At 42.0% G+C, this 72,089-nt stretch overlaps 1 long non-coding RNA gene across 1 annotated transcript; it reads left to right on the forward strand.

Annotated features, from left to right (window-relative positions):
- The first annotated feature begins 253 nt into the window (after window positions 1–253).
- LOC134355985 (uncharacterized) lies at window positions 254–41,705 on the forward strand. The gene is made up of 6 exons (XR_010020246.1): window positions 254–320; window positions 3,277–3,439; window positions 35,829–35,894; window positions 36,535–36,669; window positions 39,085–39,204; window positions 41,593–41,705. It is a non-coding gene; the product is annotated as an uncharacterized LOC134355985 (long non-coding RNA).
- Window positions 41,706–72,089: the final 30,384 nt, after the last annotated feature.

Consider the following 72,089-nt stretch of genomic DNA (forward strand, 5'->3'; position numbering starts at 1 on the left):
AATACTTGCTCTTGATTGAACAATAATTGTGAATACCCAACCCTGGATCTTTTTCATGTTGAGAGAACCCTGGGTGGTAGGTTAAATGATCACTGTAATCCCCCCTAATGGTGGAATCTGGGGGTGGGGTGTGAATCTAATGAGATCTCCGCCATCATATTTCTGAACAGAAAATGAACCAATCCATGACATTTACCTCACTATATTTAACACAATAATTTCTGCAGACGCTTGGAATCCAAAGCAACACAACAAAACGCTGGAGGAATTCAGTAGGTCAAGCAGCTTCCGTGAAAATGAGAAAACACTCAAACTTCAGGGTGAGATCTTTGCTCTCTTTTTCCACTGTTTATTTAACTCACTTTTTATATATTTCTTATTGCAATTTTTAGCTCTTTAATGTATTGCTCTGTACTGTCAGAACTACTCCTACGACATATGTCAGTGATATTAAACCTGATTCTGATTCTGACTGTGGGGAGAATAAAGTGGACCAGCGTAATAAAGTGGTCAAGCAGACTCAACGGCTGAAGAGCCTCTTCCTGTTCTGTGATGAGAATCTGAGGTGTCTTGATCCAGGCAAGAGAGCATTGGAGAAGCAGGAAGTTTCATGGAGGGAACTACAGAGTATGACGCTCTCTATGGTTTTCCAATACAAGGATGAAATGGAGGTGTGTAAGAAATCAGAATAGATCAATTTCTCAGAAAGTTTGGGTTGGAAGGGGTTGGAAGGGGTTGAGGAATGACAGTGGAGCCACACTACACACTTTAATGCAGTCAATACATACAGAAACTGCATTTCGCAGGAAACATCTGACAAACTATTTACAAACGTTTGTAAATGTAGAAATGCTGTGTACATACATCTGCTGATGCTTCTGGACACATCTTCAGTGATGTTCCTGGAATCATCGGGTGTTTCGGGTCTTTCAATATCGAACGACCTCCTCCAGGTGACCCAGCGGGGCTGATCAGACCCCAGCTTGTGTCCAGATGGCTAGCTACTCATGACTCCATGGCTCCCCTCTTTTGAGCCACAGCCATCTTGAGGTCCTCTCTGCCGCATGGGTGGTACTGCGGATGGCTCTCCTCTTCCCCTCTCCCTCGGTGCCCAAAATGCTGAAGACTCTAACTAAGGAAAGGGCTGCCAACCCCCCACAACCAACCTCCACTGGGAGGCACCTCGCTCTCCATCCAGCCTGCTGACATGACAAAACTCCGCCATGGACTGTCCCAAGCTCAGCTGAGAAAGGAGGAGAGTGACTAGCAACCCCCATCCCATAAAAACCCAGAGCTACAAAAATGCCGGCAGAAGCTCCAAAGATCTCATCCCTGGGAGAGAAAGAACCTTCACCTCAAGAAAATGTGCTGCAAATGGGGACAACTTGAAAGACAGGCCTGGGATAGAGAACTCTGGTGAGCTGCACCCCAGTAGGGGTGATGGGCTGAAGTAAGTAAGTAAAATAAATCTCAAAAGTTAACTGTTTTCATTTTTTAATATATAAGGATATTGAAATGAGCTACTGCCTGACAGCTGCACAATCACTTGCTCAAACTTCTTTCATCTTTTAATTATTCTCTTTTATATTTGGATTGCAAGCCTGAACTGTAAACTCAGTGAATTAAGTTTCAGATTGCTATGTTTCTACAAGATGTAATCCTTTCTTTATACCTTACGACAAGAGTGCCAGCTAATATTATTCCATGAGCTGCCCGAATCCTTCCTAGTCTATGTTAACATGTGTTGAAGGTTTACACTAAAGATTATTTCTGAAACCAAATTCTGGCTGAAGGGAAATTAAATCTGTCACTGGATAAGAATGAGAGCCCTGGATAAAGAAAATGGGTGATTTCTCAGCATTTTGCTTCTGGATGGTGGGTGTAGAGGGCAATGTTGAGTCAGCCTCTTATTACTTTTTTTTAAGAGATACAGCATGTAACAGGCTCTTCTGGCACAATGAGCTGCTCAGCCCTGCAACACCCCTATTTAACCCTCATCTAATCATAGAATAATTTACACTGCCAAGTTAACCAACTAACTAGGACATCTTTCGACCATGGGAGGAAACTGAAACACCCTGAGGAAACCCACGCACTTGTGGAAAGGACATACAAACTCCCTGCAGACAGCGTCAGAATTGAACTCCGAACTCTGATGCCCTGAGCTGCAATAGTGTCACGTTACTGTGGCAACCCAATATACGAGCCACCAGTTTGGTTTCCACTGAATTACAAATCAGAGGAGGTGTACCATGGGTTCAATAATATCACCCAGTTTAAATGACTTTGGGGATTAAAAATTAAATCCAGTGAGTTTGACCTGTAAGCAGCAGAGTGGGAATGTGTTCCATCTGATGCCTGCACTAAGGTAGAAGATCTTGGGAATGGCACGATAGCGCAGCAGTTAGCATAAGGCTTTTAAAGCTTCCACTGCTGTCTGTAAGGATTTGTAACGTTCTCCCAGTGGCCAGGTTTCCTCTGGGTCCTTTGGTTTATTTCCACATTACAAAGACTTATGAGTTAATTGGTCACATGAATGTAATTGGGTGGCGCAGGATCACTGGGCTAGAAGGGCCTATTCCTGTGCTGTATCTGTAAATTAAAACAATAAATCAGACCGGGGGGAATGTTTATATTTGATGCTAATGGCTCGAGGTTTGTGAAATCTGGAAGAGTAGGAGAATCAGAGGAAACAGCCAAGGCAGGTTTTAACGCAAAACATTAACAATTCTTTTCTCCGACATGGATGAGGATCAGCCTGCTGAGCTCCCATCCCCCCAGGTCCCAGAATCTTCAGTCTCGTGTCAGTTAAGTTTCCTGTCGTTCATCACTATCCTATCACTCTTGGCGGAATAGCTGGTAGTCAAAGACAATGTGCCTGAGATCGCCTCTATTAATGATGTCGCAGCAAGGCCAGTGAACATTGGCCACATGGCCGGCCTGCCAGAAAGTGATATACACCTCAAAGTTCAAAGTTCAAAATTCAAAGTGAATTTATTATCAAAGGAGGTATTTGTCACCAAATACTACTGTGAGATTTATTTTCATGCAGGCATTTGCAGTGGAAACAAAGAAATACAACAGAATTGATGAAAAACTACACACAAAGACTGACAATCAATGTGCAAAAGCAAGCAAGCTGTGCAAATATAAAATAATCATAATGCGTAAATAAACACTACAGTGAACAGGAGTTGTTGAGTCCTTAAAAATGAGTCCATGGGTTGTGGAATCAGTTCAGTGTTGATGTGAATGAAGTTATCCATACTGTTTCAGGAGACTGAAGGCTGAAGGGGTACAACTGTTCCTGAGCCTAGTGGTGTGGGACCTAAGGCTCCTGTTCCTCCTTCCCAATGGCAGCAGCAAAAAGGGAGCATGCCCTGGATGGTGGGGGTCCTCGATGATGGACGCTGCTTTCTTGTGGCAGTGCTACTTGCAGGTATAGTCAATGGTGCAGAGGGCTTTTGCTGTGATTGTGATGCAGCGACGAGTCTATGTTTCACTGCTGGAGTAAAACGTGCAAGGTGAAAACTAACCTGCCACAAGGAAATCGGGATAGTTTCTACTCATTGGCACCGAAATAACACCAGAGGAAAGGATGCCAGAAGGCAAGTCAGAAAATGTAATACATCCAGGTGAAACGATGACCAAGTTAAGGAGGTACAAAGATGGTAGTTACAGTAGTGGAACTCCTCTAACCAAAGTTCAAAGTTCATATATTATAAAAGTATGTATATATATTGGCACGTGGCCAAGTGGTTAAGGCACTTGTCTAGTGATCTGAAGGTCGCTAGTTCGAGCCTTGGCTGAGGCAGCGTGTTTGTGTCATTGAGCAAGGCACTTAACCACACATTGCTCTGTGACGACACCGGTGCCAAGCTGTATGGGTCCTAATGCCCTTCCCTTGGACAACATCGGTGGCATGGAGAGGGGAGACTTGCAGCATGGGCAACTGCCGGTCTTCCATACAACCTTGCCCAGGCCTGCGCCCTGGAAACTTTCCAAGGCGCAAATCCATGGTCTCTTGAGACTAACGGATCCACAAAGAGAGCCTGAGAGCCAACAGAGTGCTTAGAATGTGGAACTTGCTACCACATGGAGGCTTTAAGGGGAAACTGGGACAGAAAGAAGGGAGTTACTTAAACAGGGTTTAAGCAATACTAACTTAGGCCAGGACAAGGGTGAGATAAAGTAATTTGGGGAAACCTCAAATGGAACATCATATTTGTGAGGACCATTTTAAAATATTTTTATTTGGTTTATTATTGTCACATGAACCAAGACACACTGAAAAATTTTGTTGCATGCCACACAGACAGAACTTTCCAGATGCAAGAACATTGAGGTAGTACAAAAGGAAATTTTTAAAGAACAGAATAGAGACTATAATGTTAGAGTTACAGAAAAATACAATGCAGGTAAACCAACAAAGTGCAAGGGCCACAAGGAGGTAAATTGAGAGTTCAAGACTTCATCTTTATTGCATAAATGGTCCCTTCAAGTCTCATAACAAAGTTCAAAAAATCTGAATTAATTTATTATCAATGTACATATATATGTCACCGTATACAACCCCGAGATTCGTTTTATTGCGGGCATACTCAGTAAATCCAAGAACCATAATAGAATCAATGAAAGACTGCACCCAACAGAGTGGACAATGAATATATATAAAAGCCAAGAAACTTTACAAATACAAAAGTGAAACAAAGTTAAGCAATAAATATCAAGAACGTTAGATTAAGAGCCGTTGAAAGTGTGTCCATAGGTTGTGGGAGCAGTTCAGTGAAGTTGAGTGTAGTTATCCCTTCTGGTTCAGGAGCCTGATGAATGAGAGGTTCCTGATCCTGGTGGTGTTGAGTGGTGAGTCCTGATGGCAGCAATGAGAATGGAGGATGACCTGTGTGGTGGGGTCCCTGATGATGGATGCTACTGTCCCGCGACAGCACTCCGTGCAGATAAAAGCTGTCTTTGAGCTTAGTGGTACATGCTTTCAAACTTTTATATCTTTTGCTCAATAGGAAGGGGGAAAGAAAGAATGGCCGCATTTGGAAGGGTCTTTGTTTATGTTGGCTACTTTCCCAAGGCAGCAGCAAGTACAGACAAGTCAGTGGGAGAGACGATTGCTTTCATGAGAGATTGGGTTTTATATGTTTCTATGTTGCAGCCTCCCTGTGAAGTGGAGTGCCCAGATTATTAGAGTATTTAAACAGGGCAGAGACAGGTATGAATAAAACACAAGACAGCAAAAATCTGGATCATCTCATCTTGGACTTCAGTCATCATAAAGCTCAAGCTGCTCATAAGGAGATTGATTCATTACATTTTATAATATTTTTATGACTACTGCTCTGTAAAATTGATAGTCTGCAATAAAAACAGCACCTCTGGAGGATTCATAGATGGTGTTAATGGGAAGCGATGTAACATAGGGAGAAGGCCAGGTGATTAAAATCTATGTAGATTTTTCTTAGATTGCAGACTTCTGACATTCGTTGAAGATTTTAAAGGAAATGTTCATTTAAGTGAATGTTTGAACATTGCTTTCAAGCTTTGTTTGAAAGAAGCAGACGTGCTCAAACTCTTTACTCATTGATTTGCAAGTGTTAAATCTACTTGAACTGTCTCAGACCAGCTCTCAAGGCTAGTGAGCCTCATAAAAGCAGTTTGTAGCCCAACGCAGAACAACTTGGATTTTTCGCTGAAGTCATAGGGTGGCTAGTTTCTCCAACCTCTGGTAATTTTTTTTCCCTTCTCCGTTCTCCACTTTTCCATTTCTCAATCTTGTTCGCCTTTCACTTCTTCCCTTCCCACTTGTCCATCACCTCTCTCTATTTTGCCTCTGCTTTCCATGATCCTCTCCTATTAGAATAATTTTTCTTCACACCTTTTACCTCTTCCACCTATCCCCTACCAGCTTCTTTCTTCATCCCCCCTCTCCCACTCACCCATCTGTCCCCTCACCTGGTCTAACAATCACCTGCCATCTCGTATTCCTTCCCCTCCCCCAAACATTCTACCTTATTCCTTTCCAGTCCCGATGAAGGGACTCGGCCCAAAACATTGACTGTTTATTCCCCTCCATAGATGCTGCATGACTGGCTGAGTTCCTCCAGCATTTTGTGCGTATTTCCTTTAATGAGCTTGGGGGAAAAGTAGTGCCAGTTTTGCATTGCAACCTGCTCCTGCGATCCCCAACAAGAGACTCCTTAAAGCTCACCCGCTGTCTGAAAGAGGAAAGCTTCTATCTTCTCTTGATAAGCATTAAATTCAGTAAAGCGTTAATAGTCAGCCTGCTCATATTCATAAAATATTTTGAAAACTGATACACTAAAACAGCAGTCATTTCAGACCCTTACACGATCATTATAGATAATGCCCTGAACTTATAGATACCCTAGGGATAGATCAGGCAGTAGAATTCTGCAGGGCTGCCCTTGATCTAGATGTTAAAGATCGCCAAGGCAATTCTTATTCCAATTAGCCAGAGATTTTTTTCTATAACACCAATAGAAGTTTCACACCTTTGAGTTACTCAAGTCCAAATAATAAATCATATATCAGTATTGAAATTAATAAGATACTCTTTATTGAATGATTTTATTTAAAAATGGGTGTATAGATAGGGTGAATACAAGCAGGCTTCTTCCATTGATGTTGGGTGAGAGTACAACCAGAGGTCATGGGTCAAGTTTAAGGGGAACATGAGGGGAAACCTCTTCACTCAGAGGGTTGTGAGAGTGTGGAAGCAGCTGCCAGAGCAAGTGGTGCATGTGAGCTTGATTTCAACATTTAAGAGAAGTTTGGATAGATATATGGAATGTAGGGCCCTGTACGGAGGGCTATGGTCCAGGTGCAGGTTAACGGGAGCAGGCCCAGATTAGATGGGCCAAAGGGCCTGTTTCGGTGCTGTACTTCTTTGTGATTCTATGGCTCTAACTGAAACAACATTATCTTGCTAGATTACTGCATTGCTAGTTACCCTTACTCTGGTAAAACTTAACTGATTTTTTTGTGTTTTCTTTTGTCTGAACGTGACAGTGGATTTTCATGCTTCAAGCTATAATAATAAAACCACAGCACACCAAGGCATTAACATTGACAAAGTACTTTATCAGAGGTTTTACCACATAGCAGCCATTGACCCGGCAACAGTAATATAAACGAAACACAAATTATTTCGCAACTACTATAGTGCATTTGAGTATATGCTTCTTTCACTCCACGGTTACTTCACAATTACTTCAATACCGCAAAGCCTGTATAGCGTGGATGTGGAAACGATGTTTCCATTAGCAGGAGAGTTTAGAATCAGAGGGAACAGCCTCGGCAAAGAGGGAGCATCCCTCTAGAACTGAGATAAGGAGAAATTTCTTCAGCCAGAGGGGTGGAATTTCTTTCCCTGGAAAACTAAGTCATTAAACCAGGGTATGAAATGCTCTGGATTGTTAAAGGGGTTAAGGGTTATAAGAAGACAGGAGAATGGGATTAAGTAAAAAAAAAATCAGCTACAATTAAATGGTAGAACAAAGTCTATAGGCCAAATGGCCTAATTCTGCTTCCTATATCTTACGGTTTTTAGTATTTTCTCACAACTGGAAATATCTGCCTTTAAAACTTCTGAATCAGTTAAAAGTTATTAACTGGTCACTAATAAGTAGTTGAAAAGAAGCCTATTTATTTGAGAGAATGTTGCAATGCAGAATTCCCCATCACTTGGAGTAGCTGTAACAAAAGTATTAAATATACTGTATTGACAGAAATGTGAAGGGTGAGGGAAAGGAGCAACTGATGGAAGGAGTTAGATGATGTTCCATGGGAAGAGGATTGCTGATAATATTAGATTAGATTCAACTTTATTGTCATTGTGCCGAGTACAGATACAAAGCCGATGAAATGCAGTTAGCATCTAACCAGAAATGCAAAGAACAGTGTTATTTACAAAATAACTGTGAATAAAAAGTAAGTGCTACAGCACACAAATATAAAAGTACTGAGACAGTACAATATGGGTGCAATATTGCTTAGCGCTGTGATGTGAGATTCAGCAGGGTCACAGCCTCAGGGAAGAAGCTCTTCCTGTGCTAATTAGAATTATTTAGTGTTCTAATTTAATGCAATTCTACCCTCAGTGGCCACAATAGTTTTGTGTAACTATTCAAGTGGCCACTGCATGCTCGTTCGTAGTTTTCTGCTGTTGACTGTTTGATGCATTGTGCATTCAGAGATGCTCTTCTGCACACTTCTGTTGTAACACGTGGTTACTTGAGTTACTGTTGTCTTCCTGTTAGCTCGAACCAGGCTAGCCATTCTCCATTGTCATCTCTATTTAACAAAGCATTTTCACCCACAGAATTACTGCTCACTGGATTTTGTTTTCTTTTTGTTTTTTCACACCATTCTCTGTAAACTCTAAAGACTGTTGTGTGTGAAAATCCCAGGAGATCAGTAGTTTCTGAGATACTCAAACTACCCCATCTGGTACCAACAATTATTCCACAGTCAAAATCACTTAGATCACATTTCTTCCCCATTCTGATGTTTGGTCTGAACAACAATTGAACCTCTGACCATGTCTACAGCTGGACAGGTGTACCTAATAAAGTGGCCACTGAGTGTACTGTTCTAATTTAATGATATGATTCCAATTAAGACAAATCAAAATGTTTATGCCGCTCAAGAACTTACTTATTCATCAGATGGTTACAATTATTCAGTTATAGTAATCTGTCATTATGAACTTGCCAGCATTCTCCCCACCCAGAAGTGACCACTGAGACGAGATTTACTTTTCTTACTAAGTCACTTTCATGGGCTTTTTTGGAACATTACATTCATAAATCTCATTTCAGGTAATGCCTCGGACCTGACAGCATGCAACATCAGGATATTGCTGTTGGATTAAATGTCAAGTACCCGAACACAAAGCATAAAATATCTGAATAATTCAGACTGAAGCTTGTGTTTGGAGTGACCTCATTAGTAACCCAGGAGTCAGAGAAATGCATTTAAAGAAACCACTGCTTTGTCACCAAGGAATAAAATACAGATTGGCAACATTAGAGAGTATTAAAGTTGCATTAACATAAAGTACAGCCAGCAAACCTCTGACATCTACGCACCCGAAATGTTCCACTACTGATTGAGCTAATTCGACTGGTTGAAAAATGTAGAGCAAACAACGATCGAATGAATGTGCAGTTGACAACCCACCAGCAAAGCAATTGTCAGAAATTGCTACGTTCAGTTGCTTTTGCTTTTTGTGTATTAAAGCGTATTAAAAGGCATACTTTCAGTATTATATATTTGACATTTGTTCAATTATCTTTGTATAATATTTGAATCGAAGACGGGAAATTTTGTCAATGGGTCAAAATCTTTTTCTGAGAGGCGTCTTCAAGGTGTGAAGTTTGCAGATACAGTCTGTGGCCACTTTATTAGACATCTCCTGTGCCTAGTAAAGTGGCCACTGAGTGTATGCTCATGGTCTTTTGCAGCTGTAGCTCACTACAAGGTTCGACATGTTATGTTGTCAAAGATGCTCTTTTGTCACCACTGTTGTAACGCATGGTTATTTGAGTTACTGTCGCCTTCCTGTCAGTTTGAACCAGTCTGGCCATTCTCCTCCAACCCCTCTCATTAACAAGGTATTTTCGCCACAGAACTGCCACTCGTTGCTTTTTTTTGTGTGTTTTTGCACCATTTTCTGTAAACTTTTTGTGTGTAAAAATCCCAGTAGATCAGCAGTTTCTGAGATACTCAATCCACCCCACATGGCACACAATCATTCCTTGTCAAAGTCACATTTCTTCCCCGTTCTGATGTTTGATTTGAACAACAACTGAACTTCTTAACCATGTCTACATGCTTTTATGCATTGAGTTGCTGTCACATTATTGGCTAATTGGATATTTGCATTAGCGAGCAGGAGCACAGATGTACCTAATAATGTGATAACTGAGTAAATGTACAAATCAACAGTCAACTGAACGTGCAGTTGACAGCCCACCAGCAAAGCAACTGTCAGAGATTGCTATGTTCAGTTGCTTTAAAGCATTTTAAAAGGCATACTGTTCTCTAGGTTTTATTCTTTTGGTTTTGTTCAATTAACCTCAGATAATATTTGAGTCAAAGAGTAAATAAATGGGAAATTTTGTTAAAGGTAGAATTTGCGTTGCGAAAGAATTTCTCAAAGAGGGAAGCTTGCAGATAAATTGCAAAAAGAGATTAAGTGCATGTGCAGAGTCATTGCATGTCTTGGAGGAAATGAGAGAGGTCGAACACAGCTGCCTTGATATTGGATCCACTTGCTTCTTTTATTATGTATAAATATCACATTTAAAACACAATTTTGCAAATTATTGGAAGCATTTGCTCGCTCTTATGAATTTCTGGCTACTGTACACTGTCCTATTCACTCACACACAAATGTCTTTTCCTTCGCTTATTTCCTGCACACGATGATGTTATCCATGTAGTTTAGTCAGTGCCCATTATTTACTTACAGACTGAAAATGGTTTAAAAGTTTACAACTTACAAATTTCACTCTCATCTCACACTAAATCAAAACTACACCATGATGAAGCTGAGAGACCTACATGAAAATGGATTAGAATTTTGCAATTTACAGACTTTGCTGTTATTTCATTACCTCCTGGAATACCTCATGACCGTGTTCAGAATATATAGATTTAAAACATTCTCTGAGATAAATGGAGATCAAGGACGCTAGGATGCAGATAGAATAAGTGTGGGGCCATCTTGGCCACGGTGAGTAAACTAGCCCAGTCCATGCTCGGGAGAGGCCTGCTTCAGGCTGTATTCTCCAGTCTACCAGCAAGGGATCACATCAACAACACTGACCAACGTGGGTCCGTAGATACCTCAAATGTTGTCGCACAAGTTGATAGGGCGGTTAAAAAGGCTTATGGTGTCTTAGCCTTCATTCATCAGGGAAATGAGTTCAAGAGCCATGAGGTAATGTTGCAGCTCGATAAGACGATGCCAGGAATATTGCGTTCAGTTCTGGTTGCATCATTATAGGAAGCATGTGGAAACCTTAGAGAGGATGCAGAGGAGATTTGCAAGGGTGCTATCTGAACTAGAGACTATGTCTTATGAGGACTGGATGAGTGAGCTAGAGCTGTTTTCTCTGGTGTGGTGTGAAAGAGGATGAGAGGTGACTTGATAGAAGTACACAAGATGACGAGAGGCATCAATCAGATGTATAATCAGAGACTATTTCCAGGGCAGAAATGGCTAATATAAGGGGTTATTTTTAAGATGACTTTTAAGGTTATTGGAGTAAAGTATTGAGGGGATGTAAGAGATAAGTTTTTTTTTGCACAGAGACTGATGAGTGAATGGAGTACCCTGCAGGGGGGGGGGTGGTAGATGCGATAAGAAGAGGCATTAAAGACATTACGGAGAAATTTTAGATAGCATATGCATGATAGAAAAGAGAAGGGCAACATAGGAGAAAAGAGTTAAGGCTGATTTATACTTGTGCGTCAAATTGACGCCATAGGTACGGCGTAGCTGCGAACCCTATGCAGAGCCTACGTGGATCCCTACACCGTAGTCTGATGCGCACCTCTCCCAAAATGTAACTACGCGTCGCGGCAACGCAGACCGCAACAGCTGTGATTGGTCTGCTTGGTAGCATCGCATTTCCTCCTACGCTGCAATAGCTTCCCATTGGGCGACTGAAGGGCAGGGAAGGAACTCTGGCTGCAATGCTTTCCATAAAGTTTTACAGACCTCCGAAATTATGGAGGACGCATTTCGCTTTTACGAAAAAGGACGCTCACTTTAAACTTGTTTACCCCGAGAAAGACTACCATGTCCACGAAGTCTTGCACGAGCAGGTGTGTGAGCATGTGCGATATGCCCGAATTGCAGTGCGACGCAGACACACCAACGCACAAGTATAAATGCTCGCAACGCACGTAGGCCACTTACACAGGTTACGGCATCCATTTGACGCAAAAGTTCAAATCAGCCTTTAGATTGATCTTACGGTAGGCTAAAAAGTTGGCACAACATTGTGGGCCAAATGGCCTGTACAGTGCTGCAATGGACTATGTTAATTTTCCTATGCAAACCCATTGTTGCTCCCTACCTAATTAGTGGCAATTGCTATGAAATGTGCAGGTCAGATTTTAATGCTTCTAAAAGAGTACATACTGATAATGATTTCTTAAAAATCAGATTAAAGATTAGCTTTATTTGTCACCAGTACATTGAAACATTGAAACATACAGTGAAATGTGTCATTTATGTCAATGACCAACATAGTTCGAGGATGTGCTGGGGGCAGCCCACAAGTGTCACTATGCCTCCAATGCCAGCATAGCATGGCCACAATTTACTAACCCTAGCTCATATGTTTTTGAAATGTGGGAGTAATCCGGAACACCCAGAAGAAGCCCAAACGGTCTAAGGAAGAACACAGAGGCTCCTTACAGACAGCGAAGGGACTTGAACCATGATTGCTGTCTCTGTGAAATGTTACATTTACACCTAATTACTGTGCTCTAAAGCAAGAATAATCCAATTTTGCAAATTTTAATGACATTCTATTTGGCAATAACACTAACTCCAAATGTGGGGGAAATCCAATTTCTAGGCACTGTCTAGGGTAAATACTGCATTACATTTGAAGGGAGTTTCGATAGCTTGATTGGAGATTATGACAGAACTAGTTATAAGGAAAAAGATGGCTAAATGAATGACAAGAACACATTACAGAATAAGAAACCTATTCTTTGAGTAGGTTTGAGTCAAAAGGAAATTGTACATGATGCATATAAAAAGATCAATTTGTGGGAATGATTCTATAATAGTTAGGTTGTACAGGCTCTGTGGAACAAGGAGAGATGAAAGGCTGAATAATTTTCTATTCTTTCTTGAGGTTTGTACTATGAGTTTCAGACCTAGGGACTTGTTTCTGACTACTGGCAATTTGCCTGTATTTGTCATAAGATAAGAAATTTTTATTATAAATGCATTCAGCATGCTTCTTGCCTACTTCTGTTCCAAGAAAACATCAGTAGATTTTGCTCTTAAAATAGTGTGCAGTTCATGTAATGACCCTGCTCCCGCAATGAAGTTAAGGAATTCCAGGATCTGGATCCAAAGGTACAGAAATAATTACAGGACCATAAGATATTGGAGCAGAAGTAGGCCTTTCGGCCCATCGAGTCTGTTCCGCCATTCAAACATGGGCTGATCCAATTCTTCCAGTCATCCCCACTCCCCTGCCTTCACCCCATACCCTTTGATGCCCTGGCTAATCAAGAACCTATCCATCTCTGCCTTAGATACACCCAATGACTTAGCCTCCACAGCCACTCATGGCAACAAATTCCACAGATTTACCACCCTCTGACTAAAGTAAGTTTTCCACATCTCAGTTCTAAAAGGACATCCTTCAATCCTGAAGTCGTGCCCTCTCGTCCCAGAATCCCCTACCATGGGAAATAACTTTGCTATATCTCATCTGGTCAGGCCTTTTAACATTCTGAATGTTTCGATGAGATCCCCCCTTATTCTCCTGAACTCCAGGGAATACAGCCCAAGAGCTGCCAGACGTTCCTCATAGAGTAACCCTTTCATTCCTGGAATCACTCTTGTGAATCTTCTCTGAACCCTCTCCAATGTCAGTATATCCTTACTAAAATAAGGAGCCCAAAACTGCACACAACACTCTAAGTGTGGTCTCATGAGTGCCTGATAGAGCCTCAACATCACATCCCTGTTCTTATATTCTATACCTCTAGAAATAAATGAATGCCAACATTGCATTCACCTTCTTCACAACCGATTCAACCTGGAGGATAACCTTTAGGGTATCTTGCACAAGGACTCCCAAGTCCCTTTGCATCTCTGCATTTTGGATTCTTTCCCCATCTAAATAATAGTCTGCCCATTTATTTCTTCCACCAAAGTGCATGACCATACATTTTCCAACATTGTATTTCATTTGCGACTTCTTTGCCCATTCCCCTAAACTATCTAAGTCTCTCTGCAGGCTCTGTTTCCTCAACACTACCCACTCCTCCACCTATCTTTGTATCATTGGCAAATTTAGCCACAAATCCATTAATCCCGTAGTCCCGATCATTGACATACATCATAAAAAGCAGCGGTCCCAACACCAACCCCTGTGGAACTCCACTGGTAACCGGCAGCCAGCCAGAATAGGATCCTTTTATTCCCGCTCGCTGTTTACTGCCGTCCAGCCAATGCTCCACCCATGCTAGTAACTTCCCTGTAATTGCATGGGCTCTTGTCTTGCTAAGCAGCCTCATGTGCAGCACCTTGTCAAAGGCCTTCTGAAAATTCAGGTACACCATGTCTACTGCATCTCCTTTGTCTACCCTGCTTGCAATTTCTTCAAAGAACTGCAGTAGGTTTGTCAGGCAGGATCTTCCTTTCAGGAAACCATGCTGGCTTTGGGCTATCTTGCCATGTGCCTCCAGATACTCTGTAATCTCATCCCTAACATTCGATTCCAACAACTTCCCAATCACTGATGTCAGGCTAACAGGTCTATAGTTTCCTTTCTGCTACCTCCCACTCTTCTTAAAAAGTGGAGTAACATTTGCAATTTTCCAGTCTTCTGGTACAATGCCAGAATCTATCAATTCTTGAGAGACATTGTTAATGCCTTTGCGGTCTCTCCAGCTACTTCCTTCAGAGCCCAAGAGTGCATTCCATCAGGTCCAGGAGATTTATCCACCCTCAGACCATTAAGCTTCCTGAGCACCTTCTCAGTTGTTATTTTCACTGCATAAACTTCACTTCCCCGACACTCTTGAATGTCTGGTATACTGCAGACGTTTACCATTGTGAAAACTGATGCAAAATGTGCATTCAGTTCCTCTGCCATCTCTTCATCTCTCATTACAATATCTCCAGCATGATTTTGTATTGATCCTATATCTACCCTCGACTCTCTGTTACCCTTTATATACTTAAAAAAGATCTTAGTATCTTCTTTGATATTAGTCACCAGCTTCCTCTCATAATTCATCTTTTCCTTCCTAATGACCTTCTTAGTTTCCTTCTGCAAGTTTTTAAAACTTCCCACCAGCTCTGGCTTCCTTGTATGCCCTCTCTTTTGTTTTTAATTTGGCTCTGACTTCACTTGCCAGCCTCTGTAGTGTCCTTCTTCCCTTTGAAAATTTCTTCTTATTTGGAATATATCTGTCTTGCACTTCCCTCATTTTTCACAGAAACTCCAGCCATTGCTGCTGTGCTGTCCTTCCTACAAATGTCCCTTTCCAGTCAACTTTGGCCTGTTCCCATCTCATGCCATTGTAATTTCCTTTATTCCACTGAAATACAAACACATCGGACTTTATTTTTTCCCTGTCATATTTCAATGTGAATTCGATCATATTGTGATCGCTATTCCCTAAGGGTTCCTTAACCTTAAGCTCTCTCATCACCTCCAGATCATTGCACAACCACCAATCCAGCACAGTCAATCCCCTAGTGGGCTCAACAACAAGCTGTTCTAAAAAGCCATCCTTTAGACATTCTACAAATTCTCTCTCTTGAGGTACAGTGCTGACCTGGTTTTCCCAATCCACTTTCATGTTAAAATCCCCAACAATTATCATGACATTGCCTTTCTGACACGCCATTTATATCTTCTGCTTTAATTTGTAATCCACATCCCAGCTGCTGTTTGGAGGCTTGTATAAAACTGTGATTAGGGTCCTTTTACCCTTGCCATTTCTTAACTCAACCCATAGAGACTCTACACCTTCCAATCCTATGTCATCTCTTTCTAATTATTTAATATTTCTTATACACAGAGCCACACCACCCCCTCAGCCTGCTGACCTACCGTTTTGATACACCGCATATCCTTGGATGTTCAGCTCCCAATGGCAGGCATTCTTTAGCCAAGTTCCAGAGATGGCCACAACGTCATATTTGCCAATCTGTAGCTGAAGTTCAAGATCATCCATTTCATTCCTTATGTTGCGTGCATTCAAATATAACACTTTCAGTCCAGTATTTGTTTCTTTCTGTTTTAACTGTACCATACTTCTATTGCCCTCTAACTCATACCATTGGCTGTGATTAAGCCTCATCTCCTGCCTGTTCTGTTTATAATCTCTGTTGCACACTATCTTTGATTTATTTCTGTTTTCCCCTTCCTCAGCCCTATCACTTCGGTTCCCATCCCCCTGCCAAATTAGTTTAAACCCTCCCTAATAGCTCTATTTAATGTGCCCGCTAGGATATTGGACCCCTTTGGGTTCTGGTGTAACCCGTCCTTTTTGTACAGGTTGTCCCTACCCCAGAAGAGGCACAATGATCTAGAGATCTGAATCCCTGCCCCCGACACCAGTCTCTCAGCCACACATTAATATGCCTGCTCACGCTATTCTTGCACTCGCTAGCACATGGCACAGGCAGCAATCCTGAGATTACTACCCTAGAGGTCCTGCTTTTCAGCTTCCTACCTAGCGCCCTAAATTCTCTCTTCAGGACGTCCTCCCTTTTTCTACCTGTGTCATTGGTACCAACGTGTACCAAGACTCTGGCTCTTCACCCTCTCCTTTCAGAATACTCTGGACCCGATCCGAAACATCCCGTACCCTGGAACCTGGGAGGTAACACATGATGTGGGTATCATTATCAGGGTGACATAACCTCCTGTCTGTTCCCCTCACTATGGAATCCCCTATGAGTACCGCAATCCTCATCTTCTTCTCTCCCTTCTACACCACGGAACCAGGCTCAGTGCCAGAGATCCGATCGCCGTGGTCCTCCTCTGTCAGGTCATTCCCCTCAACCACATCCAAAATGAGATAACGATTACTGAGGGGGATGGCCACAGGGGTGCTCTCTACTATCTGAGCTCTTCCCTAACCGTCACTCACTTATCTAACTCCTGCAGCCTCGGGGTGACTAACACCCTGGAGCTCCTCCCTGTCTCCTGTTCACTCTCCCTAATAAGCTGTAGGTCATCGAGCCGCAGCTCCAGATCCCTAACACGGTCTCTCAGGAGTTGCATTTCGATGCACCTGGCGCAGATGTGGCCATCTGGGAGACTGGAAGATTCTCACATCCGACACCCAGTGCAAAATACTAACCCTACCGACATACTTTCTATTCCTCAACAGAATGCAAAGAGAAACCAGAAACCAAGTCCACCTAGCCACTACGTCACCGAAGCCCGCTTTCGTCGAAGCGTGAATGAGTCAAAGCCTGTCGCTTCTATTCTCGCCACTGGCCTACTCCCGACAATGGCCTCTCTGCTTATCCCTTCTGTGCTTTTATTTAGATCGTCGAACTCAGTTGCCACCGCTGATAGGCTCCAATGATCCAGGAATCTGAAGCCTTGCCCCCTACACCAGCCCCTCAGCCACACATTAACACACCTGATTATGTTATTCTTGCACTCACAAGCACGTGGCATGGGCAACAATTCTGAGATGACTGGATTTTATAAATTATAAGATGTCAGAATAATGTGCAAACCAAAGGGAATCTTAGAGTAGAGGTGTTTCCTCAACATTATTAGTGGAGGCAACAATGTTTCTTCCAGCAGAAGCATAAAATGTGCTGGTGGAACTCAGCATGTCAGGCTGCATCAATGGAGGGAGATAGACAGTTGACATTTTGGGTTGTGATGCTTGACCTGGACTTTCCACCTGACTCCAGATGAAGAGCCTCGATTCAAATCGTCAGCTGTCCATTTTCCTCCGTAGACGCTGCCAGACCTGCTGAGCTTTTCCAGGGTTTTGTGTGCTTCTCCTCATTCCAGCATCTGCAGCTTATTTTGTCTTCCTGCAGCAGATTGGGTTGCATACCCAGTGAGACAGAAGTAGCTGCTCTAATGGAATGGGCTCCATAGTGGGACCAGGGTCCTGGTGAATCACATAGTTAGGGCTGTAGATACAGCTTTAAGCAACACAGGAGGGGAGTGGGTTCCACAACTTGGAAAAGTATGAATAAAGTGAATAGGAAGGAGAGTGCTGGAGAGGTTGCTGAAGTCTCCAGAATAAAAAAGACAATAACTTTATAAAGGAATAAGGCAACAGGGAGATAAAATTGAAAAGAAGGGCGGTGAATATAGGACTGAAGGTGCTATATTTGAATGCAGACAGTATATGAAATATGGTAGATAATCTTGTAGTACAGTTAGAAGTTGGCAGGTATAACATTGTGGGCATCACTGAGTCGCGGCTGAAAGATCACAGTTGGCAGCTTAACCCAGGGTATACGTTGTACTGAAAGGACTGTCAGGTAGGCAGAGGGGGTGGGGTGGCTCTGTTGGCAAAAAATGAAATAAAATCTTGAGAAGGAAGTAACATAGGATCAGAAGACGTTGAATCCTTATGAGTGAAAAACTGCAAGGTTAAAAAGACACTGATGGGAGTTATATACAAACCTGTAAACAACAGCCAGGTACAAATTACAATGGGAGGTAGACAAGGCATGTAAAAAGGCCAATGTTACAATAGTCATGGGGGATTTCAGTATGCAGGTAGATTGGGAAAATTAGGTTGCTGCTGTATCCCACGAGAAGGCATTTGCAGAATGCTTGCAAGATAGCTTTTTAAAGCAGCTTGTGGTAGAGCCCGGATATAGCTGTTATGCACAGAACCAGATTCAATTAGGGACCTTAAGGTAAAAAAACCCTTAGGAGGCAATAATCATAATATGATAGAATTCACTCTGCATTTTGAGAAGGAGAAGTTAAAGTCGGATGTATGAGTATTAGGGTGGAGTAAAGGGAATTACAGAGGCATGAAAAAGGAACTGGTAAAGTTGATTGGAAGGGTAAACTAGCAGGGATGATGGCAGAAATGCAATGGCTGGACTTTTTGAGAATAATTCAGAAGATGTAGGATCATTTCACCCTAAAGAAGAAGAAGCTTTTTAAGGAAGGAGGAAGTAACGGTGGCTGGAAGAGAAGTCAAAGACAAAACAAATGCAAAAGAGAGACCATCCAATTTAACAAAAAATAGCAGGATGCTGAAAAACAAACAGAAGGCAACTAAAAGGCAATGATGAGAGAAACAATGAAATATAAATGTAAGCTAGTTAATATAAAGAAGTATACCATTTTTCAGATATACATAATAAAGACTGGACATCAGACTGCTGGAAAATGATGCTGAAGAGGAGGTAACGGGAAAAGAAATGGCAGCCAAATTCAATATGTATTTTGTGTCATTTTTCACAGTGGAAGACACTAGCTGAATGTTATAAAGCCCCTCACAGTTAATTACATTAGTTTAAAGATATTGTTCCCAGAGTACAGATTCTATGTCATGTTTTTACCCCAACACTGTTCAGCATCTTTTTTACTTTATTTTTTGGTTTTTTCCCCGAGCAAAATCCAATTTTGAAAGGTAAACTGAAAATGATTTGTTTGTTCACTACCTGTGCCTACAATATGAATAATAAACTCAACTTGGAATTTACAGTTGGGTGTGAGTGTAAACATGTACCGTAAAGGAGGCAATGAGACTAAGAAGGTTCTCCCATTCTGGCACAAGAATAGTTTCTAAGATTTCTCCTGGAGATGAAAGTTGAGGATGTATGAGCTACAGCTGCTTTAGGTGACTCCCCATTATCCGTTCACAATCTCTTTGACCCCTTAGCATCAGGCAGGAGGAGGTAATCTAGTGTTAGGACAACTGTTAGGATGGAAAACAGCTTCTTTCCCCAGGCCCTTAAACGACTGAAATCCCTACTAAAAATGTACGGATTAGGATTAGTAAATTCGGGGCATGTTATGGAGGTGCCAGAAGCATGGCATTATTCATGCTCTGCACCCAGCACGTTCTCAGTGTTGGTGGTTGATGCAAGTGACACATTTCGTCATACGATTCGATGTTTTGATATACCTGTGACAAATAAAGCCTATCTTTGAATTAACCCTGATGATACTGAATGACAGGGCAGGCTTCAGGGGCTGGGTGGCCAACTTCTGTACCTATTTTCTTACATTTTTTTTATCAATCATGCTGCTCTACATATGAACCTGTACATCTGTGATGAAAAAAATCCAAAGAGCATATTTTTGACTCTTATTTTTAGTTTAAGGTGGAGAGCCACAAAATGTGCTTTCAAAGTATTTCCAGTTTATCATTTCGAAATTGAAAGATATTCTCCCCTCCGCTCAGCTTCGGCTTCCAGTTTATTGGAGAATTCATTGCCTGCTTCCTTTCACTTTCACACAAAGCACTTCTCCAGTGGCTCAGTCCTTTCTCCCTCTCTCTCTGATCTAAAATGTCTATTGTCTCTCAAGCTTTCTTCCTCTCTCTTCCCTGTATTGAAATACCTTAGTTATAAGCGATCTGATGATCTCAGATATGGAGAGCTAAGAGTTTCCACCTTCGTTTATTTCCTGTGTTTCCAATAAGATTTGCTTTAGGTTGTCCCTTGAATTTCTAGTGTCAATCGTTCCATAATCCCCACACTGAATCACATCTTCAGCATTGCGCTGAAGTCCTTTCGAAATCTAATATCAATATCTTTCTCTCATTGCAGTACTTTTCATAATATCTGTTACTACAGTACATTTCTAAGTATTATATTTTATTCTTTGTGATGTTTAATACAAACGTAGATGGAGGTACCACGCTAATCCTAGTTGTTCAGCCTGACCTACCTGACACTGATTAGTTTCCCCTTCACACGCAGAAGCACGGTAGCAAAGCGGTTAGCGCAACGCTACTGCGGCGCGGGGCATCGGAATTCAGAGTGTAATTCGGGCACCCTCTGTAAGGAGTATCTGTAGATCCTCCCTGTGAAATGTGTGCGTTTCCCCCAGGTGCTCAGGTTCCCCCCCCCCACCCGCCCCACAGTCCAAAGACAGACCAGGTAGGTTATTTGGTCATTGTAAATTTTCCCATGTTTATGTTAGGGTTAAATCAGTGTTGCCATAGGTAACCCTGATATCCTCGTGTTGCCATAGGCTGCTGGGGCAGTGCGGCTCAAAGAACTGAAAGGGCCTACTAATATAATCCCTTTATGTTCAAAATTCACATTTGACTTTTGTTGCCCGATCTGTCCACAGAATTAACTTTCTGCACAAAGTACCATTTTCTGAACACACCCTTCTCATTCCTTTGAAGGAATAATCTTGAGATTGCTCATTCTTAAAGTTGCTTTTGCTTTATTAAATAATATTTCTCTTTAACTACCTTCCTTTCCTATGCAAGTTACTATTAATAATCTTTATGAAAGCAAAATTAATTATTGAGAAAAATCACTGCCCCCTGTGCAGTCTGTTCCCATCAGTAAGTGGCCACTTTGGCCAGTTAATTGTCTCAAACATCTGGAGATGGGGCTCCCAATTTATTCAGCAGTGTTTTATGGCCTATTTTATCATGGAGCTCCATCTGTATAAAGCTGGAGGAGAGAGTCTCAAAGCTCATTCATTAATTGCATTTACACAGAATTTGACATGATCTCGGCTTTCCATAAGCATCGGGCTTATAGCTAAAATGCTTCCTTTAAGTTCTGTCTTTTTTCACAATAGATGTCACACTAATAGGACAATAACTACCAGGGGAATGCTTTGGGCATTTTTAATCCAACTAGAATCTCATCAGTCTTCCAGGAGCTCCAGGCTATTAATGAGCTTCTGAGTTTGTGCTGTGGCCCCTCCTTTTCCTGATCTTACTTGAGCGCTCTCCAGTGATTTCCATTTGAGCCCTGTTTATGAATATTTTACCAGTCTACTTTCATGTCTCTTTAGTCCCTTGGCCACTACTTTTCTTACAAACTTAAACGCCTGCTTCATCATCTCACTTACCAATTTGATTGGCTTCTAATGCATCAGGCACTAATCTACATTCCAACCTCAGTAACAGCATCATCCTTTAATGCTTGACTGATCGCTCGTTATCTGTGGCAATTTCATTCTGCAATTTCCTCTCTTCTGCCTAATTATTTTTACACTACATTTTAGGTTTCTGTAATTAGAGTCTCCCTTTCTCCTGCAACCCTCTCCATACCCATAAAATTTACTAAAATGTTTTCCCTTCCTTATCTTCATTAATGACTTTGCTGTGAATTTTAAAGTTGTCCTCCTATTCCTACAAAGGTCAAATACCCCAAATCCATTATTAAATCCCTGGATACACCTACTGTCCACAACCTTATGGAGACTCCTACCTCATCCAAATAGCAGTGAGGGAGTCATTGACCTGCCCATATGAGAACACATAGTCAATGCCTGGCCCAACAGAAACTATTAATGTCAAATCACCAACATAAAAAGTGTTAATTTTGATTGGAGCCATTCTTAGACAGTTCATCCCAGTTTGGCAAATGAATCAATCAGGGAAGGTAGTGCACCCGTGGCTGACAAGGGAAATTAGGGATAGTATCAATTCCAAAGAAGAAACATACAAATTAGCCAGAAAAAGTGGCTCACCTGAGGACTGGGAGAAATTCAGAGTCCAGCAGAGGAGGACAAAGGGCTTAATTAGGAAAGGGAAAAAAGATTATGAGAGAAAACTGGCAGGGAACATAAAAAATGACTGTAAAAGCTTTTATAGATATGTGAAAAGAAAAAAGATTGGTTAAGACAAATGTAGGTCCCCTACAGACAGAAACAGGTGAATTGATTATGGGGAGCAAGGACATGGCTGACCAATTGAATAACTACTTTGGTTCTATCTTCACTAAGGAGGACATAAATAATCTTCTGGAAATAGTAAGGGACAGAGGGTCCAGTGAGATGGAGGTACTGAGGGAAATACATGTTAGTAGGGAAGTGGTGTTAGGTAAATTGAAGGGATTAAAAGCAGATAAATCCCCAGGTCCAGATGGTCTGCATCCCAGAGTGCTTAAGGAAGTAGCCCAAGAAATAGTGGATGCATTAGTGATAATTTTTCAAAACTCTTTAGATTCTGGACCAGTTCCTGAGGATTGGAGGGTGGCTAATGTAACCGCGCTTTTTGAAAAAAGAGGGAGAGAGAAACCGGGGAATTATAGACCAGTTAGCCTAACATCGGTAGTGGGGAAAATGCTGGAGTCAGTTATCAAAGATGTGATGACAGCACATTTGGAAAGCGGTGAAATCATCGGATAAAGTCAGCATGGATTTGTGAAAGGAAAATCATGTCTGATGAATCTCATAGAATTTTTTGAGGATGTAACTAGTAGAGTGGATAGGGGAGAACCAGTGAATGTGGTATATTTGGATTTTCAAAAGGCTTTTGACAAGGTCCCACACAGGAGATTAGTGTGCAAACTTAAAGCACACGGTATTGGGGGTAAGGTATTGATGTGGATAGAGTATTGGTTGGCAGACAGGAAGCAAAGAGTGGGAATAAACGGGACCTTTTCAGAATGGCAGGCAGTTACTAGTGGGGTACCGCAAAGCTCAGTGCTGGGACCCCAGTTGTTTACAACATATATTAATGACTTAGATGAGGGAATTAAATGCAGCATCTCCAAGTTTGCGGATGACACGAAGCTGGGCGGCAGTGTTAGCTGTGAGGAGGATGCTAAGAGGATACAGGGTGACTTGGATAGGTTAGGTGAGTGGGCAAATTCATGGCAGATGCAATTTTAATGTGGATAAATGTGAGGTTATCCACTTTGGTGGCAAAAACAGGAAAACAGATTATTATTTGAATGGTGGCTGATTAGGAAAAGGGGAGGTGCAACGAGACCTGGGTGTCATTGTATACCAGTCATTGAAAGTGGGCATGCAGGTACAGCAGGGGGTGAAAAAGGCGAATGGTATGCTGGCATTCATAGCAAGAGGATTCGAGTACAGGAGCAGGGAGGTACTACTGCAGTTGTACAAGGCCTTGGTGAGACCACACCTGGAGTATTGTGTGCAGTTTTGGTCCCCTAATCTGAGGAAAGACATCCTTGCCATAGAGAGAGTACAAAGAAGGTTCACCAGATTGATTCCTGGGATGGCAGGACTTTCATATGAGAAAGACTGGATCGGCTAGGCTTATACTCGTTGGAATTTAGAAGATTGAGGGAGGATCTTATTGAAACGTATAAAATCCTAAAGGGATTGGACAGGCTGGATGCCGGAAGATTGTTCCCGATGTTGGGGAAGTCCAGAACGAGGGGTCACAGTTTGAGGATAAAGGGGAAGCCTTTTAGGACCGAGATTAGGAAAAATTTCTTCAGAGAGTGCTGAATCTGTGGAATTCTCTGCCACAGGAAACAGTTGTGGCCAGTTCATTGGCTATATTTAAGAGGGAGTTAGATATGGCCCTTGTGGCTAAAGGGATCAGGGGATATGGAGGGAAGGCTGGTACAGGGTTCTAAGTTGGATGATCAGCCATGATCATAATGGCGGAGCAAGCTCGAAGGGCCGAATGGCCTACTCCTGCACCTATTTTCTATGTTCCTACTTCTGATCATGCAATATCAACCAGTTTAGTGCATATTTCTGTCACAACCAGAGGTTTTTTAAAAAAAAAGAAAAGGTTTTTTTCATTTAGTATGTGGATCGTATTTTCTTGGTGGAACCTCATGGGTATGCAGAGTTCTTGGAGTGCTTACCTTTTATACCTAGTTGTTTGCCTTTGTACTATCTCTGGGTTTTCTCTTCATTTTGCAGGTATCTCATTTGGTATCATGGGGATTGTTAAGCTTCCTTTGTATTTATCACTGTTATTCAATTTGGGGTCATTGAATTAGCACAGGATTTTCAATGTAGTTATTGTCTTTGAGCATTATTGCTTTGTCTGGACACTGGGGCTGTCTGATTGGTCCTGAATTGTTGCATACTCCTGGATGTATTTCACGGGGAGCTTGTCAACCACTCTTTGCTCAGTGGTTGTGGATCACGAACGATTTCAGTTCTTCAGGATTCAAGATTCTGTATAGTTTGCTAGACTTCTTGTCAGTATTTGCTAGTTAATTTCTGTAGTACTTCTTTTGTTTTGTTTGAACTGCTGAAGTCTCTGGGATTCCCGCACTTGAGTTTGCTCATGACGCTGATAATTTCCTCTCAGATCTTTGAACTCGGTGTCAGAGGTTGCCAACTCTGAACCAGAGAGATGAACCTTTACTTGGTGAAATCACTCAAACTGACCTGAACAAACCAAAAGAAGTCCCAAAGGGCAATTGAGACCATTCTGACTATAAGAACATAAAGAGTAAAAGCGTGCGTGGGCTTTTCAGTGCCTTGTGCCTTTTCTCACATTCAAAGCAATTATGGTTGATCTTTTAGCGATGAATTCAGTTTTAAGTACTCTACAACTTTGGTGTTATTCATTTACTATTTATTATTATTACTTGTTTTCTTTATTTGAACATTTTATCTTCTTATTTACATTGGTTATTTGTAAGTCTTTGTTTACGTGTAGTATTTCATGACTTCTATTATATTTCTTTGTTCTACTGTGAACTCCCACGAGAGACTGAATCTCAGGTGACATAAATGTACTTTGATAATAACTATATTTTGAACTTTGAACTTGGCAGTGTGCCACCTTTCTCATACCAATTCTAAATCCCTCAAGACATAGAAATATATTATAGGCTACTTGGAATATATTGAAGGTGTGAGCCTCCACTGTCCTCTCGCATAGAGAAATCCGTAGAAATTTCTTTTCACTTTTGTCATTAAAGCCAATCCCTTATTTTGAGCTTTTAACCCTTGGTCCTAAGCAACCAGACAGAGAAGCATCAACTCAATGCCTATTCTCTCAAGCCCTGTTAAAAATTTAAAATCACCTGACATCCTTCTAAATTCAAAAGACTCAAAAGACTATCCTGAGCAAATTCCAGCCTCACCTCTAAGAAGAGATGTGATGGTATTAGACAGGACCCAGAGAAGGTTGATAAGAATGATCACAGAAATGAAAGGGTTAATGTTTGAGTGTTTGATGGCACTGAGCCTGTACTCGCTGGAGGTTAGAAGAATGAGGTGGGGTGGGGGGATCTCATTGAAATCTACCCAATACTGAAAGTCCTAGATAGGGTGGATATGGAGAGTCTAGGATCATGCAGCACAGTCTCAAAATACAAGGACAGTACTTTAGAACAGAGATAAGGAGGAACGTCTTTAGCCAGAGAGTGGTGAATCATTGGCATAGACAACTGTGGAGGCCAACTTATTAGGTATATTTAAAGCGGAGGTTGAAAGAGTTTTGAAGAGTATCAAAGGTCACAGGGAGATAGCAGGAGAATGGAGCTGAGAGGCGCATTGAATCAGCCCTGATGGAACGGTGAAGCAGACTGAATGGGTTGAATGGCCTAATCCTGCTCCTATGTTTAATGGTCTTATGATCTAAAGGATTAATGTGCTTAATCTCCCCTGCAATAAATCATGGAATCAATTTGGTATCCTAAGTTCTTTCATTTGCAAGTATAGCTTGGGTTGGAAGACAAGACCAGTAGACAGCACTCTATTTGTGGTCTACATAATTGGAGTACACTGTTTTTATTCTTGCACTTAAATCTCTTGCATTAAATCCCAACATATTATTTGCTTTCCTAATTGTTTGCTGACTTGCCCGTTAACATTCAGTGACTCATATGGTAGATTACTCTGGCTCCTCATACTCACTATTTAAAAAAAATCCATCTTTTTATTATTCTGCTTTTTTTTTCCAAAGAGGGTGACCTGACAGTTTTCTACATAAAATTTCATCTCTTAACTCTTTTGCCCATTCACTTCATAATTTGAGGTTTCTCACCATTCTCCTCTCATCTCACACTGACACCAAAATATGTCTCTTGGACAGACTGAAGGACATACACTTAGCGACCATTTTATTAGGTACCCCTTTCACCGCCCTGTTAGTGCAAATATCTAATCAGCCAATCATGTGTCAGCAACTTAATGCATAACAGCATGCAGACATGGTCAAGGGATTCAGTTGTTGTTCAGACCAAACATTAGAATGGTGAAAAAATGTGACTTCGATTGTGGAATGGCTGTTGGTGCCAGACAGGGTGGTTTGAGTATTCCAGAAGCTGCTGATCTCCTGGGATTTTCATGCACAACAGTCACTAGAGTTTATAGAGAATGGTGCGAAAAACAAAAATCATCGAGTGAGTGGCAATTCCATAAGCAAAAACTCCTTGTTAATGAGAGAGGTAACAGTAACACCAATAACCATTGAATATATCAGTGATGTGCAGAAGAGTGTTTCTGAATGCACAGAATGTCGAGCCTGAAAGCGGACTACTAACATACACTCAGTGGCCACTTTAATAGGTACAGGAGATAGCTAATAAAATGGCTACTGAGTTTAGTACATTTAATCCTCTCACCCAGATCATTTATATAGGTAATGAACAGCAGGGGCCCCACACTAATCCCCTTGGCACACAATTTTCTACAACCTCCCAACCTGAGGATGATCTACATAACCTTAATCTCTTATTTGTCTGTTAACCAGCCTTCCATCCATGCAGCGTGTTGACCACTACACTAAACACTTTAATTTTAGTTGATCATCTCTTCTGAGGGACTTTAACAAGGCTTTCTCATTTTCCAAATGCACCACAGCACCAATATGCCATTATCTAGGCTGATAATTACATTCTGGAGAAAAATTCCAGCAAATTGATCAAATGTTATCTCTTTTTCATAAATCTGTTGATGCTGCCCAACCTTATTGCTGTTTTATTGAAGCAAACTGGTCTATACGTTCAGTAGCCACTTTACTAGGCCACTGAGTGTATGTTTGTGGTCTTCTGTTGTTGTAGCCCATACAGTTCAGGTTTTGACATGTTGTGCCCTCGGAGGTACTCTCCTGCACACCACTGTTCTTTGAGTTACTGTCGCCTTCCTGTCAGCATGAATCAGTCTGGCCATTTTCCTCTGATCTATCTCATTAACAAGGTCCTTTTGCCTACAGAACTGCCGCTCACTGGATGCTTTTTATTCACTGTATGTTTTTTTTGTTTTTTGTATCATTCTCTGTAAACTCTAGAGACTCTTGTGCATGAAAATCCCAGAAGATCAGCAGTTTCTGCAATACTGAAACCATACCATCTGGCAACAACAATCGTTCCACAGTCACAGACACTTGGATCACATTTCTTCCCCATTCTGAACCTCTTGACCATGTCTGCATGCTTTGATGTATTGAGTTGCTGCCACATGATTGGCTGATTAGATAACTACATTAATGAGCAGGTGTAACTGATAAAGTGATCACTGAGTGCAGTTCCCCATTTTCACATGAAGTAGCGGGGAACGTCAAATGGGTAACATTGCTCAGAACTCAACACCAACATTCATAAAACACAAATTCAGGTTGGAATCAAAAAAATGGAAGTTGCGTATGACTATGGAAATTGCATTACAGGAAGTTTCGGCCTCGGAAGCAGCTCACTCCATCTGCTGACTCTATCCTTCACTGTTATTCTTGAGATTAGATTAGATTCATTTGTTACTTGTGTGTCAAAAACATACAGTGAAATACGCCATATGCACCAAATCAGTGAAGATTGCACTGTAAGTGTCGCCACACTTCCATTGCCATCATTGCATGCCCACAACATACTAGCCCTAACCATATGTCTTTGGAATGTGGGAGAAAACTGGAGCACCTGGAGGAAACCCATGTGGTCACGGGCGAATGTGAAAACGCCTCATAGACAGTGACGGGAATCAAACTCCAATCTTAGAATTGGCACTGTAAAGCAATGCGCTAACTGTGCCGTCCCATATTTCTCCACTTCAAATACTTAATTACTCCTTTTAGGACTAATTTCTAATCTCTAAGTCAATATCCATGTCGTGAATCTTCCCATGATTTGATCTGAGCAACTTCCTTCTCCCTTTAACTTGCCTCATTCAGTGAGAATAATTCTATCTCGGTGCACTTACTCACATTTCGGTTCCCAGCTTCACTCGTCCCCTTATATCTGCTGCTCTGCTGGGACACTCTGCATTACTGGTGGTTAACCCAGCTGTTTCCCACCGCTCACAATCCCTTGTCACCCTGTTCCCAATCCTCATTCTCTGCCTCCCTCCAAAATTTCCTTCTGATCCCAGTATACCAAGCTCTCTGTGAACCACATCAGATCGACTGCAGATTGATATCATGATGAATTGATTGGGAAATGCCCGGAGATCTCGCTCTTTTCGCACGGGCTTTCAAGTGTGCAAGCTTTTGTCTCGGTGGGCTTAGTTCATAGCTCCCTCACAGTAAGTTGACCAGAGTGTACCATTACAGTCATGCCTAATTAAAATCATTTAATCATACAGCTCTGTTGTCATTCTTGCTCTGTGCATATGTAATACTCTGTAGTGACAAAGATGAACTGGGAAGTTAGTCCTGACAAAGGGTCTCGGCCTGAAACGTCGACTGTACCTCTTCCTATAGATGCTTCCTGGCCTGCTGCGTTCACCAGCAATTTTTATGTGTGTTGCTGGGAAGCTGTTAGTTGCAAATGTTTTGGCAGGAAATTTGAAAAGATTAGACTTACAGTACATTCATAAAGCAACTTTCACATTCTCAGTAGTTATGGACAACATAGTATCTTTGCCCCGTTGTCACTGCTGTAATCGAGCAGCCAGTTTCTGCAAACATTGATCTGGATTTCTTTAATCTGCTCATCCACGTAATGCAGACATCTTTGGGTATGACAACATCTATTGTCCATCTCTAATGGGACTTGAAGTGAGAATGCAGATAGGACTGGCAGATCTGGATTCACTCAGAGACCAAAACTATGAAATCTGCAGATTTCTTTCCTTAAAAGACAATAAATCTAGACGTTTTTACAATACTTGTCATCATTCCATGGTCAACATTAAGATTAGATTTGAATTTAAATTTCATAACTTCTACTCTGGGATTTGAACTTACTTCTTAAGGTCAATGGTTCTGAGCTCTGACAGCAGACCAGCATTTTTACTATTATGCCCATGGTACTCCATGGACATGCTGAATGAAGGATAAATATTGGTCCCAGGACTCTGGGTATAGCTCTTCTGTTCTTCAAAGAAGTGACAAGGTATATTTTCTGTCTATCTGGGACATCCCCTGAGTATCGTAACTCATTGCATCAAGACCTGACGTGGAAGCACCAATGTCAAGAAACAGAAAAAGCTGCAGGAAGTGGTGAATGCAGCCCAGTCTATCACAGGCAAATCCCTCTCACCATTCAGCATGTTTAAAAGAAATGCTACTGCAAGAAAGGGTTCGCCATCAAGTACTCCTGCCATTCTGGCCATGCTCTCTTGTCGTTGGTACCATGATACACAGGAGCAGAATTAGGCCATTCTGACATTCCATCAAGTTTGATGTATTATCCCTCTCAACCCATTTCCCTACCATCTCCCCATAACCCTTAGTAATCAAGAACTTATCAACCTGCACTTTAAATATACCCAATGACTTGGCCTCCACAGATTCATCACTCTCTGGGTAAAGAAATTTCTCCTGACCTCTGTTGTAAACGAATGTCCCCCTATTCTGAGGCTGTGCCTTCTGGGTCCTAGACTCACCCATGACTGGAAACATCCTCTCCATATCCACTCTATGTAGGCCTTTCAATAGTCAATAGGTATCAATGAGATCCTCATCATTCTTAAAAACTCCAATGAGTATAGGCCCAGAGCCATCAAATGCTCCTCATATGTTAACTCTTTCATTCCAGGAATTATTCTTTTGCACCTCCTCTGGACCTTCTCCAATGCCAGCACGTCTTTTCTTTGATAAAGGATGCAAAACTGTGTGGTAACTGGAATCTCCGAAGCAAAAGGCCCCGAAATCCTCGGCTTTGCTTGTTTCAGCGGCCGGGGCTAGATCGAAGGTGCTCGGCAGAGGATGGCGCTCGGGAGGCTGTATCGGAGGGGCTGGTCAGAGGCTCGAAGTTTTTGGACGGATGGACTCAGTGTCGGTTGTGTCCGGCTGCTTCCAAGGCATTGGCAAGTTGACGGTGCCTGAAGGTTTATGGCAGGGAGTTTCTCCCTTTTGCTGCCCGCTATCGGGGACTCGGGAGTCGATCAACTCGGGGACTTTGAGACTTTTTTTTACCGTGCCCATGGTTTGTTCTTCATCAAATTATGGTATTGCTTTGCATTGCTGTAACTATATGTTATAATTATGTGGTTCTGTCAGTGCTAGTCTTTGGTTTGTCCTGTTTTCTGTGATATCACTCCGGAGAAACATTGTATCATTTCTTAATGCATGTATGCATTTCTAAATGACAATAAAAGAGGACTGAGTGTTCTCATAATCTAATCTAATCTAAACTGCTCACAATTCTCCAAGTCAGGCCTCACCAGTGCCCTATGAATCCTGAACAATATACTCTTGCTTTTATATTCTAGTTCTCTTGAAATGAATGCCAACATCACATTTGCCTTCCTCACCGCTGACACAACCTGCAAGTGAAACTTTAGGGAATCCTGCATGAGGACTCAGAAGTCTCTATGAACCTCAGATTTTTGAATTTTCTCTCTATTTAGAAAATTGTCTATGCTTTTAGTTCTTTTATGAAAGTGCATGACCATACACTTACTGACTCTGTATTCCATCTGTTACTACTTTGTCCATTCTCTGAATTTCTCTGTCCTTTTTTATCCTCTCTATTTCCTCAAAACTACTCATCCCTCCACCTATCTTCTTATTCTCCGCAAACATGGCCACAAAGCCATCAATCCCATCATCCAAATCATTGACATATAACTTAAAAAGAAGCCATCCCAACATATACCCTTATAGAACATCAGTAATCACTGGCAGCCAACCAGAAAAGGCTCCCTTTATTCCCACTCTTTGCCTTCTGCCAGTCAGCCAATGCTAATATCTTCCCTGTAATACCATGGATTCTTAACTTGTAAAGCAGCCTCATCTGCAGCACCTTGTCAAAGGCCTTCTGAAAAGCAAAGCACACAACATCCACTAATTCTCCTTTGTCTATCCTGCATATTATTTCTTCAAAGAATTGCAACAGATTTGTCAGACAAGATTTTTCCTTAAGGAAACTATGCTGACTACTGGCTATTTTATCATGTGCCTCCAATTATCCTGAAACCACATCATCAACAATCAACTCAACTGATTCTGGTAAGATCATTACTAATGCCTCCACAGTCTCTTCAGCCACCTCTTTCAGAACCCTGGAGTGTAGTCCATCAGGTCCAGGTGACTTACCTACCTTCAGACCTTTCAGTTTCCCAAGCACCTTCTCCCTAGTAATGACCAGTTCACATACTTCTGTCCTCTGACATTTTCAAACTTCTGGCTTACTGCTAGAGTCTTCTACAGTGAACACAGATGCAAAATACTTATTCAGTTTGTCCAGTATTTTCTTGTCCCCCATTACTACCTCTCCAGCATCATTTTCCATCAGTTCGTTATCTACTGTCACGTCTCTTTTGCACATCATGTATCTAAAGAAACTTTTCTCTCATTGTGGCATTTATTTGCCTTCTGTTGGTTTTTAAAAGCTTCCCTGTCCTCTAACTTCCCATTAATTTTTGTGACATTATATGCACTTTCTTTTGCTTTTATGCTGTCTTTGACTTCCCTTGTCAGCCACTTTTGCATCATTCTCCTTTAGAATACTTCTTCAGCTTTGGGATATATTTACCTTGTGCTTTCTGAATTGCCCAACAGAAACTCCAGCCATCGTTTTTATGGCATCATCCCTGTTAGTGTCCATTTGCAAACAACATTGGCTCCCTCCTCTCTCATGCCTCTGTAGCTCCTTTTACTCTACTGTAACACTGATACATCTGATTGTATCTTCTCCCTCTCATACTGCAGGGTCGAATTCTATCATATTATGATCGCTGCCTCCTAAGGGTTCCTTTACCTTAAGCTTACTAATCAAATCTGGATTATTACACAACACCCAATCCAGAATTCCCTTTTCCCCTAGTGTGCTCAACCATAAACTGCTCTGAAAAGTCATCTCATAGGCATTCTAAAAATTCCCTCTGTTGCTTTCAGCACTATTCTGATTTTCCTAAACGGCCTACATATTGAACTCCCCCCCATGACTATTTTTACATGCCTTTTCTACCTCCCATTGTAATTTGTATCGTACATCTTGGCTACTGTCCTGAGGCCTGTATATAATTCCCTTAAGTGAATTTTTACCCTAGCAGTTCCTTAACTCTACCCACAAAGATTCTATTCCAATTCTATTTCACCTCATTTTTAACAAAAGGAGGTACAGGAGTCTTTGGTCCCAAACCACCAGTTCAGGACCAATTACACTACAACCATCAGACTCCTATACTGGCATGGATAACCACTGTTTCCACGCTGAATCAACAAATATAAAATACAAGTAAGTAGATAAATAGGTAAGCAATAAATAAATAATTAGATAGGATGATAAATATACTGATAAATAAATGGATAAAAATAGATTTAAAGTAAACATTGGATATGGAGGCCCCAGTGTGTGAGAAGAAGTGCTGGAAACTGCATGCCAGATGCCGAACCATTAGAATTTTCCAAGGGTCAGATAGTAGATATTAGTGTCACCGTATTCACAGTTCTTTGTGTTATCCTCAAAGTCAAAGTCAAAGTTGAGATTATTGTCATATGCTTGTCTGTACAGGTACAATAAAACACTTACTTGCAACAGCATCATATATACAACATTCATCAATAAAAGCTTAAATCAAACATGCATCATACAAAGTTATAAAAGAAAATCATAAGTGAACAAAAAATGGTTTACTGTCAGTGAATAGCTATATCATTGATTTTATACCATTCTATTATACTGTACATGCAGAGTATGTGAACTCCCGTGAAGTTATTGCATTTTGTTGTGTGTTTTTCCTTGGAACAATATCATGCTCTTCACATCCTTTCTATCCCAACATTCCTGTTAGCTTCCTGTCACTCCATGAGGACATCATCCAAATATTCAGATTACTTTTGACAATAAACATCATACCCCACGTCTTTGCAATCCCTTAGCTTTTCACCTTTCAAGGCTCATGTCTGACCTTCTCCAGATGAGAGAGTGACATACCCAGTTAAGCAACCACACAATCCATACAGGTGAACTCTATTCCTTATTATTTTCTCCAAACTCTTTGCAAGTTGATCCACTCTTGCTGATCCACCTTATCTTCGTGACCGAAGGAATAATGACTATTCAAAGCTTTCTTCAGCGATATTGACTCTATCTCACCAGTCAAGAACATTAGATGGCAAATACATTCTATTTCACAGCATCAGTGTAAAGGGAGAGCTATGGATGGTGGTGAACCCAACTGCAGAATAAGGTCGAGAATAGACTCAGACTCATACTCAGGTTAAACAAGACAACGCAAACAAAATCGAAAGAAAAAATCATAAACAGCAGTACTTGAAATAAAACTCCTATGATTGAGCACTGAGTGCTTAGCACATGGCCTTTCAGTACAAACTTTCCATGAAGGAATGTATCAGACAATAATTGGCAATCTGGGCCTTAAAAGGATAGTGACACCCAACCCTGCTCTGGGGAATTGGAAAGCCGAAACTCGGATGCCTACCACTGTTCAGTTGGGACCATGAGAATTGGAATTGTATTGTTTGACAGACCATTTGATTCAACAGATCAATGCTGGTGTCACTACACCACACACAAGTCCCCCAACTCTACTTACATCACTGAAATCATTTAATCTGATTTATCTGTTTTTAAATGCTTTCTCCTCCCCCTCAATTCACTGCCCCCAACAAATAGACACAATTTCCACTGGAATTTATGGTATTCACCTCAGTCATTTAACATTCCCACAGCTCCCTTGAATACATCACTGAATTTATTTACAACTCAAGTCAAGTCAAGTCACTTTTTATTGTCATTTCGACCATAACTGCTGGTACAGTACACAGTAAAAACGAGACTACCTTTCATACTTCTGGGATTCCCAATGGGAATCAATTCTCTCCATCTACCTTTCTGAGACCTTTCATTTTAAGGCCAGGACTAAGTCACCGCTTCATCTCAAAGCAAAATTCTGAAAATCATAAATAAAAATAGAGAGCATTGGAAATCATAAGCAAAAGAAAACCTGTAGATACTGGAAATCCAAAGCAACACACACAAAATGCTGGAAGATCTCAGAATGTCAGGCAGCATCTATGGAAATGAATAAACAGTCAACGTTTCAGGCCGAGACCCTTCTTCAGTATATTGTAGGAAATGCTCAACAGGTTAGACAGTATTGGTGGGGGAGGAAAAAGAGTTAACGTTTAACATCGCAAACACGAGGAAATCTGCAGATGCTGGAATTTCAAGCAACATACATAAAAGTTGCTGGTGAACGCAGCAGGCCAGGCAGCATCTCTAGGAAGAGGTACGGTTGACCTTTTGTGCCGAGACCCTTCGTCTGGACTAACTGAATGGTCTCGGCCCGAAATGTCGACTGTACCTCTTCCTAGAGATGCTGCCTGGTCTGCTGCGTTCACCAGCAACTTTTATATAATGTTTAACATGCTCTGGTGAAGATCACGGATTTGAAACTTTAACTTTATTTTTTTCTTTCCACAGCTGCTTCAGTGTTCAAGGCTTTCTTGGTTTTATTCCTCTCATTATGCTTTTTCAGGAAATAATAGTTTTAGTATGTTCAGACCTCATTGATAGTTTTAGCCTCCGTTCTGTAAAGAGTCTTGTTTTTTTTTAATCTCTGCAGTCTTGAAATAGTGAGTCTGGAATTGTGTGCCATATTCTAAAGTGTAATCTAACCAATTTTTGAGATGAACTTAACCATTTTTCTTACCTTTTAATTTTAGTTTTCCTAGAAGTCAACCTAATAATTTGTTTGGCCTTTTATAGCTTTCTTAATCAATGTTGTCTTGTTAATTTCTGTGGCAATATTAAATGAAAATAATTGTTCATTATTTCTGCTCTTTCATGATTATTACAGTTTCCAGGAACTTAATGGATTTTCATTGGACCTGGGGAGGAACTTTGCAATGTTGTTCTAGAGCTGGTCAGTAATTATTTTCAATATTTGGCCTTTCCCTGAGGTTTTGGTTTGAGTTGCTAATGTGTTTTACTCACCTTTATTCTTTGGACTGTTGTTTTCCCAAGATCATACAATAATATACAGTCAGTGCCCATTTTATTAGGTACAGGATTTAATCCAATGTGGTTGTTCACTGCAGTAGCTCATCCACTTCAAGGTTTGAAGTGTTGTTTGCAGAAGAGCACCTCTGAACACACAACTGTTGTAATGCAGGCCTCTTTGAGTTACTGTCACCTTCCTGTTAGTTTGACGTTCCAGTCTGGACATTCTTCTTTGGCTTCTCTCAGGGCATTTTTGCCCACAGAACTGCTGTCCACTGGATTTTCTTTGGCTTCTTTCACCCTGCTCTGTAAACTCTGGAGACTGTGGTGCATGAAAATCTCAGGAGATCAGCAGTTTCTGAGATACTCAAACCACCCCATCTGGCACCAACATTCATCGCACGGTCAAAGTCACTTAGAACAGCTCAGAATATCTTTGTTTTTAATGCTGTATACTTCACGAGTACGGTGGTATTTCAGAGTTGGGGGAGGGAGTCACATTACACACGTTGAGTTCACAAATTATTCAGTCTGACTGATGTTACCTTTTTATTCTCCTGCAGTCTTTGACAGAACTGTGGCATTATGGATGAATTATCAGCTCCAAATGGCTATGATGGGATTAATGCACTTCAGCAACATAAATCTAAAATGCAACGCAAGCAACAAACTTTGATGCTGACCCACATGGCAAGCAGGTAATTTTTATTTTGATTTCACCAAGGTTAATGCCTTGCAGTTATGGAAGACAAAATGATACCGTTCTCTACAGGAAACTGCAGGTCTTTCTTAAGAATTATTTCTGATGCTGATATTAATGAGTCATTATTTTTTCCAGGCAACTTTAACCTCAAGTACTTTCCTATTCTTCCATTAATATTTTTTTCAACAGACACAGGTATTATTGATTTTGGTTTTAATCATGTACCTTCTGGTAAGTTGGTGTTTGATCATTGCGGCTTCTATGGGGCCAACCAAAGGTGTTATCATCCATTTTAAACTTTTTTTTTTCTGATCACGAAACCCTGCTGGACTTTAAGGACTTAAAGTTCGGCAGATCTACCTCATCAGAGAATCGCTCATTGGCGGATAAAGCGAAAGAGCTGAACTTGGTGTACAGAGGTGGAGCAAAGTCTAACAATGAGAGATCGTCTGGTTGTTTTTCTTGTTGGGCTTGTTAATGTGGAATGGTGCAAGTCTGATTCACTGATTTATTGGAAGACAGCTGGCATATTGTGCGGCCTTGGTTATCGTAAGGACTAGGCCTCAAGCCGCGGTGTCGCCTGTTTACAGCCTCCCAGGAGAAAGGCATCGGAGTTGGTGTACTCCATCAGAAGTGGTGTGTTGCCACATCTGAGCTGGAGATGGTGCTGCCCCCAGTATTCGCACAGCAGAAGACAAGCTGTACGTGTTCAACTGCAGATTTCTGCAACATTCATGGACTCGGGGTCTTAGGCTATATATATTTTTTGTGTGACTGTATTTTACTGATATCTTATATGTGATTGCTATCTTGTAGGAGCCTTGTGCTGTGTGCGACTGTTGGTACTGTGTGTTGCACCTTGGCCCCAGAGTAGTGCTGTTTTGTTTGGCTGTATTCATGTATGGTTGAATGATAATTAAACTTGAACTTGATCTTCTATGAACTGACATCAACCTCCACCTGTTAGTCCAGTGAATTTTGAATGTGGTTCCTAAGGAATTCATAGGATATAATCATCTCTGCCACAACCTTTATTTATTGTCCATCCTTAATTGCCCACGATGACGTAGTGGCAAGCTGTCCTCTTGAAATGCTGCAATCTCTGTTGTGAAGGTAGAAAATGGTTTTAGTGGGATGTTCTGGGAGAATCTCCCAACAATTAAGAATTCGAGTGATATCTCCTAGTGAAGACATGTGCGAATCAAAGAGGAATTTGGAGATGGGGTAATCCCACATTTTTACCACTTTAGGTGGTAGAAGCAGGGGGTTTTGCAAGAGATGGAATGTTTCTGACGAGTTGATACAACACAACTTGTAGATGGTACTCAGCAAAGCCAAATCCTGCATTGGTGGTGAAAGGAATGCAATTTAAACGTGTTGCTTTGACCTAGTGCTGAGTTCCTTGAGCCATGATGGAGCCGTACTCTTCCAGGCAAGTAGACAGTTTTCTATCACAGTTTGGACTTTTGCATTTCAAATTTTGGAAAGGATTTGAAAAGTCAGAAGGTTTGGTACTCATCCAAAATATGCAGTCTCTGGCCTGTTCTTTTGCCACATTACGTAAGTGTCAGGTCAGGTTAAGTGTCAAGTCAATTAAGAAAGCAAGATTAGCATTTCTGTAGCAACCTCTGTATGTCCAGGAGTGCTTTACAGCCTATTGTTATAAAGGAAGCACAGGGGTCAAGTTGCTCACAATAACTTGATGACCAGGTTACCCAATTTTCACACAGTAAGTGTCTACTCAGTACAAAGATTTCTGTTCATGTGCACATTTTTCATCTGCTGTGATAGGATTATAGTTCTCACCGCTTATGGATTCACAAGCCCTGATCCAAATCTTAACAGTCAATGAGGGGATTCCAGGACCACCACTGTGGGGAAAATCTCAAGCATGCACACAATCTCATATTGCTTTGCAAGAGCCTTCCAATCATTCATGGAGTCCAAAGGCATTATTTCACATTTTTAAAGGTTTCAAAGGTACATTTAATGTCAGAGAAATGTCTACAATATACATCCTGAAATGCTTTTTCTTAGCAACGGTCCTCAAAAACAGAGAGTGCCCCCAAAGAATGAATGACAGTTAAATGTTAGAACCCCAAGGTCATCCCCCAGCTCCCCTCCCTCCCACGTGTAGGCGGCAGCAAGCAACGATCCCCCCTCTCCCACCAGCAAAATAAAAGCATCAGCACCCACCACCGAGCACTCAAGCGTGCAGCAAAGCAACAGTAAAGACACAGACTTGCAGTACCCTGAAGACCTCTTGTTCACCTGGTATTCGACATCCAACAGGCACTCTCTCTCCCTAATAGGGGAGAAAGAGATGTCTCTGTATCACAGCGAGAGGGAAGACATAACAAACAAGTCACTGGTTTACGATCTTAAAAGTCCGTTTCGTCGCTTTTTCCAGGCTCTGTGCCCAAAGATCTCAGGTCTCAGCCATAGATCTTCTGACTTCCACAACAACACACCATGACCCCGACCTTCGATCCACCCGTCTCCAGAGCCACGAAGTCTCAGACCTCCGTAGGTAAGCAAAGCTCTTAGGCCGCGCCCTTGGCATGTCGAATAACGGCCAGTCGTGAAACCTCGAGAGCAGGTCCCATTCCCGCAAAGAACCAAAGTTAGCAAGTAACTCTGGGTCAGGGTCTTCAAAAGAACCCTGAAAGGGAAAAATAGAGATAGTAAAGATAGAGATAGAGCTGTTTCCGAAGATGCAAGCGAAGGAGTTGCAATTAGGCGCCACTGACTCTCCAAAGCTCCTCCCCTTTTTGTGATAGATTCTCTTCATTCAGTGGGGAAATCACGGGTGTTGACTCACATTCAATGGAGGAAAAGCCTACCCCTCCACTGAGCACGTCCAGAAGGAGAGCTGCAAGAAAGAGTCAAGAACCCCCAGCATCCACAGCAAGATTTCTTCTCGCTGCTGCCATCAGGAAGGATGCATCTGACTCTTAGCTGCCACAACATCAGATTCAGGAACAATTATGACCCTTTAACTATCAGGCTCCTGAACCAGTATGGATAACTTCACTCACCTCAACTCTGAACTGATTCCTCAATCCAATGGACTCAGTTTCAAGGACTCTATAACTCATGTTCTCAGAATGATTTATTTATTTATTACTTTTTTTTTCATTTGCAGTTTTTATCCCTTTGCAAATTGGTTGGTTGTCAATGTTTGTGCATAGTTTTTTTGTTGATTCTATTGGATTTATTCCTTCTAATGTGAATGCCTGCAAGAAGTCTCAGGGTAGTATGCGGTGACATATGTGTGCTTGATAATAAATTTACTTTGACCTCTGAACTTTGAACATCCCATTATTTTAATACTCCAGCTCTCTGCAAAATAATCAACAGCTTACGTCCACTGCCTGGCATTCCCTATACCAAATGCAGACATGGGCAGTTTTTCATTGCTCCAAATTATAGAATGAAAGAGGTTAAGTCAGATATTGAATGTGAGTCTGCTTTCGCTGATGTCAATCCAACCCATGTAAGCCAAGGGTATTAAGATACTCTACAAACATTGGAAAAAACTTGATAAAACTTGCAGACACTGGAACCAGAAAAGATTGAATGACCCCAAAATATAATTGATGTTCAACACAATCGAACACTCTCATGCAGAACCATTCTAACATCCAACAGACAAAATAATGTAATTTAATGAAATATCACAATAAATTCATCCAAAGGCTTTAGAAAGCCAAATTCAACCAATATTAATGCCAATTTTGAACGAACCCCAAATAGCAACAGAATCAATGAATGTAGCAATTATATTAAATATGAGAATTAAATAAAAAACAAGATTAAGGAGTTGATGCAGCAGTTGTGCAATTAGCTGGAAAAAGAGGTCTTTAATTGGGTTTTTGAAGCTCCCAGGAGGTTCTTTGGCATACACAGACAAGCAAATTTGTTTAATCAGTCATTGGAATGAGGCCTTTCCTCATCATTGGTTAATGTCAGCTGCTCTGCGAGGCAAGAACTTAGTCTAGCAATGATAATGCCCATCTTGTACCCATATAATCTTTTATAAATAGCAACCTGTAAACGAAATAGCCAGAGCAGTACACAGCTTTATTGCCAGACTCCCATTAGAGTGATGGCAAACCAAACAAATACATAAGTTACCCCTCGTTTCCTTTTAAAGGTCTTATGTAAAAGCATAACATCACGTGGCATAAAGTTAGGATTCAAGCACTGAACGTACAACAATACAGTACAGTTCAGGTCCTTCGGCCCATGATGTTGTACCCTTTAACCTCCGCCAAGACCAATCTAAACCCGACATACCACTCTGTTTTTCTTGCATCATCAGTGAAATGCAAAATTTGCATCAACAAGCTGCATAGTCCAAGGATGTGCTGGGGTCAGGCTGCCTGTGACGCCATGCTTCCAGTGTCAACAGAGAACACCCACAACTTACTAACACTAACCCATACATCTTGGAGGAAACAGGAACAACTGGAGGAATCCCACATGGTTACGGGGAGAATGTATAAACTGATTACAGACAATGGCAGAATTGAACCCTGGTTGCTGGCACTTATAAAGTGCTACACTAACCACTATGTGACTGTGTGCCCTCACTGATTAATTTCGCATTTCTCAACAGACACAGACTAATTTGTCTCTCCTTCATAATGATCAACAGTCCTGGGTTTTAGTTTTGTTAAGCTTCCTATGTGACAAAAGAAAATTGACCTATAGCTTAATGGAATGGAGTTGTAGAACATTAATGCACCTGCTCCTTCAACCTTCTGAAAAACAGCCTCTTCCCGAGGGCTATTGTGCAGCTGAATAATGCTATACCCCATCTTGCCAATGGCTTTCATTGTTATGGACTATCAAAGCCACTTGTTGCATGTAAATATGGAATTTTTAAAATTAAGTCATATCACATGCATTGCAGGTATCTCAAACAAGAGAAAATCAGCAGATGCTGGAAATCCAAGCAACACGCACAAAATGCTGGTCCTGATGAAGGTTTGGTCTTGGGTGAGAGCGCCAACTGTTTACTCTTTTCCATAGATGCTGCCTGGCCTGCTGAGTTCCTCCAGCATTTTGAGTGTATTGTAGATATTTGTTTTGCATGAGTAGCACCACAGCCTTGTACTCATAAGTAATGACAATAAAGTTCTATTCACACACTGCTGAATGGAAGAAGTCTGTATGTCTTTTCACAAATCCAAATCAAACCTGTGAGACTGATAGATTGATGCTTGGATCCAGAGGTTAATCCTTGGAGTCAACATTCTCTGAATTCCATCCATTCTGATTTGCTGCCTTGTTATTCATTGCTCCATGGCAACAATAAAAACCAAGCACAAGATCAAAGGAAGTTTACAAGGTACTCAAAGTGGAATATAGATTATTTTTAGTAGATGATGCTCTTGGAAATTGGGAATAATGGAAAACCAGTAACAGGAGAGTAAGCCAGATACTTGCCTTAACAAATGGTGCTTTGAATAAAAGAGAGGGAGTTTCGACTGGAACTTCATGAAACTTTAGCTAGGACAGTGCAGGGCTGCACTGTGTTCTAGTCGTCACTTACATTCTGGGAGGGATGTGATCATATTAGTGGGGATGAGGACAGAACCATGAAGATGTTGCCAGCTACGGAATTTCAGTGAGAGGTAGATGAGATTGGAGTTGTTCGGTGTGGGAAAAATACTATTTTTAATTGAGGTGCATAAAATGAGATGATTTACGTTTTAGAAGTGAGATCAAAAATTATGGGGATAGATATTTAATTGGGAAGAAAAAGTTAGAGAGAGTTTGAAAGGAACGTTTTAGAGTCTGGAACTGACTGCCTGAAAGTGTGGAGGCAGCATAAACTGAGATCAGCTTTAAGGTCAAGAGAGTCTGTAGATAATGGCAGTGTTCAACAGTACACACAAGCTTTAAGGCGGGGGTTTCAATCCAGAGGTCCACAGGAGGGGTTTCATGGCATAAAAACGTTTGGGAAACTCTGCTTTACAGAACACGCAATGTACAAGGCAAGAAGCTGGGAAGTAGGAGGGAGCATTTGCCAAAATACATTGAAAAACTGGGACAAATGTCGCTCTGTGCTGTTAATTTCTATACTTAGTGAGAGAAAAAAACATTGATGAAACTAGACCCTTGGTACTCTGAATGGCCTGAACCTCCAGCATTCATTTTCACCAGAGTTGCTGTTCAAAAGGTGCCTTGAAGTTTTTCACCCTGATTACCCACATCATATCAGAGCCATGTGAACTCATGGTCTGAGTGCCCTGTTGTGTATGCAACAGATAAAGGATGAGTTCACTTGTGGCTCAGACCAGCTTTCTCAAAAAGAACAGGATGTGTTGAATATCAGATAAAGCTCACAGTAAGTGATTGCATATTGCACTGATCATTGTTGTATGCTCTACCCTGAGATAGCACTTTCCACATTTTTATTCAGTGACATTTTGTGTGAATGAATAAATATTTTGTGAACACATTGCAAACCAGTCCAGTGGGGTTTAGATTCTCACTTCAAAATTCACTGCACTCGATCATGGAGTCAAAAGCCTCAGATATGCAGCACAATTTCAAGACACATCTCTGAAGGGGCAACGCCCACAAAATGCTGGAGGAACTCAGCAAGTCAGGTGTAATCTACGGGGGAGGGGGGAGGAATGAATATGTTGACTTTTTAGAAATGAAAAGGAAGGGGCAGAAGCTAGAACAGTTCTGGTCACCGAATTATAGGAAAGATGTCAACAAAACTGAGAGAGTACAGAGAAGAATTACTAGTGTGTTAACTGGGTTTCATCTCCTAAGTTACAGAGAAAGTTTGAACAAGTTGGGTCTTTATTCTTTGGAACGTAGAAGGTTGAGGGGGGACTTGATAGAGGTATTTAAAATTATGAGGGGGATAGATAGAGTTGACGTGGATAGGCTTTTTCCATTAAGAATGGGGGAGATTCAAACAAGAGGACATGAGTTGAGAGTTAAAGGGAAGAAGTTTAGGGGTAACATGAGGGGGAAGTTCTTTACTCAGAGAGTGGTAGCTGTGTGGAACGAGCTTCCAGCAGAAGTGGTTGAGGCAGGTTCAATGTTGTCATTTAAAGTTAAATTGGATAGGTATATGGACAGGAAAGGAATGGAGGGTTATGGGCTGAGTGCAGGTCGGTGGGGCTAGGTGAGAGTAAGAGTTCAGCACGGACTAGAAGAGCCGAGATGGCCTGTTTCCGTACTATAATTGTTACATGGTTATATAGAATAAGAAGGTGGGAGGAGGGGAAGGAGTACAAGCTAGAAGGTGATAGGGGAGATCAGGTGAGGTGGTGGGTGGGCAAGGAGAGTGAAGTAAGAAGCTGAGAAGGGATATTTGGAAGAGGAGAAGGGCTAAAGAAGAAGGAAACTGATAAGGGAGGACAGTGGACCCTGGGAGAAAGTAATAGGGAAAGGGGATCCAGAGGGAGGTAATGGGCAGATATGGAGAAGAGAACAGTTCAGAGGGAACCAGAATAGGGAATGGGAAAATGAGGATCGGGAAAGGGGGGAGAAATTACCGCAAGTTAGAGAAATCAATGTTCATGCTATCAGGTTGCTATCTAACCAGGTGGAATATGAGGTGTTGTTCCTTCAGTCTGAGCCCAGCCACATTGTGGCAGTCGAGGAGGTCATTCTGTCACGTCAGAATGGGAATGGGAAGTTGAGTTGAAATAGATGGCTATTGGGAGATCCTGCCTTTACACATTTTATTTCCAGAAGACTGGCTCTCATTTTGGTTAATCTATAATTATGCTGACCATAGTTTCATAACTCTAGAATAATCCCGAACTTTTACCATACCTCTCAAACAGCTCCAGCTCACTTCCTGGTCACTCTCCAAACCCCAGCACTCTCTTCATTCTCCCTACAATCACTGTAGGTAATTGTTGACATCCGCCCCCTGAAACAACCTTCCCTTCATTTTTCCTTCAAACACCAGTGTCTCTGCCTCTGATCTTCCTCCAACCCCACGTTATCACTCCATCACCAACCCCCAGCCCTCCAATTCATCCTGTACACCTCAGCTCTTCCAGAAAAATGCACCTGGACCAGAGCTGGTGAGAGTAGGTAAATTCACTGTAATTGTTACCTCAAATTCTGAACGTTTGGCTTGTAATCATGTCCTCTGTGCACTTTGCAAGCATATCTCTTCATCTCTTCTCCAAGACACATCATGAGCTATCTGACACCAGGTAACCCAAGGAAAAAGTATGAACCATAATGCAGAATGTTAATAATCACAGTGGAATGGCACAGAAAGGAATTGACGGTTTCTACATTAATGGATTAAAAAGAGGAAATGCTGGGGATATTCAGTTCTGATGAAGGGTCATTGAGCTAAAGTATTAAGTCTGATCCTCCTTCATCAGATTTCCAGCAGTTTTTATTGTAATATTGCAATCGACAATAATGGAAATGACCTGAATCTAAATGTAGCTCCTTGCTGTTGAATTTTAACTGTTCATTTCACTTGCTCCATTCAGCAGGATCAATGGATGTGAAGAAAAATTCATTCAGGTATTTCATGATTCTTTTTTGTGTCCAGATTTATTGTCAAGCATTGAAGAAAACTGAGCTAGCGGCCTTCGTTGGTTAACCTTGGGGGTTGAGATCATTTCTGATGAACTGCTTTTTTCCAAGATTCTCCTTCAATTTTCTCTTCTTATCTGAAAGTACTGGCTCTTGCTAGGGCAGCATTCAGTGATGCATAAAACTAGGAGGGTACTGGATTGTATAAACTTGAAGAACATCCTCTCAGTGGCCACTTGTACACCTGCTCGGTAATGCAAACATCTAATCGGGCGAGCATGTGGCAGCAACTCATTGCATTAAATCCATACAGACATGGTCAAGAGGTTCTGTTATTGTTCAGACCAAACATCAGAATAGGGATGAAATATGACTTTGGCAGCGGAATCATTGTTGGTGCCAGATGGGGTGGTTTGAGTATTTCAGAAAATGCTGATCTCCCAGGAGTTTCATGCACAACAGTCACTAGAGTTTACAGAGAATGGTGCGAAAAACAAAAAAAATCCAGGTTCTGTGGGAGAAAATGAATTGTTAATGAGAGTGGGCAGAGGAGAATGTCCAGACTGGTTCAAGCTGACAGGAAGGCGACAGCAACTCAAATAACCACACATTACAACAGTGGTGTGCAAAAGAGCATCCCTGAATGCACAACACATTGGACCCTTGAAGTGGATGGGCTACAGCAGCAGCAGACCATGAGCATGCAAATCAGTGGCCACTTTATTAAGTCCGGGAGGCACCTAATAAAATGACCACTGAGTGTGTTTCCCTTAACAATGAGGTTAAACCTTCTTTGCTGGGGGCGGGGGGGAGGAATTAATGTTTTAATTTATTGTTAAAAGAATTAAGGGGGAGGTGAAGACTGGGAATTCCATCCAGATTATGGTAAGGAAATTCAGTGCCTGAAGGGTTGTAGAAAAAGTCGAGTAATAAAGTTAAAGATAGTTGAAGCACGGAACTTGCCTTTTAACCATCAAACTCCTCTTTACATTAAACAGTTTTATTTACCCCACAGTCCCATCATCTGCCCCCAGATTCTACCTCTTATCTTAAAGAAGAAAGATTAGCTTTATTTGTCACAAGTACGTCGAAACACACAGTGAAATGTGTTGTTCCTTGGCAACAGAATCAGAAACAGGCTTAATATCACTGGAATATGTGGTAAAATTTATTGTTTTGTAGCGGCAGTACGTTGCAGTACATAGTAACAAAAAACTATAAATTACAATAAGAAATATATATTAAAATTAAATTATGTAGCTAGTGCAATAAAGAGAGCAAACAAAAATAGTGAGGTCACGTGCATGCATTTCAGTCCTTTCAGAAATCTGATGACAGAGGGGAAGAAGCTGGTCCTAAGACATTGAGTGTGTGTCTTCAGGTCCTGTAACTCCTTGTTGATGTTAGCACTGAGAAGAGGGCATGTCCCGGGTTATGGGCGTCCTTAATGATGGATGCTGCCTTTTGCGTAATCACCTTTTGAAGGTGTTCACAATGCTGGGAGGCTAGTTTCCGTGATGGACCTGGCTGAGTTTGCAACTTTCTGCAGCCTTTTTCCAATCCTGTGCAGTGGTCCCTCCATACCAGACAGTGATGTAACCAGTTAGAATGCTCTACACAGTACATTTGTAGAAATTTGCGAGAGTCTTTAGTGACATAATCAGTCTCCTCAAACTTTTAATGAAATACAGCCGCTGTTGTGCCATCTTTATAATTGCATCGATATGTTAGGCCCAGGATAGATCCAACACATAAACATGAGAAAGTCTGCAACTACTGGTCTTAGCCTAAAGCGTCAACTGTTTATTCATTTCCATAGATGCTGCCTGACCTGCTGAGCTCCCCCAGCATTTTGTGTGTGTTGCTATAGATCCAACACATTCTGGGAATTGTGCTGGGAAGTAAGCCTGGAAGTGTTGCTATGCTTCCGGTGCCAAAATAGCATGCCTACAACTCACTAACCCTAGCCGTATGTCCTTGGAATGTGGGAGCAAAGCCACACTGTCGCAAGGAGAATGTAAACCTCCTTACAGACAGCGGCGGGAATTGTCCCCGGGTTGCTGTTGCTGTAAAGTGATTTTGGTGAACGCTACACTATCATGCTGAACCTTGGGGGCAGAAAAGCAAATTGCTGAACAAAAGCTACAAAAGTAGGAAAAAAAACCTACTTTGGAAAGGGCAATGCTTTACTTCAGGAATCAACCCAAATAGCTAGGCAAATTCCATTGTTTCACTGTTCGCCTTGAGAAAATGGCACTCATCCTCACTTTCTTATTATTTTGAAGAAGTGGTCATTACCACACATAAACACAGCCACAGAACATCACAGCTGCTACTCAGCAGGCTAAATTGCCTTTTGTCTATGTGTTAATTGATGTGTAATAACAATCAGCTTCTCCAGGCCAGAAGCTCATTTTAATATCTTGTAAGTCCTTGTTAGAAATTTAAAGCTTTTACATTTTAACCTGTATGTTTGTGTCTCTTTCTTTCCTAGTTTGTTTGGTTTGTTGATCTCAGTGACTTAGGGCACAAATTAGAGATTCAACATTCAAGATTGCTTATTGCCATTTCTAGTACACAAGTGTAAAGGAGAATGAAAGATTTATTTCAGATCTGAGGCAGCACAAAAAAAACACATTAAGGTAAAGAACATAATAATAAAAAATGCATTAAATATAAACACGTATGTAAGATAGCAAAGATACGTTGATTCATTGTAGGTCTATAAAGTGGCACGTGGCACGAGGCACAGGAGTGTCTGTTCATATGGTGACAGGAAATTATAAAGTAATGGTGGTTGTGGAGTGGGTTATTGGGTGGAGGTGTTGATCAGCCTTACTGTTTGGGGAAAGTAACTGTTTTGATTCTGGTGGTTTGGGCATGGATGTTACCTAGTCTCGACCCTGAAGGGACTGGGTTGAACAGTCCGTGAGCAGGGTGGGTGGGATCCTTCACGATGTCACTGGCCCTTTCCCGACACTTTTCTGCACAGGAGTCCTTGATGGCAGGTAGGCCGGTGGCACTAATCCATTGGGCAGTTTTGACTACCTGTCACAGATCTCCTTGTCCACGGCAGTGCAGTTTCTGTACCATGCAGTGATACAGCTTGCTGGGAGGCTCTCCACTGCACATCCGTTGAATGACGTCGTATAGAAGTCCGTAGTCCAGCTCTGTTCAGCCCCCTCAAAAGTAGAGGCGTCGGTGAGTTTTCCTAATTATGCACAATGTGTTCTGGGACCATGAGAGTCTGCGTGAGATGTGCACTCCCAGCATAGGCAGTCTTAAGCACCTGGAGGCCCGTTGTAAAAGAATTAATGTGGGGCCCTACCCCCGATTCCCAAAAAAAAAGAAAGAAAAAAAGCGAATATTCAAGTTGGTTTGCATCAATAATGATATAATTTCGGACTTAAATTTTGATGCATTATATGCACTTTCAGCATAATGGACAGACAGCTCAACATAATCCAAACAATTCTCTTAATTAAAAACTGAATCAATGACATTTTTTGCTTTGGAGTGAGAAGCCTCGCCCTTTCCAGCAACTAGTCTGCGTTGAATGGCACTATGTGTTAGGTATCAGCTGACATAAGAACAGCTTAAACAATTTTCCTCTAATTAAATTAATGACAAAAACAATGTCATATTTAATGAAAATTCACACTTTATTTATTCAATGAACAGTGTCTGAAAGTTAACTACTGGAAGTTTACAACAAACTGCATCTCGTGCTCTTTCAGCACCACGGACAGCTCATGTAAGGCCTGGAGAGCGAACAGGAGGAGAGTGAGAGAGCGAGGGGACACAAGCGGGAGAGAGAAATTACGATTTGTGGAAACGCTGCCTAATCGCCTATACACATTTTGAGTGAAATATGTGGTTTATTTTATTATTTTAATTATAAATTTGATTTCTGCTAAAAATGTGTTAAAAGATTTACCACTAGAACTTCACCACCCTCCTGTGCTTGAGTGCTGAGAATGCTTTAATGAGCTCATCTTTGTCCAGCGATCTTGTTATTTCATACTCAACTGATATCTGAGCAAGAGCTGACAGATGCTCCTGGAGCATGGTTGTCCTCAGATGAATTTGAAGAGCATTAGCCTCAAAAAACTTCTCTCTCTCCACTCGCTACAGTCACAGGCACTGTCAGCATGAGTCTTAGAGCAATGGTGAGGTTAGGATACAGTTCAACCAGATTATTGCTGTAAATGTAGCTCAGAATCTGCAGGCCAGTGGTTTCTTTCGCAGGCACGGCACTGACAGCAGCCGACACCTCGCGCAAAAGGTCCTCAGCCTCCACATCACCAAGTGTTCTCTCCATGTTTACGCAGCTGTCTTTCAGTGTGCAACTTTGGGTGGCTTTTTTCATTTCTTCTCATCCATAAATGAAGCCAAACAGTCTGTAAAATGACTCCATCAGCTTGGAGCGCTCACTAATGCCTGTGATGGCAGAGTCCACTAGTGGAAGGAAAACTTCTCTCTTGTACCGTTCCTCGGGTGCCACTGTCAGGGAAGAATCTGCACTTTGGGACTTGTACTGGAACTGGCGTTTTGGTTTTCTGATTTTTGCAGTGGGAAAGACCATTGGCATCCCTATCTCTTCAGCTATGTCTCTGGCATCTGTTTGGGTGGATGAAAGGCCGTTCTCTCTGTATTCCTTGAGAAATTTCAGAACATATTCCACCTCGCGCTGTAGCACATCGATTCCCACTTGTGGGCTCTGGAGCAGCTAGCTGACACGATTCATCTCATGTAAAACGTTGTACCAGATGATAACAGTCAGCAGGAATTTCCATGACATGATCTCCTGTTCTAGGCCTCTGGCTGCAGATGTGGTTTCACTGTCACCTTTCTGTGTGGCATATTCAATCAGTGACAGGAGCGCATTGCCAACATCGGGAAGCTGGTAGCGCAGGACTTCCACACTTTCCACGCGGCACTCCCATCGCGTGTTGGATATGGCCTTGAGGGTCAGCTGTGGCACGTTCTCCTTGAAAAGCTCCCGTCTCTGAGTCGATGAGCTGAACAGTGTGTATAGACATTGCAGCACCCCAAAGAAGCTCACAGACTCCACTGCTGATTTTGCAGCACCGACAATGACTAGGTTTAGTCTGTGGCTGGCGCATGGCATGAACGGTGCTTTTTTGTTAATATCTAGCATCCTCTTCTGCACCCCGCTATTTTTCCCCCACATATTGCTCCCGTTATCATATGCCTGCCCCCTGCATTTTGAGATATCTAATCCTAACTTCTCCATATGTGTTAAGAAAACGTCGGTTAGGCCTGCACCTGTTATGTCAAGCATTGATAGGAAACCAACAAAATGCTCACTAAAAGTAGCTCTGACATTTACTTGGCATGTGACAATGCGCAGTGTCACAGAGAGCTGCTCTATATGTGCTGCGTCTGTGGTGCAGTCCATTATCACAGAGTAGTAACATGATTGTTTTACTCTCTCTGTTATCGCTTCCAGTGTCTTGTCTCCAATAAGTGTGATTAACTCATTTGGTATGGTTTTCCCCATGTAGTGGTCAGCAATCTCTTTTTTCTCTGCTCGTCTGACATGCTCGCTCATCACTGGGTCGAACTCGGCAAGCAGCTCCACCAGACCTAGAAAGTTCCCATTATTTGGTTCATGTAGGGTGGAATTGTGGCCACGGAAAGCAAGGTTTCGTTCTGCAAGGTGACAGACTATGGCAATGAACCTCTTCATGACATCATTCCAGTGTTTTTTTTCCAGGATTTGCATTTCTCGGTACGTGCTGTCAATGGCACTATGCGTTCTTAAGCGCGTTTCCAGCTCGCGCCAGCTATCCGTGTTGGCACGGTGCGCATTTGACTTATCATGATCCTGGAGTGTGAGAGTGAGTCTTTCCCACACTCTGAAACTTCCGGAGGTGAGATTGTGATTTCACTTGCCAAATAGGGTACAGAAGAAACAGAAGATTGAATCAGATGATTCTGAGTACACTAACCATGACCTACGGATGGTTTCTCCAATTTTCATCTTCAAAAGATATCTGTCCTTGGTAAAACGACGGCGTGATTGGCTCTGTGGAAAGTTAATGCCCTCTAACTGAACGGGACCTCTCCTAACAATGTTGATCTGTTGGTCACTGGTAATATGTGTTGGCCGACGTGCCGGATCGGTCTCTGTGAATGTTAGTGGGGCTTTCTCTCTGTCTGGTGTGCTGGTGGCGGCATCTCCCTCACCTGTCTCAGTTGTAGGACTGTCATCATGCTGTGGTGCTTGTTCATCAAACAAAGTTTGGTCATCATTATCACCATCTGTTTGAGTAGAATTGTCCTTCTCATTTTCATTGCTCTGATTATCAACATCTCCTGTACCGCTGACACTGTCACTTGGCACTGCAGACCTACGCTGTGACAATGGTGCAGCAGCAACTGCAGTCGGCGGGCCTTTTACAGATGCTGGACCAAAGAAAGATGTAATTTTGGGAGACTATTTAGATGTTTTGTTTTTTTGTCTAATATTTTCCGTTTTTCAGCACCACTAGGATAGGAGTGTTTTGTTTTCCTCTCATTGAAAAGTAGCCTTCTTTGCTAGGAGCAATGTTTACAAGTGAAGTAAATATTTTAATGTATTTTCTCAGCGGTCAATCTGTGAGCGCCCACTGGTGGTGCAGCTGGTAATAGCAGGAGAATATTGTGGCATCTGGGAGCTGTGCATTAAATTTTTGCATGGAGGCCGAGGCTCATTTCAGTTGAAACAGGTGAAACATAGCTAAGGCCACCTATGACTCCCAGGAATGACAAACTGTTCGCAGTTTCCAAAGCTGTGCCACTGATGTAAAGAGGAGTGTGAGTGAGCCGAGTACCCCTGAAACTGATGACTATCTCCTTTGTCTTGATGACATTAAGGAAGAGGTTATTTTCCGGGCACCAAGACTCGAGCTCTTCCACCTCCTCTCTGTAAGCCATCTCATCATTGTTGGTGATGAGCTCCACCACTGTCGTGTCATCAGTGAACTTGACAATGTGATCACTTGGGTGTTTGGCTATGCAGAGCATACAGCAATGGGCTGAGCACTCAGCCCCGGGGTGCACCCTTGTCGAGGACAGCGATTGTTTTGTAACTCCAAAATATTAAGCTAATTTAAAGGAAAACAAAAGAGCCGAGACATGCAAGTTTTAGTTTGTGTTTAAGCAAGGCACACACATATCATGTGGTAACATTATTACATATGCAATTCACTTATTTTTACATATAACCCATAATGAATTATTTAAATGAACAAGGATGCTAAATAAAACAATATATTTACAATATTGCTCAAATACTGCTGTAATATTAAATACACAAGTAGGATGATGGGGAGGGAGGAGTGGTTGTGCATCCTGACTCTCTGAGGTCCATGGTACGGAATATTGCCATGGGCTGAGAACGGATGAAGTTTAACTATAATACGTCCTTGCTATCAACAAGGCTGCCTGTCCTCAATGGTCAATTCATAGATCTAGACTGGAGCTCTGGAAACAACACCAAGAGGGGCCAACTTTTCTAGGGCAGAAACAGAAGTAAAGATAAAGGAGATGAGTATGACCATATCTGGCTACTTATACAGAATTTTGAAAAGATATTTTTAAACATTCCTAGTTCAGGTACTTGTAAGCATTTGGTGTGGATAAGCACAGAACATAAAAGAGTTCAGCACAGGAACTGGCCCTTTAGTCCACAACAAATGCAATGTCACATCCCAGTAAACAAATTCATCCTGCACCCCCCCCCCACTTCTCTATTCCCACTGTCCTTTTACTTCTCACCTGCCTATTACTTTCCCCTGGGTCCCCTCTTCCTTCCCTTCCTACTGTGGTCCACTCTCCTCTCCTCTCTTTCTTCTTCAGCCCTTGGCCTTTCCCACCCACCTGGTTTTGCCTATCACTTTCCAGATAGCCTCTCTCTCCCCTCCCCCCCCCCACCTTTTCATTCTGGCATCTATCCCCTTCCTTCTTAGTCCCGAAGAAGGGTCTCAGCCCGTAACATTGACTGTTCATTCTTTTCCATAGATGCTACCTGACCTGCTGAGTTCCTCCAGCATTTTGTGTGTGTGTGTGTGTGTTACATTAAACTATATCTCTTATGCCTGTACATGATTCCATTATTCTAGCTTCCACACTAACTTGGTAGTCCATTCTTGGCACCTACCACTCTCTGTGCAAAATACCTGCCCCACACATTGCTTATAAACCTCTTCCCTCTCACCCTAAATGCATGCTCCCTAGTACTTGACAATTCCACCCTGGGGAAAGACCATGTATGACTAAGGGCCTAAGAAGAATAATGTGGGCTGCCTTAATAACTATCGCTCAGTAGCACTCACATCGACAGTCATGAAATGCTTTTGAGAGGTTGGTCATGACTAGACTGAACTCCTCCCTCAGCAAGGACCTGGACCCATTGCAATTTGACAATATAGGTCAATGGCAGACGCAATCTCAATGGCTCTCCACGCGGCTTTAGACCACGTGGACAACACAAACACCTACGTCAGGATGCTGTTCATCGGCTATAGCTCAGCATCTAATACCGTCAATCCCACAATCCTGATTTGAGAAGTTGCGGAACCAGGGCCTCTGTACCTCCCTCTGCAATTGGCTCCTCGACTTCCTAACTGGAAGACCACAGTCTGTGCAGATTGGTGATAACATATCCTCCTTGCTGATGATCAACACTGGCGCACCTTGGGTGTGTGCTTAGCCCACTGCTCTACTCTCTACATACACATGACTGTGTGATTAGGCATAGCTCAAGTACCATCTATAAATTTGCTGACAGTACAACCATTGCTGGTAGAATCTCAGGTGGTGACAAGAGGGCGTACAGGAGTGAGATATGCCAATTAGTGGCACCCAACATCAGTAAGATGAAAGAGCTGTTTGTGGACTTCAGGAAGGGTAAGAGGAAGGAACACATACCAATTCTCATCGAGGGAACAGAAGTGGAGAGAGTGAGCAACTTCACGTTCCTGGGTGTCAAGATCTCTGAGGATCTAACTTAGTCCCAACATTTCAATGTAGATTAAGAGAAGGCAAGACAGTGGCTACACTTTATTAGGAGTTTGAAGAGACTTGGCATGTCATCAAATACACTCAAAAGCTTCTATAGTTGTACTGTGGAGAACATTCGGACATGCTGCATCACTGTCTGGTGTGGAGGGGATACTGCACAGGACCAAGAAGCTGCAGAAGGTTGTAAATCCAGTCAGCTCCATCTTAGGACATCTTTAGAGAGCGATGTCTCAGAAAGGCAGTGTCCATTATAAAGAACCTCCAGCACCCAGGGCATGCCCTTTTTTCAATGTTACTATCAGGTAGGAGATACAGAAGCCTGAAGGCACACACTCAGCGATTCAGGAACAGCTTCTTCCCCTCTGCCATCCAATTCCTAAATGGACATTGAATCTTCGGACACTACCTCACTTTTTTTTCATACACAGTATTTCTGTTTTTGCATGGTTGTTTTAATCTATTCAATATATGTAATTAATTTACTTGTTTATTTATTATTATTATTTTTATTTTATTTAGTATTATTATTTTTTTCTCTGCTAGATTATGTATTGCATTGAACTGCTGAGAACTTAACAAATTTCACATCACATGCTTGTGATAATAAACCTGATTCTAATTCTGATTCATATCTCTCTCATCCATGTACAGTGCCCTACCAGTAAGGAAAATAGGTCTTTTTATTTCTTCATTCAGACTCCTTATAATTTTATGTATCCCTTATGCAACCTTCCACTTCCTCTTTCACCTCATGAAAGAGAAAGAATAGATTAAGCTGATACTTCCAAGCAAGGCTGTTAAAGATCCTATTTGTTGGATGAGGTATTAAAGTGATGACTTATCAGCAGTCCCTAATGACTATAAAGCTTTTATCAAAAGGAGTTAATTCATCGGAGTCCTGTGTAATATTTATCCCTTGGCCAAATCACGTGCTAGGCTACATTGGGGAATTAGCAACAGAGAGAGTCAGCAACTTTAATTACTATGGGCATTAACATATCGGATAACCTATCCTGAGCCAACCACATAGGAATCAAAATGAAGAAGCACCAGATCTTGTTGGAGGTCGGCTTATGACCGAACTCCCTAACAAACTTCTACAGATGTACTGTGGAAAGTATCCTGACTGGTTACATCATGGTCTTGTACGACAATTCGAACGCTCGAGAACATAATAAGTTGCAGAACGTGATGGACTTGGTCCAATATACAGTATCATGGGCACATTCCTCCCCACCACCGGTAGTATATATAGTAGGTGTTACCTCAAGAAGGTAATATCCATCATTAAAGATCCCCGGCAACTTCTCACTGCTACTATCGGCAGGAGGTACACGGAAGCCTGAAGTTCTGCATCACCAGATTCAAGAATTTCCTTTCAACCAGTTGGTTGTTGAACTATTCTGCATGAGCCTGTTGCAAGGATTACCCCTTAGTCTTACTGCTCATTTAGGCACAGAAAGAACTTTCATTTACCCACACGTACTTCTATTGGCTCTGTTCACAAGCACGTGAATTTAAACAACTGAATAACCGTGTGCACACCTACTAAGTTTTCCTGTCCCTCCATGAACAGACAAAGAATAGAAAAGGTAATACCCGGAAAAGGAGTCAACACTGGCCATGCATTCCTCGTGGTCCTGATCCAATCTCCATGTGCCCATGTGGTACTCCGCATCTGCGGTGGTTGGTCTCTGCGGAGTTGCCGCTCTGTTGCATTCAAAACCTCTGCTTTTATACACTTTTCTCACCAGTTCAAATGTCACATTTCAGTCTCGTTGGCTGTGGGTCATCTGACTGACACTCTTATTGGCTCTGGTTCAAGTCAGCATCCATTTATCGCCCTCTTCCTTAAGTGACAACTGGTAATTTATGGCTCTTTGTTCTAAGGGAGGGAGGAGAGAGAACAGTGCACCGCGCACGTGCGCAGCCCTCCAGTGAAAAATGATATCGTATCTGTTAAATAGGGGCCGTGGACAATTCTGATTTGATGGAGAATGGACGTGAAAGCACAGAGGAACATCTGGAGAGATTTCTGAAATGCTCGTTTGCTGCTGTCGTTACTGCGTGGTCGGGAATCTTTCGGAGGGTAGGCCTCAAAATCCCCGGCTTTGCCTGCTGTTGGCGACCGAGGTTGAGGTCCAATCGTTCGGACAGAGATGGCACTCAGTACTCGGTGTCGGAAAGCTGATCAGAGCTCGAAGTTATCTATTATCTATAGATAATTATATAGTTATTATCTAAGATTCAAATTACATTTATTATCACAGAGGATGTATGCAGTAAACAACCCTGAGGTTCATCTTCCCCACAGACAGCCACAAAACAAAGAAAACCATGGAGTCTGTTCAAAGATCACCAGAAAACCCTGCCACGTGCAAAACAAAATGCACAAGCAGCAACAAAAAAAAAAGAGCGAGAAACACAAAATATAAAGCACAAATCAAGAGTCCAGCATATTCAGATCAGCTCAGTGTTCATTATCGGCAGGCCGCCCTGATTCAAAGTTACCCAAAATAGCAATTTAAAAAAAAGGAGTGACCAGAAACCAGAAACACATCACAATGTGACCTACAGACTCCAATCCACAAACCACGTTGACATCATCCTCCAAGAAGATCAAGGGAGAGACCATTCAAATGCAAGTATATATATACATATATATCACCATATTCTACCATGAGATTCATTTTCTTGCAGGCATTCAGAGCAGAACAAAGAACTATATTAGTCCATGAGAAACTACAAAGAACAAAAACAGACAAGCAACCAATGTGCAAAAAGGACAACCATGCAGATACAAAAAAATCTTAATTAATAGTAAGAACAAATAAATAATTAATCCAACGATACTGAGAACATGAGTTGTAGAATTCTTGATAATGAATCCGTAGGTTGAGTTCAGTGATCAATTCAGTGTTGAGGTGAGTGAAGTTATCCCCACTGGTTCAGGAGCCTGATGGTTAAAGGGTAATAACTATTCATGAATCAAACTTCAATGAACTGACTTTCAGCAATGGATTACGATCTATGAAAAGAGGCTGTTATTTTGTGAAGCTTCTCTGCATCCTCCACTTTGTGAATTAGTTTCTCCAAAATGCTACTGGCCAGGGATGAATGTGAATAGAGATAACTGTTGCCTGTGCTAACTAGGGAAAAGCATCTACAGTTGAAAAATTCACATTGAGTTTGGCAAAGTAAAAACTTGTCAGAATTGAAAGAAAAACACTTTAAATGGCTAATTTTCTTGAAGTTTAACCACAGGGGTAGACCAATTTTCCAATTATAAATATCCAGTTTAAAAAAATAAGTAAAAGCAATAAAATATTCAATTTTCTTGAATCTTAACCACAGGGTAGACTTATTTTCCAATTATAAAATCTAATTTTTATAAAAAGCAATAAATGTTCTGTTTTGTTTTAGGGTTTCTGTCAAGTTCAAGTTTTCATTGCCTGCTCCCGGCCAGCATCTAGAAACAGTGAACTTCTCATTAATGAACATTTAATTTTCCTGAGAAATGAAAATATTAAAAAAAAACTGCAGATGTTGGAAGTCTTAAAAATAAAATCTGAAAACACTCAGCATGTCAGGAAAAAGAAAAAAGAGCTAATGCTTCAATTCCAAGACCCTTGATACTGCAAGGTGGCACCAACAACCAATGGTGATGTTTTGCAGACAGCTCACAAAACTAGTAGATACTCTAGTAGATATACTTCTTCTGAACTGTGATCACTGCAGACTGTAGCCTTTAATTTCCCTCAGCACTTTTGCAGTCTCCTGGGGGATTTGGCAAAGCAGACTCTGGAGAGTGCAGATACAGCCGAGACGGCCATTGCTGGGGATCGTCGCTTGATAACTGAAGATGAATCCGTGCTCGGCTCCATTACACCACAGCGATTAAAGTATCAAATAAGATTAAAACTTTTGAGGACGAGAGCAGAAAACAAACAGGTGTTCAGCAACATCTACCTTTGCAACTACCTTCAGGCCGGAGGTGCAGAAGTCTTGGGTCCCATGCTGCCAGGTTTGGGAGCTGTTGTTGCCCAGCAACCATCTGGATCCTGGACAGGCTTCGCTCACCTCAGCTGTGAGTTCACTTTCGGGGACTCTGCAGTTCATGGTCCACGTATTTTTGTTTACTTTCTTTTAACTACTTGCCCAATTTGTCCTCTTTTGCAAATTGGGTATGTGGCAGTCTTGTTGGATATGTGCTTTACTGAATTATTTCTTTGTTTTGTGAGAACCTGCAAGAAGGTGCACCTTAAATATAACATATTCAACTTTGAAGCCGACTGTAATCAAAGTTCAAATTTATATCACATGCATACTTTAATAATAAATTTGAACTTTGAAGTCTGATTAGGGGCAGCTTCATTTTGCTCCCCTTTCCCCAGGCAAAATGTCACAGCAGGTCATATGAATGGTCCAAGACAAGAAAGTCAGATCTGCCCCTTGTCAAGGGCCTTCACAAAGAATTGGATCCCAACATTTAGAGTCCTAATATCAAAACTGGGAATTGATAGTTTTTTTTTTAAGTAAATGTGGTTGATTTGAGCATTAAGCAGCAAGAATAAATTTTATTTGTTCAGCAGGACTTGACCAGGCCAGTCCAAAGATATGTCTCATCCCATTTACATTGGAAACCCATGAAGAAGAATGTGTACTGGCAGAGTTACCCAAGGGAATATTAAACAGATTGCTCCTGCCCTGTTGAATTAGTGCAATACACTACTAATCATCCAAGATTCCACATGCCTTGTCTTATCGTCGCATGCCAGTAGAGTTATGCGAACGCACCAGGGTTAAAGGCTCTTATAAAGTAACGGGAACAGATTCTTCAGGTGAGACCCAAGCTCACAGAATTTATTTATTTATTGACATACATCATGGAATAGGCCTTTACAGCCCTTTGAGCTGCACCACTCAGCACTCACCTGGTTTAATCCCAGCCTAGTCACTAGATAATTTACAATGACCAATTAACCTACTAACTGGTACATCTCTGGAATGTGGGAGGAAACCAGAGCACACAGAGGAAACCCACGCGGTCACGTGGCGAACGTGCAAACTGTATACATGCAGCAGCAGAAATTAAACCCGGGTCCTTGGTACTGTAAAGCATTAGGCTAAGCACAATGCCACCATGCCAGGTTAGGGCTAGTAAGTTGGGGGCAAGCTGTGTTGGAGCTGGAGGAATGGCGACACTCGCAGGCTGCCCCCAGCACATCCTCAGACTGTTTTGGCTGTTAACGTTTTCCATACGTTTCACTGTTTTGATGTACGTGTGACAAATTAAGTTAGTCTAAAGCTACTCCATTAAGAATTGCAGGGACAGGTAACTATGGGGGTCAATATCAGCAAGACCACTTTCAGATGAATAACTGACCCACTTGATCAATGTCTTTAGGTACTGCTTCATTCACCACAATCTGTCACACATCTGTCTGCTGCCGTTGTCTGTCAGCACTCATAACATATTCATGTGCTTTATCCGAGCCTCATGCCACAAGCCTCAGACCCACCACTCACCATGCCCACTATACGACGACAGCAACGAACAAGAGAAAATCTGCAGATGCTGGAAATCCAAGCAACACACACAAAATGCTGGAGGAACTCAGCAGGCCAGGCAGTGTCTATGGAAAGGAGTACAGTCGATATTTCGGGTCGAGACCCTTCCTCAGGACTGGAGAAAAGAAGATGAGGAGTCAGTTTTAGAAGGTGGTGGTGGGGGAGGAGGAAACACAAGGAGACAGGTGAAACCAGGAGGGGGCAGCGGTGAAGTAAAGAGCTGGGAGTTGATTGGTGAAAGAGATACAGGGCTGAAGAAGGGAGAATCTAATAGGAGAGGACAGAAGGGCACGGAAGAAAGAAAAGGGGGAGGAGCACTCAAGCAAGGAAGTCTCTCATGGAGTTCAGCAACTCTTGTAAAATTGGTATTGGTATCAGTGTCATGTGCACCACGATATAGTGAGAAGCTTGTCTTGCATACTGTTTATATAGCAATGTGACCTCAAGAAACTGCAGAGTTGTGGACACAGATTTGTATATCATAGGAACCAGTCTCCCTCCTGTGGACTCTGCCTACACTTTTGGCTGCCTCAGTAAAGCAGCCAGAATAATCAAAGCCCACACCCACCCACCCCAGACATTCTCCCTTCTCTCCTCTCCCATTGACTTGAAGGTAGAAAACCTTCAATTTGAGCACATACCACCAGGCTCAAGGACAGCTTCTACCCCTCTGTTATCAAATTCTTGAATGTGTTGTGCATCCCAGCTGTGCCGGAACACTGACAGGGACGGGAGTAACCAAGGAAGGTGAAGGGAATGGAGGGGAAAACACAGACACCTGAATTTTCAAGGCGCTCCTGCAGAGGAGATCGGTTTCACCATCTCTGGGTATCCTGAGCCCTGCAGTGTGTCACAGAGCGTTGGGCTGCTCGGTTTCTTGAGTACCTGTATTTACCAAATGTCTTGACCAGAGTGGTTAAGCCCTTGTGCTTTCTGTTTAATCTGGTCAAGTTAATTGTGACTGGCACCGGTTTACCACTTTCTATTACTTAATGCGGACTGCTGTTTAGTGCTCATCGCGGAGCCCTTGTGTTGAGAATGATTTGTCTCGCAGTGTTACTTGGTCATGCCGCCGATTCTCGGCACAAGCTTTTGTTTCCGTCTTTACGTGGGACTCTGCCGTTCCTATGCGCCTGCGTTCAGTCATTGCCAGTGCTCGCCGTTGCACTGGGATGCTCAGCAGAAGAACAAGACTGATGCTTCTGCAGGCAACAAGAAACGAGAGACCTCGTGAACTCTGGTCTCATTTTCTCTCAGCTCACAGTCTCCCCTGCAGCATTTCCAGAAATTTTTAGAATCAAAGTGAGGAAGAAAACAACCCAAGTTTCAAATATAGCCAGAGCATAAATCCATGAAAGTTAGCTTCTTGCAGCTACAGCACAGCACGTTATGAGGACAAAGATAAGTTAACATTGGCTTAAATTAACTCAGCAACAATACTACCCAGTTGGTGGCTGAAGGCGCTGTAAATAGCAATGGAGCAAGCTCTCCCTGCTGTGGACTGAATTGTACTCACATATCCAAAACCACAAGTTGTACACACTTTCTGGGTGAACATTGGCAGAAAGTGGAGCCTGGCTGCCTTTATTTAGTCTCTCTACTGTGGAAATAATGAGATCTGTTTTATAGCGTGGCTAGCCTCAGCTGCCTCAGCACACACAGTATCATTTCTCTACCACTTTGAATCAAAACCGTTGCTTGACCTGACTCTTAGTCCAGCAAGCTGAAGGTTGTGAGTTCACATCCCATCACAGCAAGTTGTGTATTGAATTGCCTTCACAGCAAACATCAAAGCACTGAATAGTTGCTAAATAAAGTACTGCTCATGAATATCCTTCCAGTGTGGATAACTTCACTCACCTCAACTCTGAACCGATTCCACCACCTACAGACTTACTTTCAAAGATTCTACAATTCTTTTTCATATTGGCTGATTGTCAATCTTTGATTAATTCATAAATTCTGTTGTAGTTTTTCAGTTTTCTATAAATGCCTGCGAGATTGATTCTATGGCGCTTCAATAAGTATTTTCCCTCCTCCTCCCTTTTTCTTATATTCCCTACCCTGACCACTTGCCTCTTCTCACCAGACTATCATCTCCCTCCAGTCTTCTCCTCTTTCTGTTTCTCCTATGGTCCACTCTCCTTTCCTACCTTCTTCTCCATCCCAAGGAGGGGAGGAGAAGATGGCAGCACAATGCAGTGCGCACGGCCGCTTCAAATTGATATTGTATTTGTTAAATGGGGCTGTGTACAATCCTGATTTCATTAGATTAGATTAGATTATGAGGACACGCAGTCCTCTTTTATTGTCATTTAGTAATGCATGCATTAATACAATATTCCTCCGGTGTGATATCACAGAAACACAGGGCAGACCAAGACTGAAAAACTAACAAAAACCACATAATTATAACATATAGTTACAACAGTGCAACAATACCAGTACTTGATGAAGAACAGGCCATGGCACAGTAAAAAAGTTCAAAGTCTCTCGAAAGTCCTACATCTCACGCAGACGGGAGAAGGAAGAAAACTCTCCCTGCCATGCCCGACCACAGTCCGACTCTGATTCATCTGAAAACTTCGAGCTCTGATCAGCCCTCCGACACCGAGTACCGAGCACCATCTCTATCCAAACGATTCGACCTCAGCCTCGGTCGCCAGCAGCAGGCAAAGCTGGGGATTTTGGGGCCTTCCATCCGGAAGATTCTCGATCACCTAGTAACAGTGGCAGCGAACCGGTACTTCAGAAATTTCTCCAGATGTTCCTCTGTGCTTTCACGTCTGTCTCCATCAAATCAGAATTGTCCATGGCCCCTATTTAACAGATACTATATCATTTTCACTGGAGAGCTGTGCGCGCGCAGAGCGCTGCTATCTTCTCCTCCCACCACGGATATGAGAAGCACAGAGGAACATCTGGAGAAACTTCGGTAATGCCTGCTTCGCTGCCGCTGCTACTGTGCAATCTAGAATCTCCGGAGGGGAAGGCCCCAAATCCTCGACTTTGCCTATTGCCTGTTGCCGGGGCCGGGGTCGAAGCACTCGGCAGAGATGACGTTCGGTGCTCGGTGTCAGAGGGCTGGTCGGAGGCTCGAAGTTTTCGGACGGACTCAGAGTCGGACTGTGGTCGGGTGCTTCCAGGATGCTGCATCAGCAAGTTTGCAGCACTGGAAGCTCATGGCAGGGAGAGTTTCTCCCTTCTACCATCTGTGTGAGATGATGGGACTTTTGAGAGACTTTGAGACATTTTTTTACCATGTCCATGGTCTGTTCTTCATCAAATTACGGTATTGCTTTGCACTGTTGTAACTATATGTTATAATTATGTGGTTTTTGTCAGTTTTTTTTAGTCTTGGTTTGTCTTGTGTTTCTGTGATATCATTCTGGAGGAACAAATTGTATCATTTCTTAATGCATGCATTACTAAATGACAATAAAAGAGGACTGTGTGTCCTCATAATCTAATCTAATCTAATCCCTTTATTTTTCCAATTCACCCAGCTTCACCTATCACTTTCTAGTTTATCCCCATTCCCCTCCTCCCCACCTATTTATCCTACCACCTTCCCCTTTCCTTTTCAGTCCTGAAGAAGGGTCTTGGCCTGAAATGTTGACTGTTGATTTATTTCTCGACATGTGCCTGACATGCTGAGTTCCTCCTGCATTTTGTGTGTGTTACTTTGGATTTCCAGCAGCTGTGGACTTCCTTGTGTTTCTCATTTACTGTAGATGCCTGCAAGAAAATGAACCTCAGTGTGGTAAATCAAATCACAAACAAGAGAAAACCTGCCGATGCTGGAAATCTGAGCAACACACACAAAATGCTGGAGGAACTCAGCAGGCCAGGCAGCATCTACGGAAAAAATGACAGTCGACATTTCGGGCTGAAACCCTCTGCAGGACAGTGATGTATATGATGACGTCGACATGCTTTGATAATACATAGAGTTTGATATTTCAAGAAACTTCACCTTCCTATGTAGGCTGGCCCACATCAGATATAGTCCAAAGTATATGGTTGTTTTTTCTTTCACAGGCAACAGTTTTATGATGGGTCACCCTATCCCTCTAATTAAAACAAGAAGGATGAACAAATATCAGCAGCATGGCCATCCACTGAATCCTCAACACTGGTTAAAAAAAAACAATAACCTTATGATTGGTATTTTCTTCCTTGGTCTCAGCTGCTGACAAATTCTTGCATGTAATCTCCCAAAGAGCTGTGCTGATGCATTTCTGCTATCTCAGCTCTGTGAGAGCAGTAAGAACATCACATCCAGGTAAACGTTGTGTAAATCCAGACAAAAATCTCTGCAGGGAACAGATCTGAAGAAAGAAATAAAATGAACTAGTCTAATTAGTTTTTAAAAAGCTGCTTTGGGTAAACAGATGGATTACTGATCAATCTGAGTTGACTTTGCTCCGTTAAAATCAGTGTAGCTTCCCCCTGCTGAGTGAGTAAATTAATGCGAGGTCCAGCAGACAGCTTATTAATGCAATACTACAAGCTACTATAGTAATGAGCCATTTTAACAATGAACCATAGTGCGCTAGCGCAGTGACAAGTTGGAACCCATGGAGTCGAAGACAAGGGATCACACCTTCAAATGAGAAACAGGCTACTCATGAGGACTTACTTACTTACTGCCTGTTAGACTGCTGGTGCTTAGGGCAGCAATGAAGGTTCTCCATCTCTGGTGTTGTTCAGGACTTCCTTCATCACGTTAGTGGCTTCCTCTGGTTTTTCACTATTGTCAGTCATGCAAGTCCCAGCTGGAAACTCGGGAATACCATCGCACTCAAATGTAGAATGAACGTTCAATCCTGTTTCCATAACAGTTTTGGTTTGCCAGTCAGGGTTGTTAGACCTGAGCTGAACCCCCAAACCTGGAGAGTCGGTGGACCACTCTTAGTCTGCCCTCCACTCTTTGACCTGTTTGGCATGGGTGACCCAACTAAGAGTCAAAACATAAAGTACTGACTTCAGCCAACATAGCTCTCTGGGTCACTGAGGCACGCAAGCCTCCAAACCAAAACAAGGTAGTGGTCCTCTTGGAAGGTTCAGGAGTAAACACATACAAAATGCTGAAGAAATGCAGCAGGTTCAACAGCATCAATAAAAAAATAATGAAGAGCTGACGTTTCAGGCCGAGACCCTTCACTCAGTCCAAAATGTCAGCTCTTTATTCTTTCCTATAGATGCTGTCTGACCTGTTGGGATCTTCCCCCATTTTGTGTGTGTTGCTCAGAATTTCCACTATCTGCAGAATCTCTTGTGTTTCTTCAGGAGGAAAGATAGGAAATATATCTTTGCTTAAGACCATAAAACCATAACATATAGTAGTAGATTTAAGCCATTTGGCCCATCGACTCTGCTCCGCAATTTCATTAGGGTTGATCCATTTTTCATCTCAGCCCCAATCTCCTGCCTTTCCCCCCCAATACTCTTCATGCCCTGACCAATCAAGAGTCTGTCAACCTCTGCCTTAAATATACGTAAAGTCTTGGCCTCCACAGCTGCCTGTGGCAAAGAATTCCACAGATTCACCACTGTCTGCTGAAAGAAATTGCTCTTGACCTCTACTGTTAAAGGACACCCTTCTATTCTGAGACTGTGTCCTCTGATATTAGACACTCCCACCATAAGAAAGATCCTCTCCACATCCACTCTATCAAGGCCTTTCACCATTTGATAGTTTTCAATCAGGTCACCTCTCATTCTTCTAAGTGCCAGTGAATGCAGACCCAGAGGCATCAAATGCTCTTCATATGACAAGCTGTTTAATACTGGAATCATTTTGCTGAACCTCCTTTAAACTCTCTCCAGTTTCAGAGTAACCTTTCTAACATAAGGAGCCCAAAACTACTGACAATACTCCAAGTAAGGCCTCATGGTACATCTATAGAAGTTTTTGAGTGTATTTGTTGACATGCCAAAACTCTTCAAACTCCTAATGAAGTATAGCCACTGTCTTGCCTTTTTTATAACTGCATTAATATGTTGAGATTAGGTTAGCTCCTCAGAGATCTTGACACCCAGGAACTTGAAACTGCTCACTCTCTCCACTTCTGATCCCCCTTTGAGGGTTGGTATGCGTTCCTTCGTCTTACCCTTCCGGAAGTTGACAGTCAGCTCTTCTGTCTTATTGACATTGAATGCCAGGTTGTTGCTGTGGCACCACTCCACTAGTTGGCATATCACACTCCTGTACGCCCTCTCATCACCACCTGAGATTCTACCAACAATGGTTGTATTGTCAGCAAATGTATAGTTGTTAGTTTGTCCTTCTCAGATTTTAGGGTGAATTTGATCATATTATGTTCATAACCCCTAAGGGTTCCTTTACTATAAGCTCTCTAATCAATTCTGGTTCATTGCAAAACATACAATCCAGAATAACTGACCCCCTAATGGGCTCAACCATGATCTGCTCTAAAAAGCCAATGCTTACCAAGACACTCCATCCAAGCTAGTCCCATGTGCCAGCTTTTGGTCCATAACCTTCCAAACCTTTCCAATTCATGTTCCGGCTAACAGTTGTTTATATGTTGTTATTGTACCTGCCTCGGCTATTTCTGCTGCTCCTACCACATACTACCCCCTTTTTTTGTCAGAAGACTGTGTTTTGTGTAAAAAAAAATTTGTCAAGCCACTTGTAATGTCTATGAATGTCTCTGACATTTACAAACATACCAAAAAAAATTATTCTAATAAATCATTAAAATGGTTCAAAAATGTTTTAAATTTTAAAATGTCAAAGTTCTTAAAATGCCAGAAACACTTAAAGTAATTAAATGCATCTCAACATGTCTGTTAACTCAATTATGATCTGACCCATCTCCCTCACAGCTGTTCCTCTTCACTGGATTGAAAGCAATTTCTGAACCTATTCCTGGTCAAATGTGGCACAACTGCAGCAGCAGTCAGATTTTCTCACCAGCAGTCCAACGTCAAGGTGTAGTCGGAAGAACCAATAGAAGAGACGACTGAGCAATTTCAGAGCAACACACACAAAATGCAGCAAGTCAGGCAGCATCTGTGGAAATGAATAAGCAGATGATGTTTCAGGCTGAGACCCTCCATCAGGACTGCAAAGGAAGGGGGGAGATGCCAGAGTAAGAAGGTAGGGGAAGGGGGAGGAGGACAAGCTACAGGGTGATAGGCAAAGCCAGGTGGCTGGGGGGGGGCACGCGGGCTGTGTATGAAGTGAGCAGCTGGGAGATGATAGGTGGAAAACATAAAGGGCTGGAGAAGAAGGAATCTGATAGGAGAGGAGAGTCATCCATTGGAGAAAGGGAAGGAGGAGGGGCACGGCAGGGAGGTGTCGGCAGGTGAAGAATGAGGCCAGAGTGAGGAAATGAAGAAAAGGGAAGGTGGAAGGGGAAAATAATTACTGAAAGTTGGAGAAATCGATGTTCATGCCATCAGATTGGAGGCTACCTATTCAGAATATGATGTGGTTGTCCTCCAGCCTGAGAGTGGCCTCACTGTGGCAGGAGACGCCATGGGCTGACATGTCTGAACCGGAATGGGGATTGGAATTGAAATGGTTGGCCACTGGGAAATCTTGCTTTGTTGCAGATGGAGTAGAGGTGCTCCACAAAGCAACCCCACCCCCCCCCCCCAAACTTACATCAAATCTTTCTTTATCCCTTTCCATAGATGTTGCCTGACCTGCTGACTTCTTCCAGCATTTTGTGTGTGTTGCTCTGGGTTTCCAGCATCTGCAGAATCTCTTATACTTTCATTGAGGAAGTTCTAAGTTCATGAATGGACTTCAGAAGCTTTCATATTACCAAGGTGATGTGTACCTTGCATTAAAAGTATATGGTACTGATGTAATTAACAACCCAGAAATGGCCATTCTGAGATTGGGGACAGGTTTAATGATTTGCTGCTGTTTAATATGCTCTAATAACAAGTTATGTTAATACAGCACCTTTAACAAGGCAAATGTCCTTTATTGGGTCATAGATTAAACATGAAGACAAACTGTAAAATTAATGTAGCAATGAAGTGTATGCCATTGCAGAAGATAACCACATACACATGTACAATAAAAAGAACTATACACACATACCTATATAAATTGGCAGATGATAGGCGATACCTGGTGAGGGAGAAGATGGGTGGACGGAGGGGTGAAGGGGCAAAATGTGAAGCTGGGAGGTGATAGGCAGGTAGAAAAGGTAAAAGGCTCATGAAAGAGGAATCTGGTAGGAGAGGACAGTGGAACAGGAGATAAAGGGAATGAGATTGGGGACCAGAGGGAGGTGATATTCAGGTATGGAGAAGAGAGGGAGTTAAGAGGGGAGCCAGAACTGGAAATAAAAAAGGAGAGAAGGGGGAGAAGAAAGCATTACCAGAACTTGGAGAAATCAATGTTCAATCTGCACTCTGTGGCCACTTTATCAGATATACCTGTACACCTACTCATTAATGCAAATGTCTAATTAGCCCACCATGTGGCAGCAACTCAAAGCATAAAAGCATGCTGACATGGTCAAGAGGTTCCGTTGCTCAAACCAAACAGCAGAATGGGGAAAAAATTGTGATCCATCTGACATTGGTCATTGAATGGTTGTTGGTGCCAGATGGGGGTGATTTGAGTATTTCAGAAACTGCTGATCCTATTGGATTTTCAGACACAACAGCCTCTTGTAATGGATAGGCTAATTGGATCCTGGCTGACTGGGAGACATAGAAACCAGAGTATTTTGGTCTAATTAAGCAGCTGTCCCAATTAGTTAAATTTTCATGGAGGTAGTTAAAAAGGTACAAACAGGACAAACTACAATTTAGCTGAGTAACAAGTTCCATATTTAAATGAGATACAGATCAAATTAGAACATTAGCAATACTATTACAGTACTATAAAATGTGTATTAATTCCTAATAGTTATTGATGAAGCAATTCATTCAGAGTTCACTTCCGCATTCTTTTGATTGACTGTAAATGAACAAAATCAGCAGATGCCTAGCGCAGATAATGAATTGCCCTCATACAATGATTGCATCCACTATTTTTTTATTTTCATTGTAACATTCTAAATGGTTGTCAATACCTTCAAATTCAGTGTAGTGCCTAACTTGTTGAAGTAGTGAAATAGTTTCATCTTTACTGCTGGAAGTTTCTGGCATCTCCAAGCCCAAGTGCTTGAAATCACCGTGAGCAAAAAGGTTCCAAATTGTCTTGCTGTTTATTTATCGCCAAATATCAGTGCCAAAAATCACTGCTTTGTGAACACAATCACACGCAACTGACGCTATTTAAAAAAAGTTGGCTCAAAGCACCTTGTAGTGTCTAATGGCTACAAAAGTGCATGTGACTGACACTAGTTAGAAACTGTTTGGCAACAGTCTCCTGACCCATTTAAGCAGCAGAACATCCCAAATAAACAAAAGTAAACCCTGGCCATTTTTGATTATTTTTTGTTCTTTAACAATTGTCCCAAATAAGCAGCTGCCCTGATTAACCAAAGGCCCAGTTAACCAGAATCCACCATGTAAGTGAGTGTGTGTGTGTGTGTGTGTGTGTGTGTGTGTCTGTGTGTGTGTGTGTGTGTGTGTGTGTGTGTGTGTGTGTGTCTTAGCTGTTGATGCATGAGATATGTTTCAGCTAGAGCACCTTGAGACATTCTACTGCATTAAGGGTGCCATATAATGCATATTGTTGTTATTACACCATAATGCATTTTTCTGTACTACATTTACCCACCTAGACTACCTTGCAATACCTCCCAAGCCAGTGTGGTCTCCACGATCAAGAAGAGCAATTGATTCAGGGACTATACTTCATGCAGGGTTTGGAGAGATTTGGTCTATCAAGAAATACACTCAAAAAATTCTATAGATGTAATGTGGAGAGCATTCAGACAGGCTACATTCCTGTCTGGTGAGTGGGGTGGGTGGGGGGTGCTACTGCACAGGACCGAAAGAAGCTGCAGAGGGTTGTAGGTTTAGTTGGCTCCATCTTGGGTACTAGCCTACAAAGTACCCAGGACATCTTCAAGGAGCGGTGTAGTGTCCATTGTTAAGGACCTCCAGCGCCCAGGGCATGCCCTTTTCTCACTGTAACCATCAGGTAGGAGGTACAGAAGCCTGAAGACACACACTCAGCGATTCAGGAACAGCTTCTTCCCCTCTGCCATCCATTTCCTAAGTGGACATTGAACCTGTGAATACTACATCACTTTTTTAATATAATACTGTTTTTTTTGCATGATTTTAATCTATTCAATATATGTATACTGTAAATTGGTTTGCTTATTTATTTAACATATTTTTTCTTCTTCTATATTGCATGTTGCAAAGGTAATGCTACAGATGTTATGGGGGATTTCAACATGCAGGTAGACTGGAGGAATCAGGTTGGTGCTTGACCCCAAGAAAGGGAGTTTGTGGAGTCCCTCCGAGATGGATTCTTAGAACAGCTTGTACTGGAGCCTACCAGAGAGAACGCAATTCTAGATTTAGTGTTGTGCAATGAACCGCATTTGATCAGGGACCTCGAGGTAAAGGAGCCATTAGGAGGTAGTGACCATAATATGATAAGTTTTAATCTACAATTTGAGAGGGAGAAGGGAAACTCGGAAGTGTCATTATTATAGTTGAACAAAGGGAACTATGGTGCCATGAGGGAGGAGCTGGCCAAAGTTCAATGGAACAATACCCTAGCAGGGATGACAGTGGAACAGCAATGGCAAGTGTTTCTGGGAATACTGCGGAAGGTGCAGGATCAGTTCATTCCAAAGAGGAAGAAAGATCCTAAGGGGAATAAGGGGAGGCCGTGGCTGACAAGGGAAGTAATGGACAGTATAAAAATAAAAGAGAAGTATAACATAGCAAAGATGAGTGGGAAGCCGGAGGATTGGGAAACTTTTAAAGAGCAACAGAAGGTAACGAAAAGGCAATACGTGGAGAAAAAATGAGGTAGGAAGGTAAACTAGCCGAGAATATAAAGGAGGATAATTAAAGCTTCTTTAGGTATGTGAAAAGGAAAAAAAATAGTTAAGACCAAAATTGAGCCCTTGAAGACAGAAACGGGTGAATTTATTATGGGGAACAAGGAAATGGCAGACGAGTTGAACAGGTACTTTGGATCTATCTTCACTAGGGAAGACACAAACAATCTCCCAGATGTAATAGTGGCCAAAGGACCTAGGGTAATGGATGAACTGAAGGAAATTTATATTAGGCAGGAAATGGTGTTGGATAGACTGTTGGGTCTGAAGGCTGATAAGTCCCCAGGACCTGATGGTCTGCATCCCAGGGAACTTAAGGAGGTGGCTTTAGAAATCGTGGACGCATTGGTAATCATTTTCCAATGTCCTATAGATTCAGGATCAGTTCCTGTGGATTGGAGGGTGGCTAATGTTGTCCCTCTCTTCAGGAAGGGAGGAAGAGAGAAAACAAGGAATTATAGACCGGTTAGCCTGACGTCGGTGGTGGGAAAGATGCTGGAGTCAATTATAAAAGATGAAATTACGACACACCTGGATAGCAGTAACAGGATCGGTCCAAGTCAGCATGGATTACGAAGGGGAAATCGTGCTTAACTAATCTTCTGGAATTTTTTGAGAATGTAACTATGAAAATGGACAAGGGAGAGCCAGTGGATGTAATGTATCTGGACTTGCAGAAAGCGTTTGATAAAGTCCCACATAGGAGATTAGTGGGCAAAATTAGGGCATATGGTATTGGGGGCAGAGTACTGACATGGATTGAAAATTGGCTGACTGACAGAAAACAAAGAGTAGCGATTAACGGGTCCCTTTCGGAATGGCAGACAGTGACCAGTGGGGTACCGCAGGGTTCAGTGCTGGGACAGCAGCTTTTTACAATATATATTAATGATTTAGATGAGGGAATTAAAAGTAACATTAGCAAATTTGCCGATGACACAAAGCTGGGTGGCAGTGTGAAATGTGAGGAGGATGTTATGAGAATGCAGGGTGACTTGGACAGGCTGGATGAGTGGGCAGATGCATGGCAGATGCAGTTTGATGTGGATAAATGTGAGGTTATTCACTTTGGTGGTAAGAACAGGAAGGCAGATTATTATCTAAATGGAGTCAAGTTAGGAAAAGGGGAAGTACAACGAGATCTAGGTGTTCTTGTACATCAGTCACTGAAAGCAAGCATGCAAGTACAGCAGGCAGTGAAGAAAGCTAATGGCATGCTGGCCTTCATAACAAGGGGAATTGAGTATAAGAGCAAAGAGGTCCTTCTGCAGTTGTACAGGGCCCTGGTGAGACCACACCTGGA

Source organism: Mobula hypostoma, chromosome 13 (genome assembly GCF_963921235.1).
Source record: "Mobula hypostoma chromosome 13, sMobHyp1.1, whole genome shotgun sequence".
In the NCBI taxonomy this organism is placed as follows: Eukaryota; Metazoa; Chordata; class Chondrichthyes; order Myliobatiformes; family Myliobatidae; genus Mobula; species Mobula hypostoma.